General features: G+C 34.5%; 6 protein-coding genes across 7 annotated transcripts in view; 1 reads left to right on the top strand and 5 right to left on the bottom strand.

The window, feature by feature from the left end:
* Positions 1-20,437: 20,437 nt before the first annotated feature.
* Positions 20,438-26,925, top strand: LOC115713975 (probable magnesium transporter NIPA6). Its single transcript, XM_030642473.2, has 9 exons — positions 20,438-20,974; positions 21,052-21,108; positions 21,400-21,490; positions 21,620-21,780; positions 21,876-22,003; positions 22,108-22,245; positions 24,242-24,334; positions 24,448-24,565; positions 26,369-26,925. The coding sequence occupies exons 1-9, from the start codon at positions 20,854-20,856 to the stop codon at positions 26,494-26,496; spliced, it is 1,035 nt and encodes a 344-aa protein (XP_030498333.1). The 5' UTR covers positions 20,438-20,853; the 3' UTR covers positions 26,497-26,925.
* A 7,952-nt stretch (positions 26,926-34,877) lies between these two features.
* Positions 34,878-36,758, bottom strand: LOC115715331 (glucuronoxylan 4-O-methyltransferase 1). Its single transcript, XM_030644190.2, has one exon. It carries the CDS (start codon positions 35,941-35,943, stop codon positions 35,071-35,073), a length of 873 nt encoding a protein of 290 aa, XP_030500050.1. The 5' UTR covers positions 35,944-36,758; the 3' UTR covers positions 34,878-35,070.
* Positions 36,759-37,519: 761 nt separating this feature from the next.
* Positions 37,520-44,495, bottom strand: LOC115712778 (probable serine/threonine-protein kinase At1g09600). 2 transcript variants are annotated; one of them, XM_030641139.2, is made up of 9 exons: positions 44,064-44,492; positions 43,162-43,986; positions 41,528-41,812; positions 40,705-41,022; positions 39,901-40,128; positions 39,616-39,716; positions 39,025-39,136; positions 38,451-38,924; positions 37,520-38,119 (listed from the first exon to the last, which is right to left on the bottom strand). In XM_030641139.2, the coding sequence occupies exons 2-9, from the start codon at positions 43,627-43,629 to the stop codon at positions 37,907-37,909; spliced, it is 2,199 nt and encodes a 732-aa protein (XP_030496999.1). In that variant the 5' UTR covers positions 43,630-43,986; positions 44,064-44,492; the 3' UTR covers positions 37,520-37,906. The 2 variants fall into 2 exon arrangements, with proteins under 2 accessions (XP_030496999.1, XP_030496997.1); XM_030641137.2 differs by having other exon boundaries at positions 43,162-44,495.
* A 319-nt stretch (positions 44,496-44,814) lies between these two features.
* On the bottom strand, positions 44,815-45,717 carry LOC115713277 (uncharacterized). Its single transcript, XM_030641758.1, has one exon. The coding sequence runs from the start codon at positions 45,715-45,717 to the stop codon at positions 44,815-44,817; it is 903 nt and encodes a 300-aa protein (XP_030497618.1).
* Positions 45,718-45,999: 282 nt separating this feature from the next.
* Positions 46,000-57,673, bottom strand: LOC133037002 (uncharacterized). Its single transcript, XM_061113796.1, has 3 exons — positions 57,446-57,673; positions 46,746-47,081; positions 46,000-46,533 (listed from the first exon to the last, which is right to left on the bottom strand). Exons 1-3 carry the CDS (start codon positions 57,671-57,673, stop codon positions 46,000-46,002), a joined length of 1,098 nt encoding a protein of 365 aa, XP_060969779.1.
* An 11,516-nt stretch (positions 57,674-69,189) lies between these two features.
* Positions 69,190-72,089, bottom strand: part of LOC133036522 (uncharacterized) — a 9,401-nt gene continuing 6,501 nt past the window's right edge. Inside the window, exons 2-3 of the mRNA XM_061113059.1 lie at positions 69,517-69,998; positions 69,190-69,418 (exon numbers count right to left, since the gene is read on the bottom strand). Of these exons, the coding sequence (XP_060969042.1) occupies positions 69,411-69,418; positions 69,517-69,991 (483 nt within the window). The 5' untranslated portion in view covers positions 69,992-69,998 and the 3' untranslated portion in view covers positions 69,190-69,410. The remainder of the gene's footprint in view (positions 69,419-69,516; positions 69,999-72,089) is intronic.

Here is a 72,089-nt window from a genome sequence, read left to right as displayed (position 1 = left end):
ACTGGCTGCAGCATCAGCTTGGGTAATGGCAAACACCCGAGCAGGAACCGGTTTCACCTCGGCTTTCGACTCCTCTTTCTTTGCCTGGGGCAATCTTTCTTGAAATGCCCCACCATGCCACACAGGAAGCATGTCTTCCGGTTACACTCTCCCGGATGATGTTTCTTGCACCTTGGACACTCAGGATAAGAGTAAACCTAGTAGTTGCCTATAAATAGAAAGTGATGGCTCAGTCAAAAATAAGCTTTTGTGAGTAATTCAAATATTGCCTTTCAGAAAAACTAAGCCTTCCACTTTCTCTCTCTATAGCCGACCCTACCTCTCTCTCTTTTCTTCTTCACAATTTCGAACCCTCTAGTGATAGAGTAGTGCCCACACACAGCAAGTGGTAGATCTTGATAATACTCTGTGACAGAAAGGATACAAGGGTTAGAGATCTGAGTGGAAGGAGACATATTATTCCGCTGCTACCAGTGTAAGGTTTTCTTAACTTTATATGTGTTTAATTATCGTTTTAGAAACTTCATATTTAGGGTGTTAAACAACATACTTGTGAGTAGAACTAAGATCCTGGTAAAATAAATTCCAACAATTTCAACAAAAAGGAAAATGATGGCGTGTATAGGCCAGAAAGGGTGCAAGGCAGTTGTGTTTATACACCATCGTACGGTGGGAATTGGTATCGATTCGCATTCTATGATCCAATGGATGGGATGAATCAGTGTAACGAGGAGAAAGGGCAGTTAAAACTTTTCGCACCTCTCTAACACCAGGATTAAATGCGCAGGTCTATCAATATACGGGAAGCAAATCATTTACCCTTTACTAAATGAGACTTGGGGGATAAATGTTGCCTCAGATTTTTCCCAAAATACGTGGCAGCGGCTGTGTGCGACATGTAGATCTCAAAGAACACCCACTCACAAAAATTGGTTAAGTCATAGACAGAGAAGTGCATCTCACGGAGTGAGCCTCCCGGAGAGGAGCATAAAACACGCCTTTACTCTCCGGGAGGCTGGAAATGTAACAATGCATCTCCGGGAGGGAAAGAGATTGTTCGAACAGTCACTTCGCATTCAATGCTGCATGGGGGAAACATATCATAAGAGGATTTCACAGATGGCGTAAGCCTCTTTTACGGCGATTACACGATAATCGACGAATCTAGTGACGACTCCATTATGAAGACTCACATTAATCAAGGAAGGATAAAAGATTACATTCACCTAATCCCTAAGATACCTACGGCATAGGTCATGTATTTCTTATTTTGTATCTGCTAGGAATTTGTGCCCTAACACTTAAAGACAAGTGATCCCCTTTTAGGGATTCTCCCGAAAAACACTATAAATACCCCAAACATAGAATGTAAAAGGGGTCGATTAATCAATTAAGGAATCAAATGGAGTAAAAGAGAGAGAGAGAGAGAGAGAGAGAGAGAGAGAGAGATTCACCAAGGACATTCTCTATACAAACACTCTCATTAATAACAAAGAGTCGTGGACTAAGGCTCATTAATGCCCGAACCACGTAAAAATCACCTGCATTAAAGCTTCCCTAGCTCTTCTCATTCTTTCATTTACTTGGTTGTAGAAAACCTCGGTCAACAATTTCAATAAAAAAAAATATTTTGAAAAAAGTTATAAATTAAACTAAAAAAATATTAAGTTTATTTAAACAAATCTACATTTTTTTGATAAAAACAAAATATATTCAAGTTTGTTCCTGTAAAATTTAGTTTTGAATATATTTTTTAATATATTTTTACAAATTAAATTTTTAATATATTATTTTAATATCTAAATGAATTTTCTAATAAAAATAAATAATTTTTTATATTGGGTAATTAGTTTCAATTTATTTTTTAATTTTCTTAATCATTCAAAATGATTTTTTTTAAATCTAAAATAATTTTTTAAGATTTACTTAAAAAAATATTGAATCTTTCTCATTTTTATTTTGAGGGAGTATGATTTGATAGTTGTCAAAATTTAGGGGGCAAAGTTGTTAATTGATAAAGACACGTCATCATTTAAACGGAATAATAGAATTGAACCTAACAGAAAGACTAAATTTCTAAAAATGTAACAGTTCAGAGAATTCTTAACAAACTGTATATTTTAGGGGCTAAAATCAATATTGTAATTCAAGGAGAAAATTACTAATTACTTTATACTAAAACAAGCCATTAGTTATTTAGTGAGAGAAAAAAAGGGTTATTTACAAAAATATAGAAAAATGAAGATAAGTTTTGATATAGATGACATAAATACTTAATTACACCAAATATGACATTTTAAAAAAAAAAAAAACAACTTATAAATATGGGAAAAATTTGTGAGGAATGCCATAAAAACTTTAAGTTTGTGTTTCTTTTTATTTTGTTTTTCCTTTTTTAAAAAATAAAATACTAAAATAAATAAAAAATGATCTCAACTGTAGATGTTGTTTTTCTTTTCAGAAATTAAACCTGATTTTTTATTTAAACTACTGTTTGGTTGTTTTTTTTTTTTGGTTAAATACTAATTATTTCATTAAAAGCAGCTGAATAAAAAAAACTAGTTTCATCAACATCATCCTGGAAAAAAACAATATAAAAAATTATAATCTAAAAATAATACAAACTTCAAAAATAAGTTTCATAAACATTGAAAGAAACTAATAAGTTCATTAAAAGAATAAAAAAATAGTTTCATCAACAAGATAATGAAAAAATTTATAATCTAAAAATGATACTATAACTTTAAAAACTACTTTCATCAATACTAAAAGAAACTAATTATTTCATTAAAAGAGGCAAAAAAATAATTTCATCAATAATATAATGAAAAATACACAATGCCTAATAATTAAACTTTTACAAACGATACTAAATTTAAAAACTAGTTTCGAACATATAAATTTTATATCAATACCTTATAACAAAACTTCTAGTTTCATTCTTTATTTTGCCATTTAATTTTTTATTTGCTTGCTCAAAAACTAGAATTGATTTAAGCATATAATATGCAAGAAATATAACAAAGAGAATCAGAAATTAAAATCAAAGAGGGAAAAAGAAACAAAGAAAATTTAAGAGAAAAAAATGCAATAAAAACCATAAAAGAATAACAAAAAAAAATAGTGGAATGTGAGAAACCAGTTAGTAAAATAACCAAAATAAAACAAACAAATAAAAACCAGTTTCTTGAAATAATCAAATAAAAAAATTGAAACTTAAAACTCAATTATGAATAACAATAAAAAAATCAGTTATGAAAATAATAAAATAATATGTGTGTCAGAAACTGATTATTTAAAATAAAATAAAAATTGTTGTTCAAATATCATACAATAATAAAACAGATTTTATACAAACTAAAAAATATACAATAACATCATAAAAATGGAGCAACCCTATTACAGAATAGTTAAAACATGTGAAACCAGTTTCGACGCTATAAAAAATCATAAAAAATAATAAAGTTAACTGAAACTAGTTTCATTAGACAATCAAATGAAAAATGAAAAAAAGAAAAACACATACAAAAATACAAAAAAAAAAAATACTATTCACTAAATATAATCAAAACAACACACAATGCATACCAATAATTTAAAAACAAAATATAAGTGTAAATTTCGAACCTAGAAACAAAGAATAAAAAAGTAATTTAAAATAAAAAATTTGTAATAATATCATAAAATAGAGCAACCCCATTACAGAACTCTCAAAAATATGTAAACCAGTTTCAATTTAGAAAAAAAAAATAACTTAGAAAAAACACTAACAAAAATAATAAAAAACAACACACAACAATAATTTAAGAACATAATATAAATGTAAAAACCAGTTTCAAATTTAGAAAAAAAAAATAATATAAAGAAACTTAAAATAAAAAAAAAATCATAAAATGAAGCAATCTCATTACAAAACCCTCAAAGCCTATGAAACCCGTTTCGACCGTATAAAAAATCATATAAAATCTATGAAACCAGTCTCAAACCTATAAAAAAAATTATCTACACCCCAAAAACTTCTAAAGACATCTCATTTTAAAAACTTTTATTTTAAATAAAATTTATATATTTTATTGTACTAAATTTTGGTTAACTTTTTTTTTTAATTTATATTCTTAAAAAATATGCCTATTAAAATAAAAATAAATTAATTTTTAAATATTATGACAAAAAATTATATAAAATTTTCTTAGAAAAAAATAAATATATATACATGATTTAGAAAAAAAAAAAATATGAAAATAAAATCAAAATAAGTATTGAAATTAATATAAAATAATACGAGAAAATTTTTTTTAAAATATATTAAGAATATTTTTTTAAATTATATAAGTATTTTTCTAATAGGGTGTACTTATCATTTTATGATGTGCAAATAAAACTCATAAAAATCTATAAATTTAATTTTGACTCTATAAAAAGATAATATGACAAACTTAAAATAATAATAATAAAAAAAAAAGACAAAACACAACAAAACAAAAAATGAAGCAATCTCAATACAATAAAATAGAGGTACTCAAAAAAATATAAAAAATAAACTAAGTATTATAATTATAATATTCAATCTCATATTATAGAAAATTTTGTTATAAGGCAACTATAAATTAAAAGAAAAATATCAAGACATCAATCTTGTTAAAATATACAAATCTTTCATAAATTAACTCTGAATAAACTACAAAACACTCCAAAAAAATATATATATTACTTTTATTAATCATGTAAAAGATAGAAAAATATAGGAAGAGTGCTCTTAATTTTTTTTTTTTTTGTAAGAGAGAAAAAAAAATGTAAAAAAAAAAGAGATAAAAATATACACTTATTATATATATTTATATATATAAACAAAGATAAAAAAAATAAAAAAAAAGATAGAGAAATTAGAAAAATAAAAAATAAAAAAGAGAAATAGAGAAGAGAAAGAAAGAAAAATAAAAGCCAGGAATTGACTTAAAAAATAAGAAAAAAAGAGCTAAAATTGACTAAAAAATATATAAAAAAGAAAAAAAAAAGTTTTTTTGAAGCTTTAATAAGTAAAAAACAGTAAAAAAGAAAAAAAAAATTAAGAAAAGTAGAAGAATTTCCTTGTCAAATTATAAATGTAATGTTTGAAAAAAAGTTAGTATTTGGTATAAATTTTCCAAAGAAAAAGAAAGTAGAAATTACATGAAATATGGGAAAATTTTAAAGATTTACTTTTTTATGGGAGAATTAAATAATACTAATGGGGTATGGATTTTTTGTTTTGTTTACATTTTTATGGATTTTTTTGATGACATATTTTTGTAAATAACTTATCTAATCCCATATTTTATCTTTTTTCATTACAAATGAAAGTTACTTAGCCAATCCAAACTCGTCGGAACCTGTCCCACAAGGTTACAACCATTGAGCCACTTCTCAAGACTAGTCAGGTTACCAAACTCACTCAGTATCCGACTCGGCGAGAACGAATTATAAACGAGAAAAAGCTCTCTGAGACTAGAGATGTTACCAAGAGAATTGGGTATAACTCCGTCAAGAAGATTTGTAGAGAGAATAAGCTATTCAAGTTTCTGAAACTGACCAAAGCTTGTAGAAATTCCACCAGTGAAGTTTTTTCCAATAAACTCCAGTTGCCGGAGGTTAGCGATTTTGGAAATACTTCTGGGATGGGTCCCACGAGGAGGTTCTGAGAGAGAACGAGGCTATGGAGATTCTGACAGTCGAAGATAGTGTTCGGGAGAAAGGAGTTGATAAAGTTATTAGAGAGAGTAATGGAAGAGAGAGATTGGAGGATGCAAAGGAAAACAGAGAATATGACTAAATAGTACAGGGCTCCTGAGTTATTGTTGAACTCTTCAAATTATACTGCTTCATGGTTTGTTGGTTGCATATCTATGGAGCTTATGATTAGGAAGCCTTTGTTTCTAAGCAAAGACCATGTTCATCAGATGCGCTTGTTGACAGAGGTAAGGACAAATATACATAAAACAATTTCTTTCAGAAGTGAAGTCTCATCTTATTTGACTTGTACTGTAGATTATAATACCAAATTTCAACTATTGACACCTTTTCCATCTTTGCCAATTTTTCTTTATTTAATGCTAAAATAACTTTTGGAACTATGGCATGATTTTCTAATTAGATACAGATATTCTTTGTTTATTTTAACATCAAAGCTCTTGTGTGTTATATTATACGTTTAATAAAGTAATTACTTATGCATTATTTTGTGTTTCTTAGCTTCTAGGCACACCAACAGAGAGATCTCGGTTTCATTCGAAATGAAGATGATAAAAGATACATACCGCAACTCCCTTCGTTCCCTCGCCAACAGTTAGGCAGGGCTTTCCCACATGTTCATCCAGTACTAGCCATAGACCTCATTGAGAAAATATTGACATTTGATCCAAATAGAAGAATTACTGGTCATTTTTCATACTCAATACTTGACTTTTCGAATAACAATACAAAAAATGAAAGACCTGTCTTTGCATTCTCCTTTGATTCAGATATTAGTGTCTAACTAACTTGGGGAACTTCTGTGTATTCTCCTTTGCTAGTTTAAAAGTTGAATTACAATGCTGGAAATTGCTGTTCAGAGCTACCTTTTGTTGCAGAGTGGGATTTAGGGGGTTTTCCTCCTTGGTTACTAGATATAAAGCCAGCTCTCACGCTAAGATCATCAGATCCCGCTTACCTAAAATTGGTTTGTTTTTTTTTTCTTTTTTGTTGTCTATTTAATTCATGTTTTGCTCTTTCTTGTGTTTATTTTCAACGTTCAAGATGCTTATGCATATTTTACTTTGTATCATTTAAGGTTGAAAGATGGTGGGGAGCACTGTTATATAAATTAACAATTAACCCAAGATCTATTTGTATATAACATAGAACACAATAATAAGATATAATAATTAGGTATGTGTACCTGATTGATCCATAGCAATTATCTCTGATTGATCTACAGCAGTTACTCCAATTTGATAGTGCAATACTATCAACTAAGTCTTCCTCCCTAGATCTCTAAATCAGAAGCAGTTTATTTTCTCTGATTATCAAAAGGTATCCAATTGTGATGAGACAATATGTATTTATAGAGTTAGGGAGGGGACTTAGCTACAAAACCTTAGTTGGGTTGGGCCTGCTCATCAAAGGCTTCAGTCAACTAGAAAAGCCCACACTTCTGCTTCACCTAGACTTTACTCACAGATGCTAAGCCCATTAACAATTGATCACCAACAACATGGGCTAACACAGCAAAGAACTATCCAATCAACCCAAGTTTTAATAAAACCAATAAAATTTAATGTAAGCCCAAATAAAAGTCTAACATTCTCCCACTTGGGCTACATTGATTTTAATACATATATATTATATATCAAAATAATTTTATTTGAAAACGACTCATGGGTTGAACAACAGAAAAACATTTGTGGCCACTTTAAAAAATGATAGTTCTCTGATAGCATCTCAACATACCGGTCCAATTTAACCTTTGATAATGAACTATGACAGTCATATTGTTTTTAGCTCAACAAAAGACATTCATAATCACAAATACCAAAGTATTAAATCGACATGGTCAATAAGTCTAGTAGTGTGGTAAGGAATTATGTTCAACATGTGATCAATATAAAATAACATAATATCCTTATCAGTCCTCAATTTCACTGATACCGTGATGCTTAATAAATAAGCCAGTGAAATTAAACATACACCACTTAAAATAAGTAAGTGTCACTAAACTTGCTTAAAGAATTAAGCCAACAACATATCATTGTCAATAAGCAAATAAATTTAAAAGACAATGATCACAACAATATGAACCACATGCTTTCAATTCAATCATTCTCGAGAATATAACAAAACATAATTGAAAACATATCCATTCAATAATAAAATATTGAAACATAAAATGTAGTTCATAACTTTATTCAGAAAATTATAAATAATAATTTCTAAAAACAAACAAAAAAACAAAACTCCCACTAACCCAAAAGATCAAAAGATTCTAAAATGCCCATATTAACAACATGTTTATTAAACAACACGGCACTTAACCCTTTGGTTAGAGGATCAGCTAACATCGACTCGGTCTTGCAATTTTCAATGACAATGTCTCCTTTCTTGACCAAGTCTCTGACAATGAGATACTTTATTTCCATATGTTTAGAAGCACTACTAATCTTGTTATTCTTTGAAAAGAAAACAAAGAAAGATTATTATCACAATAGATTAGCATAGGTGTGGAAATAGAATCAACCACTCGTATCTCCGAAATAAAATTCTTCAGCCACAAAGCTTGCAAAGATGCCCCATAACATGCAACAAACTCAGCATACATAGTAGATGATGTGATCAAAGTCTGTTTGACACTCTTCCAAGAAATAGCAGCACCTGCCAAGGTGAAAATATAGCCAGAAGTTGACTTTAAATCATCTACACAACCACCAAAATCAATCAATAACCAACAACTCGAAGATTGTCAACCTGCTTATACACAAGCATAAAACTCTTCGTTCTTTGCAAATATCTCAAAACTTTCTTGGCTGCAACCCAATGATCGAGGCCAGGATCAGATAAATATCTCCCAAGAACATTGACTACGAAAGCTATGTCAGGTCGAGTGCAAACCTGAGCATACATCAAACTCCCTACTACACTTGCATAAGGGATGTTCTTCATTGCTCCTCTTTCCAAGTCGTTCTTAGGACATTGCTGCTTAGTGAACTTGTCCCCTTTCGTAATAGGAACAACCAGCTTTACACAAATCCATGTTGAACCTTTTGAGCACACGATTAATGTAAGCTTCTTGAGATAAGCCAAGAACTTTTCGATTCCTGTCACGATGGATCTCAATCCCCAAAACATAGGATGCCTCTCCAAGATCTTTCATATCAAAATTGGAAGACAGAAAATTTTTGGTCTCATTTAGTAGTGACAAATCACTGCTGGCAAGTAAAATGTCATCTACGTAAAGAACAAGAAAAATATCACGACTCCCACTGATCTTCATATAAATACACTGATCAAACTTGTTCTCTACGAAACCAAACGATGTCACAACTCCTGGTCAAACTTCAAGTACCACCGGCGAGATGCTCCGTTTGAGACCATAAATGGATCGTTTCAACTTGCAAACTAAGTGTTCTTTTCCTTTCTCCTTGTAGCCTTCAAGTTGAGACATATAGACTTCCTCATTCAATTCTCCATTCAGAAAAGCAGTTTTAACATCCATTTGATGCAACTCTAAATCAAAATGCGCAACTAAGGCCATAATAATTCTGAATGAATCTTTAGTGGAAACAGGTGAGAAAGTTTCAGTGTAATCAATACCTTCTCTTTGAGTAAAGCCTTTAGCCACTAAACGCGCTTTAAACCTTTCAATCTGTCCCTTTTTATCCCTTTTAGCCTTTAAAATCCACTTACAACCTATTGGTTTAAAACCATCAGGTAATAAAACTAGCTCCCATACACCATTTTTCTTCATGGAGTCGATCTCATCATCCGTAGCTGCTAACCATTTTGAAGATTGTGGACTATTAAGTGCTTCACTAAAAGTGACAGGATCCACAAAATGATCAATATCATATTCTCCTTCTCCAAGATAAACAAAATTATCATGACACTTTGTTGACTTCTTTTGTCTCTGAGATCTTCTTAGAGGAGGTACTTCAGGAATAACTTCTCTTTGTTGATCATTGTTTTGAATAACATCTTCCACAACTGGAATTTCTTCAATAACAGGATTCTCATTAACAATAGGAGCTTCATCATTAATAGGCCCTTCATCAATAATAGGACCTTCATCATCTTCGATATCGGGAGCAATATATTCATCAACAATGGGAGCATTACCAACTGGAGTAGGATGAAGACTACTATTATCATCTCTTGAAAATGACATAGGAATACAAATTCCTTTAGAGGACTCCCCCATTTCAAGAGATGTTGAAGGAATTTTCTCAAAGAACATCAAATTCCGTAAATTTAGCGATGCGAGATTCAACAATTCGCGTACCACGAGTAGGACAAGAAAAGCGATAGCCTTTTGAGCGCATTGGATAACCAATGAAATAACGGCGATTTGTTCTCGGATCTAACTTTTTCAAATTAGGATCATAAATCTTTACTTCACTGACAACCCCATACACGAAGATGATTAAGACTAGGCTTCCGCCCAGTCCACAACTCAAAAGGGGTCTTGGGAACAGATTTACTGGGAACACGATTTAAAATATAAGTTGCAGTCATAAGTGCTTCACCCCATAAAAACTCTGGAAGATTTGTTCTACTCATCATACTTCTAACCATATCCATGAGAGTGCGATTTCTCCTTTCAAAGAACGCCATTTTGCTCGTGAACCGTGCATAGTGTATTGAGCAACTATACCATTTTCTTGTAAGTACTCGGCAAAAAGCCCCATGTGTTGTCCAGATTCTGTATAACGACCATAATATTCTCCTCCACGATCAGAATGAACAACTTTGATGACTCTTCCTAATTGTTTCTCAACCTCATTTCGAAAAATTTTGAGCAAGGGCGTCAGATTTTTCTTTAATTAAATAGGTGAATCCATAACGAGAAAAATCATCGATAAAAGTGATAAAATACTTATTTCTTCACAACGTGGTGGAATAAGGACCACTGATGTCTGTGTGGATAATTTTCAATAAAGATTGACTGCGGTTTGCAGTCTTCTTTCTTGTTTTAGTCAATTTTCCACGAGTACAATCAACACAAGTATCCCAATCGAAGCATCAAGAGGAGGAAGTATTTCGCATTTAATTAAACGATCAACCCTTTCTCTGGAAATATGACCCAATCTTTTGTGCCATAACAATAAGGATGTTTCCTTAATATGAGGTCTTTTACCCACAATATTCACAACATTAAAAGAGGAATCTAAAGGAGCCAATGACAACTTGTAAAGACCATCAGAATAAAAGCAATTTCCAATAATTCGAGAGTCAAGCATAATGTCAACATTATCATTTGCAAAATGAAAAGAATATCCTTGTTTAACCAAAAGCGGAAGCGAAACTAAATTCCTTTTAAAAGTAGGAACATAAAAAGTATTGTTCGTAATAATCTTATCACGAGACCGTAATTCAAGAATAAATGTTCCAACATAGATAACGTCAACTCCAACATCATTGCCCACTTTAAGCTTGGACTCCCTCTCACTTGGCTTCCCGAGATCCCTTAGCCCCCGTAAGGAAGCGAAACATGAACAAGAGCACCACCGTCTAACCACCAAGAATCAATAGGAACATCAACTAGATTAGATTCAAAACAAACACATACCAATGGATTACCCGATTGTGCTTGCCTCTTTTCTAACCAAGTCTTAAATTTGTGACACCGTTCTCCGATGCCCCAATTTTTCACAAAAGTAACACTTCACATTAGAGTATTTGGACTTTCCATTGTTATTCTTCGTTTATTCTTATGCTCCTTACCATTACCATTCGTTTTGTAGCACCATCATTTTTATTCTTGAATTTTCCTTTTCCTTTGTTGGGCTTCGAGGTGAGAAACATAGTTAGCGCATTCATTCTTCTCCCTTTTAAGCTTGCTTTCTTCACTACACACTGAGAAATTAGGTCGCTGATAGTCCATGTTTGATTGTATGTGTTGTAGGCTGTCTTGATAAGGCTGAAAGAGGCGGTGAAGAGCATGAAGAGCTCGATGAATAATGAAAGAGTCGTGAAGAGGAATATTATGATCTTTCAACTTGGACCGAACATTCACCAATTTCGTAATAAAATCTCGCACTCCTTTTAATTCATCATACTTAATGGTTGTCATTTCATCCATAAGATGTCCAAATTTTCGCGTTTTCTCCAAGGGTCGTATAATTTTTCTACAAGATTGAAAAACTCTTTGGCATTTGTAGTGTCTGGCAAACCACTCAATAGATGTTCAGGAATGGATCTTTTCATAGTAAGAAGACTGAGACGACTTGACTTTTCCCATTGTGCATGATGAGTTCTCTCGGCAGCTGTACTGGAGTCAGTAAGTTCAGCAGGTTTTTCTTCTCGTAGGCACAAGTCCATATCCATTATGCCTAAAGTAAATTCCACATCTCGTTTCCATGTCTTGTAGTTGGAAGCATTCAAAATATGGATGGAAGCATTATTGTTGTTCGCAAAAAGGTGACCGAAAAATCCAAAAAATTAAAAAATTGAATAAGCAATATGAGCAATGTATTAGAAAATATTGTAGAATCAACTGGTCATTATAAACTCCCCTTTGGGGTGAGAATATAACACACACATGATCTACCTTCATGAAGTTAACAACAAAGAAAAAATACATATCATTTAAGAATTTTATTACCTTTGGGCAAATAAATTTCTTAAAAATATGTATTAATTCAAACAAAAAATAATAATAAATTTATATATTTAAATTATTACCTTTGGGCAAATAATTAAAATATATACATTTAATATTAACTCACTTCATGGAATGTGAACTAATATATGTAAATACTACCTTTGGGCAAGTAATTACACATATAGTCAACCAAAAATATAATATTTTCTTCAACATGTGAAATTTGGTGATAAAACAATCATTGAAAATTAATAATTTTCAACCAAATTTCCAAAAGAGATATATAATTGCTTTTATTATATTGATAATAAAAAAAAAATAAAGTGTCCACCATAACACATTATTTTTATATCAAATAATCAAGTTTTATAACTTTAGAACAACAATTAATGGAAAAATGTGAAATAAAGAATATTGGTGGAGATTACATAGTCAAAATAAATTAAATAAGAGAGTGACTATGTTTTATGGAACGAGAAGAAACTCAAAAAATTTTCTATGATTGACAAATTTCGAAAAATTATCAAAAATTATTTTTAATAATTTTTTAACTACATAATTATCATTAAAATAATAATAATTATTAAACGGAGTCAAAAAATTAATTAAAAATCATAGAAAAATCAGAAATTTAATTTTAAGCACGATGGAAAAAAAAAACGTCGAAAACGGACCTCCCAGCCGGCCCCACGCGCCCCCACGCGCCGCCTGCGCGAGTGGGCTTCGCGGCTGGGAGTTGTCTTCTTCCTCCAGCCGGGTCTGAAACCGGGTACGCGACCCGGATCTCCTCTAGTCGGGTCTGCTCGTTTTTCCGGCCAAATAATCGACGAAAACACTAGATTTTCGATGAGTTTTGCTCGGGATTGGATTTCTAATCAATCTAAATGTCTAATTTCGGCTATTAATTTCTAAAAAACAATAGATCTAAAGAAAATCTATTCAAAAAATAAAGAACATAAAAAAAATTGATTTGGAATATCAATCTTAATCAAAATACAAAATTAATCATTTAAGAACATTCATAAACAATTAATAATGAGATATCTATAATCAATTTTAGATTAAAAACAATAAAATCAAAATACACAATTATAATTTCACATTATAATCATATAAACCCTAAAACTTTAAAATTGAAATTCTCTTAATATAGACTATTAATTCAAACATATAATATATCAATTGAAAGAGAATTTAACGATCAATAAAATTCCTAAAGTTTTAAGATTTATAAACAAAAAATTACACATAAAATAATAACGAAATTAATATGAAATTATGGATAATTAATATATACAAATTAATTATACTAATTATAGGTTCTAAATCATATACAATAGGCAATCTGATACCACATGTTATATAAATTAACAATTAACCCAAGATCTATTTGTATATAACATAGAACACAATAATAAGATATAATAATTAGGTATGTGTACCTGATTGTTCCATAGCAATTATCTCTGATTGATCTACAGCAGTTACTCCAATTTGATAGTGCAATACTATCAACTAAGTCTTCCTCCCTAGATCTCTAAATCAGAAGCAGTTTATTTTCTCTGATTATCAAAAGGTATCCAATTGTGATGAGACAATATGTATTTATAGAGTTAGGGAGGGGACTTAGCTACAAAACCCTAGTTGGGCTGGGCCTGCTCATCAAAGGCTTCAGTCAACTAGAAAAGCCCACACTTCTGCTTCACCTAGACTTTACTCACAGATGCTAAGCCCATTAACAATTGATCACCAACAACATGGGCTAACACAGCAAAGAACTATCCAATCAACCCAAGTTTTAATAAAACCAATAAAATTTAATGTAAGCCCAAATAAAAGTCTAACAAGCACTACTTCCAAAGATAGCTCCATATCTTTACAAGAATGGAGGTCCTGTTATAATGGTCCAGGTAAGTGGATTTGCAAATCTTATTTGTTCTATCTTCTGTGTCTTTGACATATAAAGAAAGTAAGCAAATAATAGTGAAGAGCTTTTAGATTTTTAATAAACTGAATTGAACCCAAGGGTGGTAAATTTTACCAAAAGTAATTTATGTTGACAGATTGAAAATGAATATGGTTCATATAGAAATGACAAGGCTTATCTTCATCACCTAATCAGATGGCAAAATATCACATTGGAGATGATGTAATTTTGTAAGAGAATTCTCCATTATTTGATAAATATGTTAATCATACTTGATCCAACAAAGTTTTGGCTTGAGATAAACACCTTGATTATTAGAACTTTTTCCTAATTCGAGTGTTGCCATGTATACTACAGATGGAGGAACTAGAGAAACACTTGAGAAGGGAACAATTTGTGGAGATGCTGTCTTTTCAGGTAAAGTTTACGATTGATCCATTACTTAGTTTTATATCTAGCCTTTTCTTTTACGTGTATTTCATTGGTTATTCAATTCTAGAAGTTGTAAATGTACCATATTGTGCAACCTTTCACATCCAAAAGAAGTAATTTATGTTTGTCATATTTATGAAGTCTTTAGTGTTTTATTTAGAATGGAAATAACTGAACCAGAAATCTAACTAAGAATAAAATATAACCGGTTATTTAACTAGTTGATAAATATAATCGGTTTTTTTTATATATATATTATATTTTTAGTTATTGTGTGTTATTATTTGTGTTATTTATTTTGTTATGGAGTTGATTCTTTTCATATTTATGCCTCCGTATTTTTTCAAATTGATCCTCACCTTTTAAAAAAAAATTATAATCGATTTTATGAGGTATTATGTGTTAAGAGGTTTTTTTTATTGTAGAACTAGTTTTGTTTTTAATTTATGTTTTAGTCTTTTAGGAACTGATTTCCCCTTTATTTTTTTAATTGTAATCGTTTTAAATTATTGTGTGTTACTTGTTTGTATTCATTATGTTATATAACCGGTTCTATTTTAGTTATAATCGGTTTTGAGTTATTTCGTGTTATTAATTTTTATTCATTATAACACTGTTATAGAACCAATTCTATTTTAATTATAATTGGTTTAAGTTATTTTGTGTTACTTGTTTTTATTCATTATATTACAGAACCGGTTATATTTTAATAATAATCGGTTTAAGTTATTTTGTGTTATTTATTTTTATTAATTTCTTATAGAACCGTTTCTATTTTTATTATATCCGAGACATTTGATCCCTACTTTTTTTTAAAAAAATTATAACCGATTTTATGAGGTATTATGTGTTATGAAGTATTTTATTATGAAACTAGTTTTGTCTTTAATTTATATTTCATTGTTTTAGGAACTGATTTCTTCTTTGTTTTTAATTGTAATCGGTTTGAGTTATTGCGTATTACTTGTTTGTATTCATTATGTTATATAACCGGTTCTATTTTAATTATAACAAGTTTGAGTTCTTTCGTGTTATTTGTTTTTATTCATTATAACACTGTTATAGAACCGGTTCTATTTTAATTATAACTGGTTTGAGTTATTTTATGTTATTTATATGTATTTATCATGTTACAGAACTGGTTATATTTCAATTATAATCGGTTTGAGTTATTAGTTTTTATTCATATAACCAGTTATATTTTTAGTTACTGTGTGTTATTATTTGTATTATTTATTTTGTTATGGAGTTGGTTCTTTTCATATTTATGCCTCAGTATTTTTTCAAATTGATCCTCACCTTTTAAAAAATATTATAATCGGTTTTATGAGGTATTATGTGTTAAGAGGTTTTTTTTATTGTAGAACTGGTTTTGTTTTTAATTTATGTTTCAGTGTTTTAGGAACTAATTTCTCCTTTATTTTTTAATTGTAATCGGTTTAAATTATTGTGTGTTACTTGTTTATATTCATTATATTTTATAACCGGTTCTATTGTAGTTATAATCGGTTTTGAGTTATTTCGTGTTATTAATTTTTATTCATTATAACACTATTATAGAACCGGTTCTATTTTAATTATAACTGGTTTGAGTTATTTTGTGTTTTTTGTTTTTATTCATTGTAACCACAAAAACCGAATATTTTAATTATAAACCCTCATTGAGTTATTGTGTGTTATTTATTTTTATTCATTATATTATAAAACCGGTTCTATTTTTATTATATCCGAGATATTTGATCCCCACATTTTTTTTAAAAAAAAATTATAACCGGTTTTATGAGGTATTATGTATTATGAACTATTTTATTGTGGAACTAGTTTTGTTTTTAATTTATATTTCAGTGTTTTAGGAACTGATTTCTTCTTTGTTTTTAATTGTAATCGGTTTGAGTTATTGCGTGTTATTTGTTTGTATTCATTATGTTATATAACCAGTTTTATTTTAGTTATAACCGGTTTGAGTTATTTCGTGTTATTTATTTTTATTCATTATAATTCTGTTTTTGGAACTGGTTATATTTAATTATAACTGGTTGGATTTATTTTATGTTATTTGTATTTATTTATTATGTTACATAACCGGTTATATTTCAATTATAACTGGTTTGAGTTATTAATTTTTATTCATATAACCGACTATATTTTTAGTTATATCTGAGACATTTACTTTGGTGACTTTTCCAGCGACGTTGACTTTTCCGGCAACGTTGACTTTTCCGTTGACTTTCTGGTGACTTTTCCGGTGTCGATGACTTTTGTGGTGACTTTTTCGGTGCCACGACTTTTCCGGCAAAACTAATTGTTGTTTTACAAATATGGGATTTCTATTTTTTTTTTACAAAAATATAGCATAAAAAAAACCCATATAAATGTCAAAAAAATTAAAAAACCCATAATCCTATTGTGTTATTTATTTATGCCATAAAAAAGTAGACCATACCCTCAATTCCCATATTTATGAAAATTCCTCATAAATTAAAAAAAAAAAAAATAAAACGAATTAAGCTAAAAACAAAAACATGAAGGGATATTGGCGGCTAAACCACCTGAACTTTACGGTTTGTAACACTTAACCACAAAAACCGAATTTTTGGCGGCTAAACTACCTAAACCCTCATTCCGTTTTGTTCTACACACCTCCGTCCAAAAATCACAGTTAAGTGCCACGGTGGACTATCCACGTGTGTACACGTGACAAAGTGATAATATAGTGTAGATTTTAAACTTTAACTTCAATATCCAAATACATTAAAAATTATTAACTATAAAATCTAAGTTTTAAGTTAAAAATTAAAATGTCCAAACTTTAAATACAAAATAATTTAACTAATAAATGTAATTTATATAATATAAGATATACACTTTTATTAAAAAATATATAAATCGTCCCCTTCGGTTTATTCGGGTTAATTGGGCGGTTTAGAATAATTTGTAAACGACCCAATATATTCATTGGGTCAAAGGGGTTGGATTTTCATTATATTATTTCGGTAATGCTCTAAATTTTTGGTTCCTATGAACTAATAATCTGAAGCAATTAAGTTTTGAAAAGAGAGAGAACTTGACTGTTTGGAGGTGGATACCGTTGGTAGCTCCAGTGACAATAACATTGTGCTTTGGAATAATAAGTGGAGAAGAATGAAGTCTATATGTTAAGACCCTCTGCAAAAGGATTTCCTTCAAGGCCTCCCATATGCCCCTTAACCATGCTCTTCTCTGCAACTCCATCCTCTCTTTCTCTCACACTCTCTCTCTCCTGAATTATAAATAAAATTTGTTGTTGGATTAAACTCTTTCTTGAATTGGTGATGGAGGCGGGAATGAATGGTGTTGTGTTCACTTGTCTGTTGAATTACTCTTGTTTAATGAAAAGCCACAAAATGATGACCGGTGCCGGAGGCCGTCGTTGAAACCGACTTATTGATTGCTTTGGTGAGATTTGATGTCGTTTGATTTGAAGGAGATGACCATGGAATCGTCTTCGCTGCCTTCCTCCGTCGACAGCCTTTGCCTAACGGAGACGGCCGTGAGGGCGGGGATGATGAAGGTGAAGAGCACGAAGAAAATGTAAGGGGGTTCTGTCGAAGAAAAAGAAAGAAAAAGAAAAAAGAGAAAAAAAAAAGGAAAAAAAAGTAAAAAAAAAACAAATAATTTTTTTCATCTGATTTTTAATTTTTTTTAAATATTTATAATTATTTTTTAAAACTAATATTACGTGGACCACTAAAAATTTGCCACGTGTACACACGTGTACAAGTGTGTACACGTGGAAAGTCCACCGTGGCACTTAACTGTGATTTTTGGACGGAGGTGTGCAGAGCAAAACGGAACCAGGGTTTAGGTAGTTTAGCCGCCAAAAATTCATTTTTTTTGGTTAAGTGCTACAAACCGTAAAGTTTAGGTGGTTTAGCATGAAATATGAATTTGGGTATTAGGTTTACAAAAATATGACATATCAAATACTATAAAAAATTTAAATGTAAAAAAAATACCATAAAAAATGATAAATTTATAAATACTATATTTTTGTAATTTTTTTAGGGATAATTGCGGCAAAAGTCCCCAAAAACTTAGGGTTGATGCAGATTAATCCCTAACCTCAAAAATTGGCGGTAATAGTCCCCAAGGTGACATTTTTTGTAAGTCCGTTGGTCCCCAAATTAACTGATCCGTTAAACCCAAATCAAATGATACGTGTCAATTTTTAATTGGTCCAAAAAATAATTTTAATTAAAAAAATTTAAAAAAAACTAAAAAAATATATTTTAAAATCAAAAATTTATTTTATTTTATATTATTTTTCTTTTCTTTATTTTGAGAATAGAATGAATTTACCAAAAGTGCAATAATTGAAAAATCTTCAACTTATCTTGCGGGCACGTCTTGGGAAGACAACAAGTTTGGCTTTGTATGTCTTAAGCCTCTGAACATTAGATTGAAGACCCTCCAATGACCTGTTCCTACGGCAGTGATCTATTGAGATTCCAATGGTGGGAGCAAGCTTCTTTGGAATTCCAGTAAGCTTCTTTGGAATTCCATCTACTGAGATTCCAATGGTGGGAGCAAGATTCAAAATCATATTTTTTTATTTTTTTTTTCTTCTTCTTCTACATCCCCGGTGACTATCTCATCCCCACCCCAACCACACAGCACCCATTCCTAGTCAACCCCAACCCAACCCCAGCCACCCCACCCCACCCCACAATCGACCACCAAAACTCACCATTTTAGTTTTCTATTTATTTATAAAAAATAATTTTAAATAAAATAAAAAAACCCTAATTTTTATCAAGCTAAACTTACTGCATTTTCAAAATATTAGACATAAAACACAGACTTGGTGTTGCAGTGATCGGGAATGGGTTTTGCAGCGCCGATGTTGGAGAGAAAAAATCAAAACTTGGTCAACGACTTCGGGAGAAAGGTCCTTGGAGATCACCGCTGTGGGAGAGAGTAACGCCTTAATCGACTGGGAGGAGGAGGGCTTCGCCATTTCCGTCGATGATGGTAACTTTAACCCTCCAGTCCGACCTTCCACCCTTGAGCCCCTTGGTTGGCCGTCGTTCTCCTTCTCTCCTTCTTGGTTGTGCACGATGTGCGAGCTCCAGTCACCGCAGGCCAAAATGGAGGCCATGGATGATCTCTCTAGGTCCTGAAATCTTGTGGTGGTATTCAAGGGCTCTCATGGCTGGGTCAAAGAAATGAAAGAAGATGAACAAAGAAAAAAAAACAGAAAAGAAAAGAAAAATATAAAAAAATAATAAAATAAATAAAATTCTGATTTTTAAATATATTTTTAAATTTTTTTTATTTTATTTTAAAATTTTTAATTATAATTATTTTTTGGACCAATAAAAAATTGACAGGTGGCATTTAGTTTGGGTTTAACGGATCAGTTAATTTGGGGACCAACGGACTTACAGAAAATGTCACCTTGGGAACTATTACTGCCAATTTTTGAGCTTAGGGATTAATCTGTATCAACCTTAAGTTACGGAGGAGGGAAATATCATATTTCATTAAAATATCATATTTTATTTTATTACCGCCAATAAAATATCATATTTCATTAAAAAAGAAAAAAAAAAGAGTACGTACGTGAGGGAAAAAACCTAGAATATAATAATATTGAAGGTATGACTGTATATCCCGACTAGAATACGTTGAGGATCCATATGGGCGATTGTGATTGGGTTTAAAACATTTGGAATTATTTATGGTCTAAAGAGCCAATTGATGAGTGCCAAATCAACCCCAAGTGAATTCATTAGAACGGTTCATTTCGGGCTTTGCAAGGAGACGAGTGACTGGCAGGTGAGAAACAGGCTTTGCTTTCTCCGTAACGACCTCCTCCTCTCTCTCTCTCTCTCTCTCTCTCTCTCTCTCTCTCTCCTCCCGAACTAAGTCAAAAAAGACAACCTTAACTCTCAAATGACCCAATTTTGACGAACCCAAATCGCAACTCTTTTTCTTCTTATTCTTTTTTTTTTTTTTTTCTGAAAAAAAAAACTGCAAATCTTATTCCAATCTCATTCTACGACTGAAAATTTCACACCACAAATCTCAGTTTGTGATATGAGTCGTAGCCTTTCATCTTCGGGTCTTCGAAATTGTCGTTTTTGGTGGTGCTATTGTTGTTGTACATAGTGATTGATAATAATAGATGTACTCGAGTAATCTCACGGGATTTATCTTGGCGGTCGTCTCTAGCGCCTTCATTGGTTCCAGCTTCATCATCAAGAAAAAGGGTCTCCGAAGGGCTGGCGTAAATGGCCCCAGTGCCAGTACGTTCTCTTGATTTGTTTATTCAATTTTCAATTATTGTTATTTTTTTGGTGTCTAATTATGTGCGTTGAATTAGGTGTTGGAGGGTATGGTTACCTTTTGGAACCTCTTTGGTGGCTGGGAATGGTTACAAGTAAGTGTTTTAGCTCTCTTCCTCTACTTTGGCTGCTGTTTTTTCAGTAGTTAGTATGAGAAAAATAATGATGTTGGTATTTGAGTATGCCCTTTTTCAGAAACCAAATAACCAAATCAATAATGATTTTGCTCTGCTATTTATTATAACTTGTCAATTCAATTTGGGAACGTCTACAACCAAATAGGCAATTGCGTTTCTTAGCTTTTCTTTCCCGGATATTGAATTTCCTTGATTTTTACACTTTAGAGGATGTGATACTACATATTAATGATTTTTAATACTTGGCAGTGATTGTTGGAGAAATTTTAAACTTTGTAGCATATGTTTATGCCCCTGCTGTGCTTGTGACACCGCTTGGTGCACTGAGTATTATTGTTAGGTACATTCTGCCATTCTGTTTTTTTCTTATCAAAACTGCTTCCCTTCCTCTTTTTCTTCTCATTTAATCTTTCTAGCGTTATGCTTAGGTTAGTAATCTGATATATTGATCTGGGAATGGATATGGCAGTGCTGTTTTAGCTCATTTCTTGTTGAAAGAGAAGCTTCAGAGAATGGGGATGGTGGGCTGCCTTCTATGTGTCGTAGGCTCTACTATGATTGTCCTTCATGCTCCTCAAGAACTTTCTCTTACCTCCGTGGAAGAAATCTGGGAATTGGCTATTCAACCAGGTAGATACCTATTATTCATTACTAGTGAAATGGTTTCTTCTTTCCCTTTCTTTATATGGTAATTGATCTGATGTATTCTTACCTCTTGCTTGCAGCATTTCTTTTATACACAGCGTCAGTGGTAGCACTGACATTAGTTCTTATTTTGTATTATTCTCCCCGCTATGGCCAAACCAATATAATGATCTATATTGGGATATGCTCTGTGGTTGGATCATTAACGGTAAGTTACTTTATCATTCTAGCCAAATGCGGCTTCTCCCTTGTGCTTTCACTTTACTATTTATGGAACCTGATATCTTCTGTGATTTGTTCTCCCATTTCCAGGTCATGAGCATAAAAGCCATTGGTATTTCTATAAAACTTACATTGGAGGGCATAAACCAGTTGATATACTTTCAGACATGGATTTTTGCAATGGTTGCCGTCACCTGTATCATAACTCAATTAAATTATCTTAACATGGTTAGTGCATAGTAATACGTCAGTTAAACTTATGGTCATGTTACACCTTATTATATTGCACTATATCGCGTAGTATTGCATTATATTGTGTTATTTACATATATAACTATATCTTTGTTTTAAAGTGTATTAGAATGTCACATTTTCTGTTTCAACTTATTAATAATTAACATTTTAAATAAAATTAACAATTGCAAATTATTTCAAGTGTAGAAGTGATTAAAGAATAAATGAGCTAAAGTGATATGAGAAAACAGAAAGTGATGTAAGCAAAAATGAGTGATAAAATGATGTGCAAAAAAGGTAGAATAGAAAATTAGGAGATAGAAAGAGATGTAAAAGAGAAAGTTAGAGAGAACTGATGTGATAGAAAGTTAGAAGAGAAACTGAGGAAATAGAACGATATAAGAGAGTGTGATGAGAGTGAAAATGATGTTGGAGAAAGTAAATGTGAAAGAAAGTGTTGTGGGTGAAAAGTGAGGAGAAATATTGTCTGCATTATGATGCATTTCTGCCAATAAGTATGTTTTAGGCGGTATAGTTTATGCTAGTTTAAACAACTAAGAGATTTACAAATTTAGAATATGTTTGATGCGGCCTTACTTTAAGGCCTTCTTCTGATTTGGAAGATGTGATTGAGGTTGATAGCCTAACTTTTCTTCATATCTCGTTTGACTAAAATTTTATTTTTGCTTATAGCTAAAAGTATAAGAAGCAAAAATTTCGACTTTTTTTTAATTGTTTAGATAATGATTATATAAATATATTTTTTTTATTTAAAATTCTTTTCAAAGTGTTTGCGCTTCATTAAAAAAAGATCCTCTGTGTAAATATGGAAGTAAGTAAATTATTCTAATTTTAAAAATAACTTCTCAAAAGTCTTTTTAAGAGAAGTTACAGTCCTGTTTGGCTAAGCTTCTACTTTTACTTATAGGTAGAAGTATAAGATAATTATATGTTTTGACTTATTTTTACAGTTTGGATAACTATTGTATGAAGATTTTTTTAGTGAAAAATACTTTTCAAAGTTTTTGGATATCATTTAAAAGAGATCTCTTGTGAGTAAATTATGAATTATATAAATTATTCTAATTTTGAAAATAGCATCTCAAAAGTCCTTTTGGGAGAAGCTACAAATTCAAGCTTCTTCCAAAAGGACTTTTAAATTAAAAAGAGAATTTTCATTTTTTATCCAAACATCCCTAGAAGGACTTTTTTAATTCTAAAAGCTAATACGTCAAAAAAAAAAAAATCTAAAAACCAAAATAGTGCTTATGAAAGCTAAGCCAAACAGGGTCTTAGCTTCTCCCTATAGGACTTCTGAATTAAAAATAAAAAGATTATTTTTTATCTTAACACTCTGAGAAGCATTTTTTTAATCCTAGAAGTTAATAAAGAGCTTAAAGAAGCTAAGCTAAGTTAGTTGTGATTTTGTCTAGCTCTTTTGTTTCTTTTTGGGTTTTTCTCATCTTAGGATAATGAATCCTGGTCTTGCAAGAAAGATAATACAACAGTGTAATTTGCTTTCTCTCTTACTGTGATTGCATAGGAAGTCCTCTTGTCACTTATTATATTTTATATCTTTTTTCTTTGGTTATCAATTGAAATATAATTAGTTAAAATTGAAACGAAGGCGTGGCTTTTCCTTCTTGTATACAAAAAAATAATCAGTACTGGACACTATTTAATTTCGTGAATACAAAACACTTTTTGGCAAGTTTGCCATCCACAATTCCTTCAAATTCCTATTCCCTTGTGCTATGTGTATGAAAGAGGTTTCAATCATAGCTGGTATCAAAATATCTCACCTATACGTTTCTCCCTTGTTTCACTTTTCTTGTTTTACTTTGCTAGCAAATCTGTATGTGAATGCAACTATTTCTGTTAAGGGTTGAAAGTTGACATTTAGTTGCTGGTTCAAATGTTCTGTGAAATCATCCATTGTTCCGAACCAGCTAAACTTTCTCCAAGCATCTGACTCCTTGGGCATTTGCAGGCATTGGATACTTTCAATACAGCAATTGTTTCTCCTATCTATTATGCTATGTTCACATCTTCTACAATATTGGCCAGTGCGATCATGTTTAAGGTATCCTCTCTCACACATGGTGATGAGAAATGATGTGCCCTGTGTGTGGGTAGGGACAATTTCTTATTATCTGGGACTATAATGATTAGGAATTTGTTTTTAAATATTTTTAGGACTATTCTGGTCAAAGTGCAAGCAGCATAGCATCAGAACTTTGTGGGCTCATCACTGTATTATCTGGGACTTCTATTTTGCACAGTACAAGAGATCCAGATCCACCAGCCATTGCAGGTTTGTTAGTATGCTTACGATTCATTACTACTTTTCATAGCATTGGCATAATTGGGATTCAAATAACATGTTTGTAAAAGGAACCTCAACTCTTGTGTATCTCTATTGCATTTGCTTACCTAGGTCTCATAATATGCTTGTTTAATTGATAATGCAATCATTGTTGAAAAATAACTTAGACAAAATTGAACTGTCTAGAGTAGTATTCTTATGAATTTTACCATTTTTTCTAGAAGGAAAAATCAATATTCAGATGGGTCCTGAACAAAACTAATTTAAAAGTATACATGTAGAAGATACAAAATTAAAATGATGGAGTGTGAGCTTCCCTAAGCATGAGGAGAACAAAAAAACAAAATGAAAGAGTGGGAACTAGCTAACATTGGCAGATTTAAGGTTCTGTAGCCATGCTTTTATTATTAATTAGCTAAATCAGTGGAACAACCTTAAAACTAGGAACAAAGATGTCAAAAGTTCATCTTTTGTTTGTCCCAAAAATAAAAAATAAATATTGTTATTTTTATTTAGGTAAATAGCGGCATAAATATCCAAAGAATTGAGTTTGTAAGCGGTATAAACTCAATAATTTTTTTTAGCGATTTAAGTATCCAATGTTAATAAAAGTGCAATTTTCGTCCAGTTTTGTCAGTAGACTTCGTGAATGCCTTAAACAGGACACACATGTAAGATCCATATTCTAAATCATTTGGGTCTGGATGAAAAAATGTAGTATGGGTTACTTCTAACTCTTCTTTTAATAAATTCCAAATGAAATTTGTATTGACGAAGCTGGATAAAAATTAAAGTTGTACTAACATTGGGTAAGTATGCTGCTAAAAGAAAAATTATTGGGATTATGCCTGTTACAAACACAAAATTTTGGGTACTTATGCAACAATTATTCCTTTTTATTTTCATGTGGCCGTCCATTTAAACGACAGTTCATATGGCAGGAAGAAGCAATTTCCAAGGAAAAAAAAAACACTTTAAACCCCCTCGCCTTATGCTCTAGATTTTATTTTTTTTCTTTTTGAATGGTAGATTCTAGCTTGAAATTAAAACGTTAATGAATTACAGAAATGAATTCAGAATTCATAACATTAAATTTAGAAGGGTAATAAATTTAAATTGAAAGGTTAATAAAGGTAGACATTGACTTCATAATGGCAGTTCTTCAATATTTAGTTATCTGTTGTCTTTTTCATGGAGAAGAATGGAATGCTTTAAAGCAGATTCTCTTCTTTAAATTGAAATTTTGTTGCCTGTTCTTATTTCACGTGTTGTTTCGGTTTAGAAATTAATTTAGCATGATGTACATATGTAGGTAAATTTTGTGCCCAGCTGACAAGTGACTTCTTTATTATATAATGGAATTCTTATTTTAAATTTATTATCATGACATTCCCTAGGAACCTGCCTTTATCTGCTTTAAATAGAGAAGTTTCAATTTACATAGGGCAATACAAATAGGTAGTAAGTAGAATCTATTTGCAACAGAGTTATATCTTGTTAATTGCGCATTGGTATAATAGTTCATATAGTTTTATTCCATGGCAAAGCTACGGCCTTTGCTGTAATGGGAGAAGCATTTTAGAGTAGAAAACTTTGGGAGTTGCATGATGCTAAAATCATATAACAAGCTTTCGTTAAATATGTGATTAGAATTAGAAAATGGTGTTTGTACTTTGTAATCTCTTTGAGAAAGAAGTATGTAGCTCTAGTACAACCCTTAAATGTGTGTGATGTTCATCTACTTTCCACTTCGAAATTGTGAACATTTTTGTGAATGATGTAAACCTGCAGACTTGTACACACCATTATCTCCAAAAGTATCATGGTGCATTCAAGGGAATGGAGAATGGAAGCAGAAAGATGAAGACGGGACATCTCCGAATTTCTTCACGATCCTACAACCTGACTATTTCAAGTGATTAAGCTATTGCTCAAGATGATTTGGACTTAGTCACCCCCCAGCCTTCGGTTTCATCGTAAATTTTATTATTGGTGAGAACAGAAGGTTTCTAGTCTGCAATGGGCTTGTTTGTGCCAACAATAACATGCAGCTGCTAGAAATGTCAGACGGTCCCGGTCCGCTTTTTTGGCATTTTTGAATTGAAATTTTTGAGTTCCATCCTGTGCAATAGACGATAGTCAAACAGCTATTGTTTCAGGGAAATGTTTGCCCTCCCTTGTCTCCTAAATTGGTTCCTCCATCCTATTTGCCATATTGTATTTAATTTCTTTTGTACATTAAAGTGGTATGTAATGGTGTGCAGGCTGTACTAGTGAGTTGTCCATGCATTTTGATTCACACAAGAAAATTTAATTTGGTAGTTTTTTTTTTTTTTTTTCAGTTCAAATATAGTTTTGTCTCTGTTCGGAAATGTGATAATTTTTTTTTTGAAGCTTATGGCTCACTCACACAGTTGGTTCGTGGCTCTTTGATCAAAGCTTCCTCCAAGTAGGTGAACAATTTCATACAAGTGACTATTTTAAGACCCAAATTTGGGTTTGTCTAGTGCGTTCTTTTATCGACCTACTTGGGAAATGGGTTTAACATTTTTACTAATAAAAGCAATTTAATTAGTTTATTTTGTAATTAATTTTTGAGAATTTTTAGGGTGTCTGTCAAAAAATAGGTGTACTGTTTCACCATCTTCGTGCTTTTTTTTTTTTTTTTTTTTTTTTTTGACAAAAAGAAATGTATCTTATTCATGATTGGATAAATCATCTATAAAAATAGCTTGAAAAGTAGTAGGGACAAAGCCACCTACCATAGCCACGACCTAGAGAGAAACAAGAAGCAGTCACAAAATAATTGGTTGTCTTGTTCGTAGATTGTTTGACAAAAATACAAGAAACATTGTTAAGATCATAGATTATAGTACGACGATCAGAAATAACTAAACTAAAAGGAGACAATTAAGGAGTCGAATTATACAGGGCATCAATAATGCTTCTATAGTCCGACTCAACAACAACTTGATCTAGGCCTCGTTCTTTGATCTAGCTCAAAGCTTCTTTCAACCCAATTGCCTCTGCCAAAAGAGAAGAGACACGGCCAGGCAATTATTTAGACCAATGAAAAAGGAAAGCTCCATGATGATCACATGACAACCCTCTAATTTCGAAATAAAAAACCCTAGAAGTGACAGAGGCATCTACATTGACTTTAATCAGACCAATATTGGAAACCAACCAATGCTCCACCCGAACACAAGGACTGGAATCCATTGTGTTTGTAGAATTTTTGTGAGCAATCTTCCATTGATTAATGTAAGACAACACAGCAGCCACCACCCCATTTGCAACAAAAAATTTACTTTGCCAAACAAGCTCATTTCTTACTTTCCAAAGAGACCAACAAATCATCGCAACATGACAAACCAAAGTCTTTGAAAATTCGATGACCAGTTGATAAAACCATCCTGAAAAATATGTGACTGAAAGGTTACAAATAGCCCCATCAACCTGCTGCCAACAAGCTTTGACTAAAGGACACTCAACCAAAACGTGGAGGATTGATTCATTCATACCTTGCCACATCGGGCAAATGACAACCACATCAACATGTCAACCTTTTAACTGTGTCAGTGTTGGTAAACACCTAGAACATGCCCTCCAGAGTAAGTCTTTAACCTTAGGAGAAATTTCGCCATAATGCCATCCAAAGGCCAGAATTATTATCTTCCGACCACCTACATGAAGTACCTAGAGAAGCTTGTAAGCACTCTTCACCGAATAAATCCCTGAAGTCTCTTTAAACCAATACCAATGATCTAGCCCAAGATTATCATTGAACACAATACACTTAATTAATCGTTAGTCAGAAGCATTGAACGAATCCTCAAGAACTTCATCATCCCACACTTGGGCCCCTCCCGCTATAATCTGATTGACCTTTGCCCCCTCGAACCTAGGATGGAAAGAAGTAATCCTGGGCTGCTCCTCGCACAAAAGCCACAACTACCCCAGAATGTCAATAGAAGAACCATCAACAACACACCACCTGGAAGCAGCTATTGAAAAGCAAGAATACTTCTCCAAACATAACTAGGACTCGACCTCAACTCTGCAGACAAAAACAATTCACTAGGATAATACCATGCTTAATATATACGACCAGTACAAGCGAATCAGAATGAGTTAAAAGCTGCCACCCTTGCTTCCTAAACATAGCTAGATTAAAATCATGTAAACTCTAAAACCCCATCCTGCCATTATCTTTATGAACTGTCAGCATCTCCCACGATAACCAATGAATACCTAGGCCATTACTACTTGCCCGCCACCAATACATACACATGATTCTCTCTATTTGAGAACAAAGCTTAAGCATAAGTAGAAAAATACTCATAGCATAACTAGGGAGAGATTGAGTAACAAATTTTAAAAGGACTTCCTTTCCCAACTTAAAGAGCCACTTTCCGTCCCAAATTTCCACTCGCTTACACATTTTATCATTGAGAAAACCCAAACTAACGTTTTTATCCCTGCCCATAGTATTAGGAAGACCCAAATACAAACTTTGATCACTTACAACCTGCATCCCCAAAATTTCCTAAACTCGAGCACGATCTACCTTCGAGATATTAGTGCTAAAAAAGATAGATGATTTAGAAATATTCACCTGTTGATCCGAAGCTTGCTCAAACTTTGTTAGGAGCTCCATAATCTTTGCCGCCTCTCTTTCATTAGCTCGACAATAAAGATAATTGCCGCAAACAATGTATGAGAAACAACAGGAGCTCGCCTAGCCACCTTACACCCATGAAGCCACTTATTTGTTTCATATTCCTGATAAGCCTAGAAAAACCTTTAGCACAATTCAGTACCGAGACTTTGACCCCCATGGCCAATTCAGTATCGAACTATTGAAACACATCCTATAATCAACTTTACCCAATGCCGAGGTAAACCCATCTTAATCAAAATTACTTGAAGAAACTCTCATTCGATACGATCATAGGCTTTGCTCATATCCAACTTCAAAGCCGTATACCCATCTTGACCCTATTTCTTCCATGTTAAGTAATGAAGGACCTCAAAAGAGATTAAAATATTGTCTAAAATTAATCTACTAAGAATAAAAGCACTTTGCGCATCAGATATGACCTTGGAAAGGAATCTCAAGACGATTAGCCAAAACTTTTGTGATGACCTTACAAAGAGCATTACAAAGAAAAATAGGACGAAGATCTCCCATGACCGTCGGATTCTTCTTCTTTGAAATAAGGACCAAGTTTGTATCCATCTGGCATCACACAAGAGGCAAAAAAAAATTCCTAACTAATAAAATAACATCCTTACCCACAACTGATCAAAACCTCTGATAAAAAATTGGAGTCATACCATCAAGCCCCAAATTTGTTAGGATGCATTTGAAACAACGCCTCTTTAACCTCTTCATTTGAAATAGCTTTCAACAAGACCAAGTTATGATCAGTCGTAATAGCCGAAGGAATGCAATCAACAATTTCTTGTCACTCGACTGAATATGATGAGAAAATGTTGGAAAAATAATCCAACATGACGTCCCCCAAGACATGCTCCCAGTCAACCCATTGACCTAGGGGTGTTCACTAAGTATTCGATCCAATCTAATCTGCACGATCCAATCCAATTCAATTTGCAAAATGCGGATATCCGCACTTGCGCGTATTAGATTGGATTGAAAAATCTAAATCCGCACGCGCGGATTGGATGTTGTTTGACTTCAAAAAGTAACTGATCCAATCCAATCCAATCCGCACTTAATTATATATATTTTTAAAAAATTAGAATATAGGATATATATTAATTAAGACACAAACTTCTAATTTCTTAATCTTTTTTAGTAATATATTGAGTTGGTGTATTTTATTTGTTTTATAATAAAAAAAATACTAGAAAAATTATTCTTATTCACATAGACACATACACATAAATTTAAATATATATACTAACTTATTTATTTTAGTAATGGATACATATATATATTTTAGTGTAAATCTAAAGATGAATACATATATGTATATGGGTTTGATTTATATATAAATGGAGATAGAAATATATTATTATTGGAGATTAAGAAACAATAGTATTTTTATTTTTTTCTATGAAATTTTAAATAATTTATCATTAAAAAAAACAACCGATCCAATCTGCACTATTGCGGATTGGATTGGATTTAAACTATTATGCGGATCAGATTTGATCCAAAATATGAAATCCACACTTAGTGCGAATTGGATGTTGTTTGACCAAAAAAGTGCGAATTGGATCGAATGAACACCCCTACATTGACCCATAGAATTTTTTAGTTGGTGAATTGTATTATTCTTCCATCTAGTTGTGGCCTTAGAGTGAAAATACTTCGTGTTTCGATCTCCATATTTGTGCCACAATTGCTTCGATCTCTGGCACTAAAAAGTTTCCCGCTGATCTAGTATTACCGCTAGACTTTTCTTTGCTTCATCAAATTGTTGAAAAAGAGACCTCATCACGTCTGTCCTAGAATTTCTTTACAGCAGCCCGAGTAGCAACAATCCTTGCTTCAAAATTTCTTATTATTAATCCTCCCTAATCCATTAACCTCTGCCCACAAGTAGCAACCTTCATAGTAATTGACTGGCCTTGAAGCAAATTTCAAGTATTCTGCACAATCAATCCGCACATTTCCTCCTTAAGCCATACATTTTTAAATCGGAACGTCTTAATTCTCCTGCCAGTAGTCCTAGGCACCGGATGAAGAAAAATAAGACAATGGTCTAAATGCCCAAAATCAAGATTGAAAAGCTTAGCTAAATGGAACCGAGACATCCAAATTGAGTTAGCAAAGGCCCTATCCAACGTGAATTACACCTATTGGCTTGTTCCTTTACCCCATCCCAAGTGAATTGATGACCATGAAGCTCTAACTCATACAAAGCATAGTCTAAAATAGCCAATTGAAACACCTCTAGCAACCATGACGGATAAGGCACTCCTCCTCTCTTATCCATCTGATCCATAACATTATTAAAGTCCTCTATTAGACACCAAGGCAACGAAGATTTATCTTTATGAGTCTCTAACATAGGAAAAATAGGGTCTTCATAAGTAGCTTCAAATGTTGGCTTCTGGTAGTAAGAATGAATATAATCCCATTGTCGGTGGTTGCAAAACCAAATAGCTGGCAAAGCATGTCCACAAGGTATTCTTATAAGCTATAATACACTGCAAGTGGAAGTTCGTTTATCCAAATCAACCGTATATGCACCTCCAATGTTCATCCTAAATTTAAACATTGATGCATTCACACGTGTAACTGAACAGTGTCGTGAAACTTTTTGATGTTGTTTGAAAATCTTCACAATATTATTGTGGACAGTTTCTTTCCACTTCGACATAGATTCTCTTCTCTTGCAAAATCGACACATTAACCAAAACCTTATACTCTCCAAAAGAGTAATAATTGGCTTGTCCCTTACATCCATAATAGCGTGGTTAAAACTTTCACATATGTTGTTGAGTAACATGTCACATTTAAACCCTCTTTAAAATGTGCTTTTGTCTATTATGTTGGTGGTTTAGCAGCCAACCACTTGTAATCACTCTCATTTTGATTCTTTTAACTCTTACATTTTAGAGTCAAACTCTGCTGGTATAGTGGCTCGAGCTGCTGCCCAAAGCATCTATTTCAGCTCGAGCCCAGAATAGTCCTTTTGGAAGTTTCCATACGTGTGTCTCACACGAAAGCAACTGTGCAGGGTGTTGAAGATAGATTCCACAACATTTTGGAAACCCTTTTTCCTATCACTCATCTTAGTGAATGGGTTAGGGTTAGTCAGTGTCAAATCATCCTTCAACAGCTCGAAGAACCATGTCCAATTGCTAGTTGTCTCTTTTTCTATAACTGCATATGCTATTAGAAATATGCATTTAGCCCCATCTATCTCAACAACTACCAACAATACTCATTTGCAATACCCTTTAAAGAAACACCCGTCTAAACCTATCAGTGGTCTGCACTCTCTTAAAAATCCATCCTTGTAGGCCTTCAAGCATATAAATACTCTCTTGAATATTCTTTGTCCATAAACCAGGTCAGTCTAAAGCTTAGCTTTGCTACCAGGATTTGTAGCTAACATCTGATTCCAATAATCCTCCAATATTGCATATTGTTGAGCTACTAATCCCTCTAAAGGCAACATGGATAGATATAAAGTGAGATTCGTGGAAAATGACTACGGTCAAAGAGAAGGCATCAACTATGATGATGTATTTGCTTCAGTTGCTCATCTTGAAACTGTTATATTATTAATAATTTCTTTAGCGGCCCAAAATAGATGGAAGATCTATCAAATGGATGTAAAGTCTACTTTCTTAAATGGTTTCTTCGAGGAAGAAGTCTACATTGAGCAACTATTGGGCTATTAAATAAAAGGGCACGAAAAAAAAGTTATGAAGTTGAAAAAGGCTTTATATGGCCTAAAGCAAGCGCCAAGAGCTTGGACTAGTCAAATTGACAAATACTTTCTAGATAAGGATTTCACTAAGGGTCCATATGAGCATGCACTTTATATCAAAATCAAGAATGAGGATACTTTGATTGTATACTTGTATGTGGATGACTTGATTATCACTGGTAGCAGCTCGAGTATGTTTGAAGAGTTCAAGAAAGATATGGCAAAAGAATTCGAGATGACAGATATTGGGCTCATGTCATATTACCTTGGTATTGAGGTGAAGCAAGAAGGCAAAGGTGTTTTTATCACTCAAGAAGACTATGCTAAATAAGTACTTAAGAAGTTTAAGATAGATGATTCTAATCCAGTTAGCACACTAATAGAATGTGGAGTGAAATTGTCTAAGCATGACGAAGGAGGAAAAGTGGATCCAACTTTCTTTAAAAACCTTGTTGGAAGTTTGTGCTACCTAACTTGTACAAGGCCGAATATTCTCTATGTTATTGGAATCGTTAGTCGCTATATGAAAGCTCCAATAACAACTCATTTGAAGATTACAAAGAGAATACTTCGGTACAAGTACGATCAATTGTGGACTATTTTATTCATCCTCTAATAATTGTGAGATAGTTAGATATAATGATAATAATTGGAGTGGAGACTAGGATGTTAAAAAAAGTACTATTGGATTTGTGTTCTTCATGGGAAACACAGTCTTTACTTGGATGTCAAGAAACAACAATTCATTATGCTATCAACTTGTGAAGCCAAATATGTTGCTGCAACTTCATATGTTTGTCATGCTATTTGGCTGAGAAACTTGTTAAAGGATTTGAATGTGCAACAAGAGAAGTCGATTGAGATTTGTGTTGATAGCAAATCAACATTTGCACTAGCAAAGAATCCATTTTTTCATGAAAGTAGCAAGCACATCGACATCTGTTATCATTACATACGAGAATGCATTAGAAGAAAAGAAGTAAGAGTGGACTATATCAAATCTCAAGATTAAGGAGATATTTTTATGAAACCACTCAAGAGAGAAACATTCATCAAATTACGAATTCTAGGAGTCACAAATCAAGTTTAAGGAAGAGTATTGAAATATTAAACTTGATTTAATATATAGTTAATTTCTAGAATTTTCTTAACTTTCTAGAATAATGTTCTTGTATTTACTAGTTTGTTTGACTACTCTTCAAATTTTTAGAATTTTTTTTCACTTTTTTTAGTAGTGATAATTATATATGTAGAAATTAGCCATTTATTAATGCGTTTAGAATAATCTATAGAGCCCTATAAATAGACATGTAATCCCACCATTTTGTACCAAATAAAAAATCACACAATTTGAGTTATAAAATATAGCCGCTTCCATATTATTCTCTCCAATACTTTCTTATTTCCCAACAACAAAAGGATCTATGAGGTGGAGCTGATCACAGAGGGACTTGCGGACTCCTGAATCGCAGCCACTTCCAAATGAGCCCAAGCAATCCACTGCTCAGTAGTGTCAATGTAGAAATGGAGGCGTTTTTTGTTTGGTCTATGCCAGACAAGCCAAGATAACAGAAGAAGAGGACAAACTCATACCTGGACATATGGCTATAGACATGAATAACGAACTCGAGCTTCAGAGTCGGGACCAGGAAGATACTTAACACTTTTCTATTTCTAAATAATTCATTTAAAAAAAAAAAAAGTTTCAACAATATATTATCTAATAATAAGAATTTATTATTTATTAGTTGGACTTCGCCACATCTCATCAAACTTGTAGTTGCACAGAATCTAATAAATTTTTTAGTGCATATAAATTAAGGAATTAGTAGGTGAATCAAGCAATCGGTGAGCTGGAAGCTAGACAATTAACTGTACGAATGACGATGAAACCCCATTTTATTTATGAAAAACAAAAAAAATAATTGGAAACTCAGCTGTTTTGTACCTTATACTACAAAATGATGATCATCTCAGCTGGGGATATATATATTTAATTATATATATATATATATATATATAGACAACAAAAACAAACAAACAATTAATAAGAAAAGTTAAAAAAAGAAAAAATTATTAGTCTAGTAGTGTTGGGCAAAATGGCCTGTCGGAACCATCTCTGTGGCTAGGAATATTGAAGTGCCTCAACCTTCCCTCTTGCTTCTTCATATAACCCTCACATAGAAAAGCCATGGAGAACTTATCTTCCACAACCCTATTCACATCATGAACAAACACATCGGTCTCTCCTTCTTCTCTGTTCCTGGCCATCATCCCAGCTGTGTAAATGGCAGTCATTCTTCCAGGTGCCTCATCATAGTACCCAGTTGGAGCATCAACCATGATCACATCCCACTTCGTCTCGTACACTAAGCTCGGCAACCCCTTAAGGGCTAGCTGGCACATAGAGAATTTGGGATCGCTGACCGCCGTACACTCCGGCCCCTTCCCCACGTCCATCAGGTTGTCAGCCTCATGCACCTTGCTCTCGTACGTCACATGGTACGATTCCAGCGTTGGGAAGCGGCGTCGGATTTGCTCGATCCACGCCTCGTCCTCTTCGAGGAAAACCGTGCGCCCTCCGTAGTTGAGGGCGCTCCACATGAGGCTGTCGTGCCCTAGCCCGAAGACGAGGAAGTTGCATGGAGACTTCTTCTCAAGAACTCTCGCCGAGACGGATATTTCTCTCAGTGTTTGTTGTGGAGTGATGGTGGAGGTTGTGTAGTGGATTAGGGTTTGGGCTAAAGAAGGTGGTATTTTTGTGCATGTTTGAGTATCATCATGAGGAGGGCATTTGCTACTACTACTGCGCCTAGCGTTGTTATCATTTGTGGGTTCTTTGGAATCTAACGATAAGTTTGATCTTAAGAAGAAGAGAAGCAAAAAGCCTAGGAAAACTCCGACAAGGAGAAACTTGAGGTTGAGTGATTGATGAGCTTTCGTTCTCATGCTTTTATGATGATGAAGAAAAGGAAAAACAGATATATAACAATCAAAAACTGGATTTTGATATTATGGGTGTTTCTAGCTAGCTAGGGAAATTAACGAGACTGTATATAAGATATTTGTTGAAGATATATTATAGACTACTAAGGAGTAAATGATCGGTTTGCAGATCAAAAAGGGATATAGAGATGTGAGATGATGATATGAGCGTTGAAAAAGTAGCAATTGAGATATGATGTGGTAGTATGTACGTATTATATATATATGCTTAAACATCAAGGAATAATAGTGATGACATGGATCTAACGTACGGTTAGAAGCTTGATGAAGACATAAGAGCTGCTGTGGTTTTTGTATTAAGCAAAAGCTTGGTTAGGTAGATCTACTAGTTCGGTGAAAGTTTTTTTTTTTTTTTTTTTAATTTAATCATTTGTTAGGGTTAGTTTGAGTACTGCTTATTCATTTTCGTGAGGCTTGAAAAAGTTCTGTTAGACTTAGATATATGATGAAAAACTATATATGTGACAAAAATATGGTTCATTATAATATATACTATAAATGATCATACATACTTTTAATGTCAAAAGGCAAATCTTGCCAACTTAAAAAGTTTTGGTTTTGAATATATGTGGCATCACAACTTAAAATGGTTTGTAGATATTTGATTACATATTATAATCTATCATCGCTTTGATTGAAACTTTTAAGCAAAACCCTATCTTCATCAAGGACTGTGGAGATTCTTTTCGTTTAAGAAAAATCATGATATCAGCGAAATTATAGTCAAATAATAAGAATAATAAAAAAAAAAATGCCACAAAAGAATAATCTTAAAATTACTTGCAATTTCTTTCATAAGAACTGGAAAGATGATTAATTATTCCAGCAATATAATTAATTTTATCACTCTGAAACTAGAAAAAAGAATCATGGTGTTTGGTGCATTACCTTATGATAAAAATAATTTAATATACAAAAGGTAATACTATAATTTCAAGATGGGGATCGTTGGACTGTCTATTAGTTTGAAGTTAGTTAGTCATATTCTTGTTGCTACTTGTCCCAGTTAATATATTTGGAAGTATATGAAACAAGTCCAATTAAATCCCACTTTGATACAAATAAAAAATAAAAAATCACTAAAACAATACTAATAAACTTCTCTGAACCAGCATTTCTAAATAGATTAATGTCACTTTCAGATTCTCAGCTATAATAATCATACGGCCTTATATTTAATTGTGAAACAGAAAATGACCATTCAAACAACTATTTAATTTTTCTCGTAGCAACCAAAGTACTCAGTCTTGAAGAGAATCTTAGTATTTAATTTTATGTCTAAATTTGTATTTCTTCTGATAATCATAGTGAGATGAGTGAACTGTTTTTCTTTTTATTTTTCCTGTGACAAATACTAATTAGCACCTTTAACTTTAATGTTCTTCCAAACAATCAAAAGCATTAATAGACCCCCTTTCTTAGAAATAATAATAATAATAATAAAAAGCAATGATTGAACGGGTTAAATATGATGTACTTTGGGTTAAGAAACTGATCTTATGATTTGTGGCCTACAATATTTTGGTCAACCGCTGATCCTTTACATAGAACGGGTTAAAATTTGATATCAAAAGAGGTTCGTTCAACTGTACATAATGTCTCTCAGTACTTTGGACAAAACAAGGTGACATTTATCACCAAGTATGTCAATAAATATATCGTATCATAATCAGAAAGATTTCATTTACCCCACAAAGACTTGCGTCAGGATCATTTGAAACAGATTCGTGGCTAGAGCTGTGCTTTTTATGGCATTCATACCTTTCGATGCCATAAACAAATGCCCCCCTGCGGTGAAGTTTCAGAAACCGAAAAGGTCTCCCTATATCTTTCTTAAAATCAAAATTATATGCCCTTCTGCAGGAGCTTCTGCACCATATCAAGGAAACATGAATTTCCTCATCAATCACCCCTTGTCATTTCTACTGTGGTGAAGTAGCGACTCTGTGATCAGTCCAGGGCCGTTGTGTGTTTTTTTGGTTTTCGTCTTATCAACACGGGCTTTACGGACAGCATGCTGGATTTTTTTCTCATGCTCTTTGAGCATCTCATCAAGGTTTCCTCCTGCTGGCATCAATGGTCCAGAGTAATGAATTCGGTTCTTCTTGTAAGCATAAGCCTGAGATAGTAGAGTCAAAGACAAAATGAGGAATATTCTAGCAGCAAAACACTATTTAAACAGTAAACCACCAGCAAAACAATTTTGTTATAGGTTTTAACTGGCCGTGAGAGAATAATTAAAAGCAAACTCTCAAAATATAAGTTTCTGAGTTTTTTGTCAAATGTCTTTTCTAATGCTGCTTTTAATGGGAACATGATAGGTTTCATCAATCAGCACTTGTGGCATAAAATACAAGCATACGAATTGAGATGTTCATATATTCTGCCCAATAAGGATGGCCTCAAACAGCCAATAGAAGGAAAAGAGTGGTCTCAGTTAAATGTCTTACCGCAGAAGGCTCCTTCTCTGACATTGGTTCATCTTTATTCTTATGTGAAGACATTGGCCTCTCCAGCAAATGGTGAGACCATTCTTGTTTTCCAGAAGAATCACCACCATTCAGCTGACTATATCCACCATTAATACGCTCCTCAGGCCAGTGTGAAGTCATACTGGTCTCTCCAGAACTATCAAACCATGATTCACTTCGTGCTGCAACAGAATTGGAAAATCTGGACAACTCAACTGCTCCACGATGCACATTAGATCTTGGTGACCTCAACTCTGCACCGTTCCTAGACTGGCCAGCCCTTGCATCCATATTGTGAGATCCAAAGGCACTCAATAGCATAGACTGCCCAGATTGTGGGATACCATTACGTGACATATCTCTAGGAGGTTCAATAAGGAAACCAGAGCCTCCCTCCTCTTCATGATTGAACTTCTCACTGACGCTTTTAGGGTTATGCTGTCCTTTATGCTTCTGGGGTAAACAACAAAATAAAGATGTTCAACATAAAGGCAACTCTATTTCAGCAAAAGTAATCATGTACTATAACCTTCTTTAGACCATTTAAAGATACCTGTATTGATGACTGCAACTCAGCATTGGCATCCGGTGCTGGCACAGCCTTAGAGACCCTAGAGCCCTTTTTAAGTGACTCATATCCTACTTCTTTACCGGCTGCTTTTAACCTGGTTATAAAATGAAAGAAGAAAGTGTTAAATGCAAACAAAAGAATCTCAGTCTTCAACTAAATATTATAGTAATGCGAACCATTTTCTTTTTAAAAGTTATAGCAATGTGAGCCGTAAAAACATAGAAAAGATCACATGTTGGTGGCTCTGATAATCTAATTCAGTTAAATGTTCACCAATATTTACAAGAATCAAGAGTTATTATTGTAAGTTTGCATGCCCCAACTCCTTAGCTAATAAAATAATTTTATCTTTCTTTTCATGAATCATTTCCTCTTAAGCTTGAGGTATAAAGAAATCAAAGCTTTGGTTACACAGATTCTGATACTAATACTTAAAAGATTTTTCTCCCACGACGATATAGCCAAAATTTACATCTAATTGGTTAAAAGCAGAGCATGACTGGTAAAGCCCATAACCCGAATGTCTTATGCATAGTGTCCAGAAAAAAGAACCAGCAAATGAGAACAGCTCACCTTCTAGCTTCCTCGTCTCGAAGCTTGGCATCAAACTCCTTGCTTGGTGGGTACTTTGGCAAAGTTGATGGATCACAAGGGAGAGGCTTCATTGTGAAGAACTGAAAAGAAAACCTTAGGACTAAGAATTGAACTAAAAGGAATGAAATGAGTAGCACTACAAACAATGTGAAAACTAATATCCAAAAATTCAAGTAGACAACCAAATGAATATAAAGCAAGATTACCACATGCAAATAAACGGGATTTAGGTTTTAGCTAAATGATTACTAAAAGTCCAAATACCTCACTCTGGAGTGCAGAAGAAGCTGTTCCACGGCCTGCAGGCTCTACTGCAAGAAGCTTCTCCAACAGTGATAATGTTGATGAAGGGAAGTCCTTGAATGTTTCAGCAACGCAACGCTTGTAAGGATGAGTAGGTTTAAAAATGGTTGCATGAGGCAACTTTGATCTCTTCCAATATTCTTCAGAAGGTGACCCACAAAGTTTGAAGATCTTATGCAGCTGCTCCACCTATAAAAAGAAAAAAACAGACTCTAGTGAACAATCAATTAGCATAATAGGTTGATTCTGTTTGAGTCCTAATCAATCAAAAGAAGAGCATTTTACAGAATGAATGTAAAACTAGCCAAAAACAAATACTGGATTTGGTTAATAATAAGTTCCTTTCTGGAAAAACAGAAATAGAGTAAGACTGGCCTAACACACTTGCGTAGTTAAACGAAATTCTTTCTTTCATTCTTTCTTTCTTTCTTTCTTTCTTTCTTTCTTTCTTTCTTTCTTTCTGTTCTGTTATATCTCAACAGATATTTACGGTATGCTTATAATGTGTATCTTATGTTAGATTTTGATAAATCCACTAGGTAACATTAAAGCACTCAAAACTCTAAGTGGTGTAATATCTGTGGATATTCATGAGAATGAATAACTCAACAGCCGAAATACCACATTTCTTAAAGCATATCCAGTGCATTTTACTACTGATAATATTACTTTTAAAAGGGGTTACAACAGGATTATAATGTATAGATAAAACACAAAAAATTGCATATAGACCAGTGGGTAAAAAACCAAAAGACAAAGAAGTACCTCAGTTCTGCCCGGCATAATAGGCTTCCCAGCAAACAATTCAGCAACAATACAACCAGCACTCCACAAATCAACAGCAACTCCATATTCTGTAGATCCAAGCAAGAGTTCTGGTGGTCGATACCACAAGGTTACGACACGACTTGTTAGAGGCTGCTTTTGATGAACACCGTAAAAATTTGCCAGCCCAAAGTCACCAATCTTCAGATTTCCATAATTGTCAATCAGAAGATTTGATCCCTTGATGTCACGGTGCAAAACACCATGACTGTGACAATGTTCAAGACCTTGAAGAAGCTGCCGCATATAGCATTTAATCTGTCAGCCCAAAGAGAAAGATGAGCATGTTAGTTGTATGGATGATAAGAAACACTCCAATCTCACCTGTACTGAAACCACCACAAGATAAGCATAGAGATACAGTTGTAAGAATTTTTTTAATCTTTTGTAAGAATATCACCAAATATTTGATTTAATGTCTTTACTACTTGATAAAATACAAGCAACGAACACAAAACAACTTGATACATAATGATAAGTTTAGGAACAAAATCCAGAGTAGCACTGGAAGTTACCATCACAAAGATTGCATAGAACTTTAACAACATTTAAAGATAACTAATTTTTATATGATAACTATTTACCACATAGAAAGATTCAACCCAAAAGGAATTATCTTCTTCAATACATGTCAAGCAGTGTTCTTGCAGCATCAGTATACATAAAAGTTACTTTAGCATATTAAAGATACAGTATAGTAGTTCATGCTAATAGTCAAATACTTAAGCACTTAAGTTTATCACGCTAGAAGGACTCAACAAACCTGTGCCTCCGTAAACTTGACTCCTGGTCTTGATGCAAGCCCTGCAAGATCATGCTCCATGTACTCAAATACAAGGTATAAGCTTCCAGATACCCTTGAGGTAATTAAGCCTTCAAGCTTCATGATATTAGGGTGATCAAGCCTACGCAAAATAAGAATTTCTCTAGCCATAAACCGAACACTTTCTGGATCCATAGTAGCAAATCGAACCTTCTTCAATGCAACTAGTTTGTTTGTGTCAAGATCCCGAGCTTTGTACACGCTGCTATAAGTTCCTTGGCCAATCTGCATAATTGCCAAGGCCCAGGAGAGTCAGTACTAAAAGCAAAAGCAATATAGAAATGATAATGAAGACAAATGTAAAACCCAGTAACTTTTCTTAACCTAGAAGAAGTAAAATTAACATTAAATATTTACCCAAGGAAATATCCTCCAAGATAAAGCATAATTAATTATTAGATACAATACAATCAGTTTAACAATATGTCAACAATAATCCTTGCGTCTGAGTTTGTTAATTTCCTTAGTAGGTTTCTCTCGTTATAAACTTCACATCTATCATTAATTATTAAGAGAGCATTTTCAGACTTGCATAATTTTACAGTTAAGAAAAAGTTTATTAATTACAAAGAGATAATGATGTTCTCCAAGTGGAATAAAAAGCTATAAGTAACAAAGAACACTCATTTTCTTCAACAAAAAAAAAAAAAAAAGAAAGAAAAACACAAATGGCGCTAAGTGATGCATCACAGTTTCTATTCTAACCACACAATTGTAAATAATTTAGTCCCAGTGTCCCACATTCTGAGATAATGTGTGGGTGAAAAATTATCCAACATCATGCAAATTAAGTAGTACCTGCATCCCACATTAAGGTGCAAAAAATAAGTACCCTTCGCATTTACTCAAAAGCTATAACAACATTTAAAGCGTAATCAAGTAGTGCCTGCTGCATGCTCCCTATCCTTCAAATTCAATACTTGATTTGAAAGATAATCCTTAAAGTCAGCTACAATTCAAAACACATAAATGTAGGCCCACATAAAAACATACGCTTTCAAAAAAAAAAACAAGCACAGTATACAATGTAGTGGACCATAGCCATTTAAAATAATAATTTTCATTTGTGAGACCTAATCCTACATTGCTTCCAACATGTTGTGAGATCTAATCCAACACTGCTGCCAACATCTATTAAAATCCATCATGCACAATTATGATTAACAAAGCACCATGAAATACGGCAATGTCATGGCGCCTGACTAGACGAGCCCAGAAAAGAATCTCATTAATCTAGATTCCAACAAACAGGTAGAAAATTAATTCTTGTAAATATTAAAAAGACGCCTGACTATTACATATAGAGAGTAGACATCTTGGTATGGACAAATGTAAGGCAATTAGTGAATTATATGTCATTTTGATAAAACCATTCATTAGAATGTGATGGAAGGACAAAAGGAAAGAGATTTAGCAAACAAATTGTTGTAATAATTTAACTAGGAAAACATGACTACAAGTACTACCGTACGATCCACTACTAATAAAATGGAATGAAAGAACATAGATAATCAAACGATCGAACCAACAACAACAACAACAAAATGTAAAATTAAATGGGGAAATAAATTGACCTTTTCCAACTTCTCAAACGAGTCTGCCTTGCGAGGAACCCACCCACTGATAGCTTCTCCAGCCACAGCAGTTAGCCATGAAGGCCATCCAGCAATAACCTGAGCTCCTTTTTCCCCATTGGTGACGCTTGATGCCCGAGACACCCTGGGATGTACCTGTCCCCCGTTGCCCCCTCCAACTTCTATAGATGAAGGTTGTTTTGGAAGCTGGGGTCTTGTGAGGTTCTCACTAACGACGACTGCCCTTTTCCCAACCTCATCTGATAAAACAGGAGCAAACCCAACATTTTCTTCTGTTCTTGGATTTGAAATCAACCGGGCAGTAGCATCATTCCCACTATTGTCAATGCCTGCATGAGCTTCTAACCGCTTCTTCTTCAAATGCTTATTTGGATTCGCTTCCTTATTTCTCCCATTATTCTCCGCGTCATACTGTTTCGCTAACCCTTTCGAGCAAATGCAGCCCATAATTCCAAACAAAGCTACTCCATAGCTCCAATTGCCAAATGAGAAACTAGAAAATCACTCCGATCCTGAAACAAAAGACAACTTCTTTTTCTTTCTATGTATTATCTTGTGGCACAATTGAAGTTGAGTAATGATCCAACCCTTCAAAAGAAATTTCCCTCCTTCCACAGTTTTTTTACGGCAGCAACTCAAGTCTTCAAATGGGAAAGAACCCAGATCCCCAAATGCCAAAGCCTCGGACCAAAACTGAAACCTTAAGAACCCGGATCACCAATTACAGGTATTGGCGGTCAAAGGACGACCCCAAAACCCAAGTCATAAAAGGAAGATAGCCCAGATCCAAATTTGAGGAGTATGCTAGGATCAAGAATGAGAATTTGTCAGGGCAATGAAAATCAATACAAAAGGAACAGTAAAGGAGAGAATACAGGTACCAGCCAAAATTTTCTGTTTCGAATTGCTGCTGAAAAGCCAAAAATAGAAGGCGGAATCCAACCAAAACCCGAAAAGTTAACAAACAATAAGGTTATCTCAAATTTGAATGGATATGAATATTGGAATGTGCGTTGTGTGACAGACAAGACAGAGAAAGGTGGACGAAGGAGAAGAGATTTTCGAATCAGGGTTGGTGCGAAAATCGCGAATAGCCAATAAAATAACCAAAACAATAAAAATGGAAATGGGAAGAGATCAAGAGAGTGGCGATCTTCTCTCCCACCCAACAAGAACACTTGCTAAGTCTTACAATTTTTATTTATTTTTTTCAAAATATGAAACAGAGGGAATTGAAGAATTATTTATAAAATTAATAATTAATAATAATTATAAAATGTGGGAATTAAAGGTGGGAAGTTGCGAAACCGATTATGACTTATGACACTTTCACCCACCTTCTTCTATATAACAAGCAAAATTGACTTAAAAGGCATGTTTTATTTACTTTAAAATTATCATTTAATTGTGATTAAGGATTTTTACCAAAAAAAAACATTGCAAAAGTATATTGTAGAATATTATATATATTTAATTCTAATTGTTTTAAAATATATATATATTTAAGTCTAATAGTAGTTAAAAAAAATCTTAACATTACTTATTTGAATTGCAATATTTAGTTAGGAAACACATCATATACACTCGTACCACAGCTTCTTTTTGAAAGTAAAAACGTTTATAAATAGCAAATTAGACCTCACGGTCGTTACATAAAATATTGTTCGGGAAAGACGAATCACTCAATCTACCAAACCGGTAGTTCGTGAAAGTCCATTTGGCCACATTATGAGCCATAAAGTTACAACATCTACTAACAAAAGAGAAATTACAACCATCAAACAGTCGAGAGAGTCTTAAACAAAAATTAGAGTAATTTTCAATTCCCCAACAAACATCCAAACCGTTGATTGAATTGATAACCACTCTAGAATCACTCTCTATAATGATAAATTTCCAGCCTGCCTCTTTAGCCACCTCCAAAGCCAAGCAACAAGCAGTCGCCTCTCCACAAAGCGCATCACAGAAAGCCAAACTAGAAGACTGAATTCTTTCCACCACCCCCAGATGGTTTCGAGCCACAACTGCAGCATACATGCTATCCAGCCCCACTTTCACGTCACAATTAAGTTTAATCCAGCCATGAGGGGGAGGCTTCCAGCAAATCACCTCAGATGGGGAAGGAGCTGGTAATAGGGAAGCTCTGTAATCTGCATAAGAGTTGGAAATATAGTCAACACACTGAGATATATTGGACACTTTTTTATTATGTACCTTATCGTTCCTCGTCCTCCAGATAGTGTCAATCACAATTGAAGCATAGAGAAAGACTTCATCTGAATTAATGCCCATTTTGTCAAGTCTCCAGATGAATTTCACCCAGTCCCAGAGACGATTTCCAGGATTAGGATTAGGAGATATTCCCCACGGGAAAGCTCTCCATAAGTGAGAAGCCCAGTTACAAGTAAGAAATAAGTGTTCCAGTGTTTCCTCACTACCCCCACATAAAGGGCACGACACATCCTCAATGGTCAGACGTTTAGCCAGAATAGCACGAACAGGGATGGCCTTTGAAAGAATACACCACCATAGCATTTTGTGCCGCTCTAAGATTTTACTGTTCCACAACCTATTCTAGAGGGTAGGAGCTACATCAACACGTGGCATTCTGTCAAACGCTTGGATTATGTAAGCAGATTTACTAGAAAATCGACCATTGCTCTCTTTCGCCCAGATCCACCTATCCGGTTCCTGACCCGAGGGTTTACCCCCTTTAAGAATAGCCACAACCGTCTCTTTTTCAAACAAAAGGTTTAATTTCCGGACATCCCAATCCCCATCATCAGAAAGGAGATCAAAGACTTTACGATGCATCGACTAACCATCAGCTCTAGCCCTAGGAATGAAGTCCCTACCATGCGGAATCCAGGGGTCATCCCAAATTCTCGTATTCTTCCCGTCCCCTATCACTTTACAGGCCCCTTTACGCAAAATAGTCTTAGACTTAACCACGTTTTTCCAAAACCAGGAGTCAGAGTCTTTATACTGGCAAGATAAGAAATCTTTTCCTCTAAGGTACTTTGCTTCCAATATTTTGCAACAGAGGGACTGGCAACCAATTAAAAGATTCCACCCCCACTTAGCCAAGAAAGCAAGGTTCATTTCTTTTGTTTTCCGAAATCCCAGCCCCCCACGGGATTTGGGAAGACACAACTTATCCCAAGCCTTGAGATGCATGCCCTGGTTACCTTTCTCGAAACCCCACCGGAAATCACGCACCATGCCATCAATCTTATGCATGAGATGATTTGAAAGTTTCGTGGTTTGCATCGCATAACAAGGCATGGCCAAACCCACTGATTTGATAAGAGTTGTCTGACCAGCTTTCGAGAGAGATTTAACTTTCCAACCCTACAGCTTCAAAGTCAGGTTATCCAAAATGGAATTATAATCAACATCCTTTTGTCTAGACCTAAACAGGGGAAGCCCCAGATACCTAGTATTCGTAACAAGGTCACTAGTACCCAGGTTCGTTTTAATGTCGGTTTTAACCTAATCCGACGTGTTTTTGCTAAAAAAGATGGACGTTTTTAGCCTATTGATTCGCTGGCCAGACCACGAACAAAACTCATCCAGACAGTTCCACACTCCCCTAGCTTCATCAACATTAGCCCTCCCAACCAGAATGAGGTCATCCGTAAAAAGATATGAGTGAGAGTCGGACCTTTATTGCTTAGTCTGATACCTTTAATAACCCACTTCTCCAAAGCCTCATTCAACACATAAGAGAGCATTTCAGCCGCGCAAATGAATAGATAAGGAGAAAGAGGGTCACCCTGGCGCAGACCACAAAGGGGTTTAATCTTTCCAACTTGACCCCCATTAAGGCACACATTTAGGGTAGTGGTAGTAATACACTGATCCACCCAGTTACAGAACTGCACTAGGGTATCATAGCACTGGAGCACATGTCTAATGAACTACCAACTCAACATGTCATAAGCCTTCATCAAATAAATTTTAATGGCGAAGGTGTTAGGTTTTATGCCCTAAATAAAACTCCGTTTCAATGTAATCTATTTTATTCAACATCAATAAAGAAACAGAAGTATTTTTCATTCATTTGTGTATGTTTTGGCTCACTTTATCAATTGCTTGTCTAATTGATTTATAAATTCATCTTAAACCCTTTTCACATACTTGATCATGTTTATTGTGCTGTCATCACATTGGAAAGTAAACATGACTATGTGAATAAAGTTTCCTAGATTTATCAGACACAGGGTTTTACTGATATGATAATCTACAACAAGAGTTTACTTGTATTTGGAGAAATACTATGTTCTTTCCAGAACATTGGTTAAAGTAAAGCTCAGGTTGGATGCATGGAGTATGCATCGGAAGGGACCGATATTGAACTTTGAATTAGATTTAATTAAAGTTACCGTAAAATCTATTCAAGTCAATATCGCCAAGTTGATCCTAGATCAAATGATCTTAATCCTGTTATGATTAGGCTCAATCTTGAAAGGCTATTCGTGTTCTTTGATTTGTTAGTTAAGCCTACTTTTAGGTCAGGGTGATACGTACATTTTGGGAACACGGTAGTGCAATTGAGTGGGAGCGCTAGCATAAACATGGAATCTATAGCTTCTATCTGGCAAATAGTAAGCAAAGGATGATTTCCTTCGAGCTTGGCCAAACGAAAATAAATGGTGGAGATCTCATTTCACATAAGCTGAAATATCATTTATACGGGGTCAAGTGTTTTAAGGATAAATTACATGGTAGGGTGTTACGGTAATTTAATCCCTTTACTATGTAGATCATTCATATAGAGGATCATTGATCAAATTAGGATTATAACAATGGATAACTAATGATGTGTCTATATGGTGGAACATATAGAGCATTCTATATACTGAGAGTGCAATTCTAAGTTCTATGCGTGGATTCAACGAAGAATTAATAAGTTAGTGAATTTTAGTGCTAAATTCTTGATCTACTTATTGGAAGCTCAGTTATATAGACCCATGGTCCCCCCACTAGTTGAGATAATATTGCTTGTAAGACTCATGTAATTGGTTTTGATTAATCAATTATAATTCACAAATTAGACTGTGTCTATTTGTGAAATTTTCACTAAGTAAGGACGAAATTGTAAAGAAAGAGTTAACAGGGGCATATTTGTTAATTGTGATACTTTGTATGGTGCAATTAATAAATATGATAAATGACAATATTATTTAATAATTATTTATAGTTATTAAATAGTTAGAATTGGCATTTAAATGATTGAATTAGGAAATTGGCATTTTTGAGAAAATCAGATACAAAAGTGGTAAAATTGCAAAATTGCAAAAATCAAGGCCCAGTCCACCTAGCCTAGGGCCGGCCACTTATGTTATCTTTTTTTAAATGATTTTTTCATTATTTTAATGCCATATAATTCAAATCAAACCCTAGAAGGAATGCTATAAATAGATAGTGAAGGCTTCAGGAAAATTACACTTTACGAATCGAAAAACCTGAGCCTCCACTCTCTTCTCTAGCCGCCACTCTCTCTCTCTTTTCTTCCTCAAAATTTCGAACCTCTCTTAGTGATTAGAGTAGTGCCCACACACATCAAGCAATACCTCAATCATAGTGAGGAAGATTGTGAAGAAAGATCAACAAAGAAAGGAGATTCGGCATCAAGGATTCGGAGAAGAAGATCCGGGTTCGGATCTTGATAATACTCTGCTACGTAAAGGAATCAAGGGTTAGAGATCTGAACGGAAGGAGTCATTATAATTCCGCTGCACCCAATGTAAGGTTTCTTAAACTTTATATGTGTTTAATTTATCGTTTTAGAAAGTTCATATTTAGGATGTTAATAAACATACTTGTGAGTAGATCTAAGATCCTGGTAAAATAATATCCAACAACTGGTATCAGAGCCATGGTAATTGATTTACTTACATGAAATTTGGACTTTAAAACGATTGTTTGTATGTTCTTTGGATGGTATCATGTTGTATTGAGTGTTATTTGATGAATGATTGATGTTTGTTAAATTTTCGTGATAAATAATTGTGATTTCGATTCTGTAATTATTTTTATTGGATAGTATGAAAAAAAATTAAGCAAGTTAGCCTTTTACAGAACTCAATTTGGATTTTATTTGAATTAGTTATGATTTTTTGAAGATTTGACAAAATCGGGGCTGTGCTGATATTTTCTGCGATCGCAGAACTGTCTGTACAGTTTCGGTTTTTTCCCTTTTTCTTCAATTTTTCATACCTTTTCATGGAATTAACTTCCAAATTTTTGTATGGTTTTGTATATATACTAATACTATTCCTAATTCAATTCTAATTATCATTTTGAATTAATTTTTTTTTTTTTTTAAATTAATTCAAGATATTAGTGTAATTTGAATTCGAATAGAATTAGTATTTATCTTTTTGCTTAAAAACCTATCTTATTTTTAAATTTGATTATATTTTTTTTTAAATTTAAGGTCAGATTTTATAAATATTTTAAAAGATATTTTGACCTTATTTAAAATAAGATATTTATAATCATGTAATTTTAAATAGATATAAGATAAAAAGTAGGTTTAATTTTTTAAATTTTTTTTTTTTTTTTTAAATTTTCGAAATTTATTTTTTTTAATTCCGAAATTATTGTTTTCGAATATTAAATTTTTATTTAATTATTTATTTATTCGAAATTTATTATAAAAAAAAAAAAAAATTAAATAAATCCTACTTCCAACTATCCAGCTAACCCTGTTGCAGGAGTATGTGTTTTAACTTATGTGTAAGTTTTCAAAACCTATTATTACTTGATTGCAAATAGCCATGGTTACCTTTTGCCAGATCTAATGATCTGATGGCTCCCTTGGTCAAGATAATAATTTGTAACAGGTATAATTTACAATCTTCTTTCATCTGTGTATGACCTAGCAACATGATAGGACCCATCCAAAGTGTGCCTGTGTGAGCCTATGTGTTTAATTTTATTATAGATGCATATAGGTTAATGTTGCTAAAATAAATTATCATAATTATTGATAGGATTTATTTAGGCCCATTTAGCTTTTGGGCCTATTCAATTAATAACAGTTGTTCTTATTAAGGTTAAATTCCTCTCTTTTGGGCCTTGTGTGAGAGTTGGGAGCCATAGAAGTGGGTACGACATACTGAACCCAGCACCCCCTCACACAAACTACCCCAATTGTGAAGGCCCATTTGCCTGATTTGAATGACTGTACTAGGGTTAATTACACTAGTTTAACCTAATTAAAATTGAATTAGCAACATAATTAATTTCATTTATTTTGAAATTAATTTAGAAAATCATAGTTTAAAGAATTTAATATTCTAAGCTAAACTATATGTATTTTCTTGTATTTAATTAAATATAGAATTATAACCATCTAGATTCTTTCTGGAACTTATTTTAAATTTTTCATTAAATATTCCTATTTAAGTTGATATTTAGTTATACATAACTAACCAACTTAAATCTGAATATCTTTTGAATTCAAAATTTTAAATTAAGTTGAGGAATTTTAGGAATTGGTTATTAAGATTCTTTAGATATTTTTTAAGTTGATATTTTTCAAATATTAACTTAAAATGGAATATCTTAGATATTTTTAGGTTAATATCTTTTTTGAATATTTAACTTAAAATATCTACAAAATTAAGTGGTTACAACTTAATTTTGAATTTAATTAAATCTGATTTGAAAGATATTTAAGTTGATTTTTTAGATTCTTTCTAAAACAACTTAAACAAGATATTTTCAAATTTGTTCCATTTAAAATTCAAATTTTTGAATTTAATTAATAATTGAAAATTAATTAAAGTTGATTTTTTATTTAAATCAATTTTGATTTTTAATTTTTCATTATTATATTATGGAACTTATTCGATATTTATTTGAATTTATTTTTCAAATTTAAATAATAATTGAAAATTAATTAAAGTTGATTTTAATTAAACCAACTTTAATTTGTAATTTTTCATTATTATAATATCGAATATTATGATTATACAAAATACATATATATATATTTTTTTAAATAATGAGCTTTTAATCAAGAGACATTCGATCTCCATTGTGGGTTTTACACCGTGTTTGTTTTAGTGAGTAATCCTCCCTAATGGAGGAACGTTCATTAGCAATTTCGCACCGTTTAACCTCGCATGATAAGTAGTTTGTAAGTGTTTTGTATGGTATAGATCACCCTAATGGTGGCGACCATACTTGACTTGCAAGTTATGAAACAATGGTGGAAGCTCATAAGATAGAATTGCCTTGACTCTCGCCTAAACGGGACAACGCTGAATTCAAATCTTGATCGAATAAAAGGTTGCTAGAATGTTTATCATTTTAGATGAGCTGACAACTCTATTCAATGAATGATGCTTTGACTCTCGCCTAAACGGGACACTGTGTCAGTTTGTTGAAATACCTTGGAAAATAAACTATGTTAGATTTAGTATTTCTATAACATATGTAATTACTTGCTATTTTCTAAATTGTGTATGAATTTATGAGCCAAAACCTTACTTCTGTTTTATTGATGTGTTGTAGTGTCATTATGAATAACCCACACCCCGATCCTCTCTTAGTTACTATCTTAGCAAAAGAACTCTATAGTGTGAAAATGAATCCTGGTAGTTGCATTAACTCGCATCTGTTGATGATGAATCTGAAATTCCAAAAGGCAAATCTACTGGGAATTGATTTATCAAGAGAACAATGGGTCCAACTTATCCTTAATAGTCTTCCTCCGGAGTATAATGAATTTGTTATCTCTTATATGATCAACAATTCTAACTCCTCCGACATGGACAAGCTCGAAACAGAATTACGAGCCCATGAACGGAACTTGATTGCAATGGGTCCCCCTGGGTTTGCAATCAACAATCAAAGGAAAAGGACTAGGTATGAAGGATCTAGCAAAACTGCTTCTTCAAGTACAATTATCAGACATAATCTTCTATGTTCGAATTGTAATGGAAAGGGTCATCATGAAGAACGATGTCCCAGGCTTCTAAACAATTCAAACGAAGGTAATGCTTTTGTCTTTGAATCATGTGTTTTAGAGAACGACAAATCCATCTGGATTGTTGATTCTGGGTCTACTAACCATGTATGTTCTTCACTGCGGCTTGCTTGAAACCTGGGAAAATCTACTTCCAGGAGAGTTACAGCTTAAAGTTGGCAATGGCGAATTAGTATCGGTCAAAGCTAGAGGAAAAGCCCGCATCAAGTTTCAACAAAGATTTTTAATTTTAGAAAATGTTTTATTTATTCCAAACTTTAGTAGAAACTTGATTAGTGTCTCATGTTTGCAAACACAATCTTATATATTGAATTTTTCGAGTACAAATTGTTCAATTTCTCGTAATGGATTTCAAATATGTGTTGCTATAATGGAACAAGGGCTTTATGTTTTAAGACCGAGTACTCAAATCTCACTAAATAGTGAACTTTTCAGTGTAGCTAGACCTAGAAACCTAAAAAGAAAAGAGATTGATAATGATGATCAAACTTATCTATGGCATTTACGTTTAGGTCATATAGGCTTTGATAGACTCAATAGGCTCACCAAAGACGGTCCATTGAAAAATGTCGTCCTAGGTGAACTGCCAGTATGCGAGTCCTGCCTAGAAGGAAAAATGACTAAACGTTCTTTCTCTGCAAAGGGAGAGCGTGCCAAAATCCCTCTAGGGTTAGTGCATTCCGATGTCTGCGGACCTTTGAATGTCAAAGCCCGAGGTGGTTATGAGTATTTTGTCACTTTCATTGACGATTTCTCTAGATATAGTTTTCTTTACCTAATGCAAAAGAAATCTGAAACGTTTGAAAAGTTTCAAGAATTTCATGCTTTGGCCCAAAACCAATTAGGTAAATCATTAAAGATCTTGCGAACTGATAGGGGTGGAGAATATATGGATATGCAGTTCAAAGATCATTTAATTGAACTTGGAATTGAATCCCAATACACTGCCCCAGCTACTCCACAACAAAATGGAGTGCAGAAAGAAGAAATCGCACTCTTTTGGAAATGGTTAGGTCTATGCTGAGTTATTCAACTCTGTCTACGTCCTTCTGGGGATATGCTATACAGATGGCAAATGACATTTTAAATGTTGTTCCATCTAAAGCAGTCCCTAAGACACCCGTCGAACTTTGGAATGGTCGAACACCTAGTTTGCGCCATTACAGAATTTGGGGGTGCCCTGCTCATGTCTTAAGAAAGAAAGAAGGCAAACTTGAATCACGTACCGAAGTATGCATGTTTGTTGGAAATTCTAAAGAGACTAGGGGTGGACTATTTTATAGTCACAAGGATAATAAAGTGTTTGTTTCTACAAATGCTACTTTCCTTGAAGAGAACTATATTAAAGACTACAAACCGAAAAGTAAAGTTGTTCTAGAGGAATTGCTATCAGATATAAGTCCTTCCAATGTTCCGTCCTCTTCCACTCGTGAAGAAGACGATCCCACTCCCTCGGCCTGAACAACCGAGAAATCTACTACTAAAGTTTCTGTTCAGAAGACAACCATACCTCGTCGTAGTGGGAGAGTTTCAACAAAACCTGCTCGTTATGGCTTGGATGGTGAAATCAATATGGTCGTAGGTGACGGTATTGATGACGATCCATTAACCTATAAACAGGCAATGGCTAGTCCGCAACGGAAACGATGGTCAGCCGGAATGGATTCAGAAATGGATTCCATGAAAAAGAACAAAGTCTGGGAATATGTAGACGCACCTGACGACTATCATCCGATAGGATGCAAGTGGGTTTACAAGAAGAAAAGAGGAGCTGGAGGCGAAGTCGAAACTTTCAAAGCTAGACTTGTAGCCAAGGGTTATACCCAAAGAGAAGGCGTGGACTATGAGGAAACTTTTAGTCCTGTTGCCATGCTCAAATCCATCCGAATTCTTCTCTCCATAGCTGCTGCTTTCGATTATGAAATCTGGCAAATGGATGTCAAGACTGCCTTCCTTAATGGGGTACTTGAAGAAACCATCTATATGGAGCAACCAGAAGGTTATGTTCTTCCTGGGCAAGAAAAGAAAGTTTGCAAGTTAAACAGGTCTATCTATGGACTCAAGCAAGCTTCTCGCTCATGGAACAAGAGGTTTGATGAAATCATCAAAACCTACGGCTTTCTTCAGAATGAAGATGAACCTTGTGTTTACCAACTCAAGGAAGACCAAATAGTAGTATTCCTGGTCCTTTATGTTGATGACATTTTGATCATTGGAAACAATGTCAAGAAAATGACTCACATTAAGGAATGGCTCAACACTCAATTCGATATGAAAGATTTGGGTGAAGCAGCCTATGTTCTTGGTATTCAGATTATAAGAAACCGGAAGAACAGATCTCTTGCTCTCTCTCAAACGACCTACATAGACAAAGTCTTAGAGAGATTCTCCATGAGCAACACCAATGGGGCAAACATGCCTTCTAGATATGGTATTCGTCTATCTAAGGAACAGTCACCGACTGATCCTCCAGAGATAGAGGACATGGCGAAAATTCCCTATGCCTCTGCAGTTGGAAGTCTAATGTATGCAATGTTATGCACTAGACCTGACATCTGTTATGCTGTTGGAATCGTGAGCAGGTATCAGTCTAATCCAGGACAAGAACATTGGAATGCAGTTAAGTATATTCTGAAATACTTAAAGAGTACAAGGAATCTTGTGTTAGTCTACAAGGGTGGTGCTTTAAATCCCATAGGCTACACTGATTCAGATTTCCAGGCAAGTCTTGAAGACAGGAAATCAACATCTGGGATGGTGTTTACTCTTGGGGGTGGAGCAGTGGTTTGGAGAAGTGCTAAACAAACCGCAATATCGGACTCAACTATGGAAGCCGAATACATAGCAAGAAATTCGAAGCCGCAAAAGAACTTGTCCGGCTAAGAAAGTTCTTCACCAAAGCATAGGAGTTGTTCCTGGAATGGAAAAGCCTGCGGTACTACTCGTGATAACAATGGAGCAATAGCAACACGGAAAGAACCTCGAAGCCACAAGAGAAGCAAACACATTGAAAGGAAGTATCACATTATCGGAGAATACGTGGCAAGAGGGGACGTACTAGTTGAGAAAGTTGACACGAGAGGACAACCTAGCCGATCCATTTACCAAAGTCTTGGCTGTGACGGCCTTTGAAAAGCACCGTCAGAATTTAGGATTAATTGATATGTACTAATTAGTTTTATATTAGTGCAAGTGGGAGTTTGTTAGGTTTTATGCCCTAAATAAAACTCCGTTTCAATGTAATCTATTTTATTCAACATCAATAAAGAAACAGAAGTATTTTTCATTCATTTGTGTATGTTTTGGCTCACTTTATCAATTGCTTGTCTAATTGATTTATAAATTCATCTTAAACCCTTTTCACATACTTGATCATGTTTATTGTGTTGTCATCACATTGGAAAGTAAACATGACTATGTGAATAAAGTTTCCTAGATTTATCAGACACAGGGTTTTACTGATATGATAATCTACAACAAGAGTTTACTTGTATTTGGAGAAATACTATGTTCTTTCCAGAACATTGGTTAAAGTAAAGCTCAGGTTGGATGCATGGAGTATGCATCGGAAGGGACCGATATTGAACTTTGAATTAGATTTAATTAAAGTTACCGTAAAATCTATTCAAGTCAATATCGCCAAGTTGATCCTAGATCAAATGATCTTAATCCTGTTATGATTAGGCTCAATCTTGAAAGGCTATTCGTGTTCTTTGATTTGTTAGTTAAGCCTACTTTTAGGTCAGGGTGATACGTACATTTTGGGAACACGGTAGTGCAATTGAGTGGGAGCGCTAGCATAAACATGGAATCTATAGCTTCTATCTGGCAAATAGTAAGCAAAGGATGATTTCCTTCGAGCTTGGCCAAACGAAAATAAATGGTGGAGATCTCATTTCACATAAGCTGAAATATCATTTATACGGGGTCAAGTGTTTTAAGGATAAAATACATGGTAGGGTGTTACGGTAATTTAATCCCTTTACTATGTAGATCATTCATATAGAGGATCATTGATCAAATTAGGATTATAACAATGGATAACTAATGATGTGTCTATATGGTGGAACATATAGAGCATTCTATATACTGAGAGTGCAATTCTAAGTTCTATGCGTGGATTCAACGAAGAATTAATAAGTTAGTGAATTTTAGTGCTAAATTCTTGATCTACTTATTGGAAGCTCGGTTATATAGACCCATGGTCCCCCCACTAGTTGAGATAATATTGCTTGTAAGACTCATGTAATTGGTTTTGATTAATCAATTATAATTCACAAATTAGACTGTGTCTATTTGTGAAATTTTCACTAAGTAAGGACGAAATTGTAAAGAAAGAGTTAACAGGGGCATATTTGTTAATTGTGATACTTTGTATGGTGCAATTAATAAATATGATAAATGACAATATTATTTAATAATTATTTATAGTTATTAAATAGTTAGAATTGGCATTTAAATGATTGAATTAGGAAATTGGCATTTTTGAGAAAATCAGATACAAAAGTGGTAAAATTGCAAAATTGCAAAAATCAAGGCCCAGTCCACCTAGCCTAGGGCCGGCCACTTATGTTATCTTTTTTTAAATGATTTTTTCATTATTTTAATGCCATATAATTCAAATCAAACCCTAGAAGGAATGCTATAAATAGATAGTGAAGGCTTCAGGAAAATTACACTTTCTGAATCAGAAAAACCTGAGCCTCCACTCTCTTCTCTAGCCGCCACTCTCTCTCTCTTTTCTTCCTCAAAATTTCGAACCTCTCTTAGTGATTAGAGTAGTGCCCACACACATCAAGCAATACCTCAATCATAGTGAGGAAGATTGTGAAGAAAGATCAACGAAAGGAGATTCGGCATCAAGGATTCAGAGAAGAAGATCCAGGTTCAGATCTTGATAATACTCTGCTACAGAAAGGAATCAAGGGTTAGAGATCTGAACGGAAGGAGTCATTATAATTCCGCTGCACCCAATGTAAGGTTTCTTAAACTTTATATGTGTTTAATTTATCGTTTTAGAAAGTTCATATTTAGGATGTTAATAAACATACTTGTGAGTAGATCTAAGATCCTGGTAAAATAATATCCAACAAAAGGAACCTTCTCTGCCCTTCTTGCGACTAAAGGTATGGATGATTTTTTTAACTATGACATTATTATCTTGAATGCTTCTACCAGGCATAAAAAAGCCGCTTGGGTTGGGCAAATCAATCTAGGCAGGATAGGCTTAAGTTTATTCGCGAGGATCTTTGAAATGACTTTATAAGTAACATTGCGGAGGGATATGGGTCTAAAATGGTTTGTTCTCTTTGGGTTCTGAATCTTAGGAATAAGGACTATATTCGTGTCATTAAATCCCTTATGCATACGACATGAGATAAAGAAATCCTGAATAGCTTCACAGAAGTCATTCCCTACAACCTCCCAATAGTGTTTGTAGAAAAGAGCCGACATTCCATCTGGACCAGGAGCCTTGCCGCTCCCCATCTCGAACAGTGTCTTCTGGATTTCATCATTGTAAAGACCGCTTAGTTTAATTTGGAAATTAGCAGTTAATCATGTTTAGTTATGGAAAATTATTTATAGCTATTTAAATAATTATTTATACTGTTATTGTTGAATTCTGAAATGCATTTTATGTCATTTAGTGATTTTCATAAGTTTGCATTTCCGGTGCCCGGTAACATGGAATTCGGTGTTTGGCTCAGTAAAATCACAACTTAGTATATTAGTAGATTGGGACGGTTTATTAGGCATTGGGAATGTCGGGATTGGCCGGGAATTTAGAATTTCCCAAAATACCCCTTTAGTGTTATTTATGTTATTTTAGCATGGAGGGGCAAATTGGTCATTTTGTCCCATTGTTAGTTTGTCCTTTAGTGGACTTAGTAAGTGGAATTAAATGTTATTTGATTATTATTTTTGGCTGAAACAAAAAGGTTTAATGTTGCATGTTCTCTCATTTCATTCAAAGCTAAGAAAGTTAGAAAAAAAATTAGAATTTCAAGCTCTCCCTCTCTCTCTCTTTCGGCCTCCTTGTGCAACAAGGATTTGTGGCTTCTTCTTAGTGATTCTAGCTTAAATTCATCCAATCTTAGTGTTCTTCAAGTGTTGGTAAGGTTTCTATACCTTTCCCTTTTGTAATTTATTGAAAATGATTAAAAAGATGATTGTTGCATGTTGATTTGTTGTGATGCTTGCTGCTGTGATTTTGTTGTTGTCTACAGAGGATTAATCTTGTTATTTTGAGTGGTCTAGAGCTAGTTTGATGCATGTTATTTGCTTTGATGCAAGTTGGTAGTTTTTAGTTCAAAGTTAGAGTTTTTAAAGAAAGATGATGAAGTTTGTTGTTGTAATTGTTGCTGCAGTTTAGATGTATGTTCTGGAGTTTTATTATGTTGAAATAGGTTGAGTTATGCATGATTTAGTGGCTGTTTGGAGGGATTAGTCAAGTTTTCAGTTTTGAACTCAATCTTGAACCTCTAATGGTGAAATGAGTTTCTGTGGTTGAAGCTCGGTTTTAGTGCTTTGGATTTGTTCCTAGGGGTGTCTAGAACAGGTCTGGAAGATTTGATATGCTTTGGGTTCGAATTGATGGAGTTATGAATTTTTGATTTTGGTCTGCGAGGAACCGGAATTCCGGTTGTGCATCCGGAATTCTGGATGGGGTTTTGAAAATTTCCAAAACCGGAATTCCGGTTGGACAACTGGTCTGCCGGTTGGGTGATTTTCTGAAACCCTAGATTTTCTCGTTTCTATGTTATTTGGGGTATTGCCATGCTTGTTATCGGTAGGGAAACTTTTAGTTTCTAGTTTAAGTCCCCGAGAAGTGATTTAGCATATCACTTATAGTGTTGTGATTGTTATGGTTTAGGAGCCTGTAAACCGCCGCGCAGTTCGTTCCAGTCAGGTTGACCGGCACACCTGAATTCAGAATTGAGGTAAGATTAGTATAATAGTATCCATATATATTACATGTTTAGCGTGCATGTAGGAAGCCTGTTAGATTACATTAGATATGTATGTTGGCTTCGAACCATCTGACTGTGTCACATCGGTACAGGCTAGAGTATGACTAGCAACTGGAGTATGACCAGTGTACCGAGTATAGGCTGACACTGTATCACATCGGCACAGGCTAGAGTATGACTAGCAGCTGGAGTATGAACGATTAAGGTGCCGAGTATAGGTCGATACTCGGGTTGGTGGTTCCGTACTATTTGACGTATCACATCGGTACGAGCTAGAGTATGACTAGCGGTGGAGTATGACCGAGGTGCGAGTATAGGCCGACATCGTAACACATCGGTACAGGCTAGAGTATGACTAGCAGCTGGAGTATGACCAGTGTACCGAGTATAGGCTGTTACTTGTCAATAGTACCGTCTTATGAACGTTCAAGACTCAGTATCGTGTGGGACACGACAGTTAGGGTTATGGTCAGGGGTATGGGCGTCTGATCATAACTCGGGATTATGTATGTTTATTATTATACTTTTCTTACTGAGTCTGTCGACTCACAGTGCTATGTTCATGTGTAGGTAAGGGCAAGGCCAAAGCTGTGGAACCGTGAGGACGAGCCTATGAAGATTGTACATGTCGGGGCGGTTAGGCCTAGAGCGTACGATCCTCGGGACAACAGTGTTTTTTTGTAATTAGTCGCTAGGCGACAAGTATTTTGATTAGTCAGTGAACTTTTGTAAAATGTTTTGTAATCGGGATCCCGAGTATTTTTGTATAAATATTTTATAAGTTTAATTAAAAAGCAAAAATTTTAATTAATCACGATTTCCATAAACCTCGTTGATTAGCAACGAGCTGCACAGTATGTTTAAAAATCACGTAATACGCCTATGCTAGTTAGGGTGTTACAATTTGGTATCAGAGCCGCCAGGTTGTCTTCCGTAGATCGTCACGACATGTACAATCATCATCAGGAGTTAGCTCGTTCTACGGTTCAGTAAGCTTTTATTGCTTTAGTAGCTTATTTAATTTTTATGAATTAAGAAAAGCCTGGTAGGAAGCATGTTAGTAGCCTGATAGTAGAATAGGCGCATGTTTTGTTTTTAATTTCCAAATTAAGCGGCATTAGTAAGCTCTCATTGATCATGACCTGATGTGCCAACTCGGGGTTTCGAGGCTGTTCGGACTAGATGGACGCTAGACGAAATACCAAGAGTTAGGGCAGCTCAGTCGAGTCTAATCAGGGTTAAGGAGCTCAGTTTTCCCCAAGTGTTATTGGCCGAGGTAGAGGTCCCAGGGGCAGGGTTCGTGGTCGGGGTGATGTTAACCCGCCTCAGGCTGCCCAAGCCAATCAGGAAGCCTAGAATTGGGATGTTAAGTTTGCTGAAATGCAAGCCAGAATAGAGGAGCAAGATAATGAGATTCAGAGATTGAGGCAGCAGGGGGCTCCTGCAGTGCCTGTGCCAGAAGTTCCAGTGGCACCTGCCCTTGCTGCTCAGGCCGAAATAGTAGTAGCGGTAAACAGAATGGAACCCTTGTATGAAATGTTCCAGAAGCAAGCACCTCCAGTTTTTCTGGGAGGCCCAGATGTCATGAAAGTCGAACAGTGGCTAATGGTGATTACCAAGATACTGAACTTTATGGGTGTCACCGGGAATGACAGAGTGGTGTGTGCCACCTTCCAGTTCCAAGAAGACGCTCTAGTTTGGTGGGACATGGTGTCTCAGATTCACGACGTCACCACCATGACCTGGGAAAGGTTCCAGGAACTCTTCAACGCAAAATATTATAACGAGGCAGTCAGAAGTGCCAAGAGGAAAGAGTTCACCCACCTGACCCAGCGAGAGAATATGAGTGTGACAGAGTATACCACCTAGTTTGATCGGTTGGCGAGGTTGGCCTCGGGAATTGTGCCAACCGATTTCGGTAAGAAAGAAAAGTATCTGGACGGATTTAATATGAAAATCAAGTATGACCTTATGATCACTACCGACGACAAGATCACCTATGCTGAGATGGTGGATAAAGCACTGCGAGCTGAGGGCGCAGTTGGATGTATGTTGGAGTCAGTTAGGACTCCAGTGAGTGGCGGGGCTCCTACCCCTCGTGGATCAGGTTTCAGCAGGGGAGGTAGTGGTTCGGCCATGGACCAGAAGAGGAAATCATCCACTGCATCCGGTGGTTCGGGGCAGAACAAGAGGTTCCGAGGGAACCAGAATCAAGGCGGTCGTCAGGATAGTGTTGAGACCCGTTAAACCTACCCGGAGTGTCCCATTTGTAAGAGGCATCATCCGGGTGAGTGCTAAGGTCAGGGATGTTTTTAGTGTGACAGTCAGAATCTTTAGTAAATTGGATAGACCGTGTGATAGTTATGAATCAGGGTTTGGAACCCTATTACCTGGCGGAGAGTTAGTTATCTCCAAAAGGTGGATTAGGTCTATGCCGATCAGAATAGATGGTAGAGAGTTAAGTGTTGACTTGATAGAGATAAGCCTAGTAGAGTTCGATATTATTTTAAGAATGGATTTACTATCGAAATACTCAGCCAGTATTGATTGCAAGAGGAAGATGGTGATCTTCCAACCGGAAAATGATGAACCATTTGTGTTTGTTGGTTCAGTTCGGGGATCTCGGATCCCGGTGATTTCGGCCATGTCAGCTAAGGAGTTATTACATGGCGGTTGTTTAGGGTTTCTGGCCGTGGTGATGGACACCACTCGGCCAGATACCATTTGGCCAGAGGACATCAAGGTGGTTCGGGAATTTCTAGATGTTTTTCCCAAAGAATTTCCAGGGTTACCACCTCAGCAGGAGATTGACTTCGTTATAGATTTGGCACCAGGGGTGGAACCGGTTTCCAAAGCCCCGTATAGAATGGCTCCAGCTGAACTTAAGGAGTTAAAGATTCAGCTCCAGGGGTTGCTTGACATAGGGTTTATTCGGCCTAGTGTGTCACCCTGGGGAGCTCCGGTTTTGTTCGTCAAGAAGAAAGATGGAACTATGAGGATGTGTATCGATTACAGAGAATTGAACAAGCTAACAGTGAAGAATAAATATCCATTACCTAGGATCGATGATCTGTTCGATCAACTTCAGGGGAAGACGGTCTTTTCCAAGATTGGTCTCCGATCGGGTTATTATCAGTTTAAAATCCGAGAGGAGGACATTCCGAAGACGGCTTTCCGTACTAGGTATGAACATTATGAATTCCTGGTTATGTTGTTTGGACTAACCAATGCTCCTGCAGCGTTTATGGATTTGATGAATAGAGTATTCAAGGATTTCCTCGATATCTGTGTGATTGTGTTTATCGACGACATCCTCGTGTACTCTCAATCAAAAGAGGAGCATGAGTTACATCTTCAGATGGTATTGCAAAGGCTTCGGGAACACAAGCTTTATGCCAAATTCAAGAAATGTGAATTCTGGCTGTCTCAGGTGTCCTTCTTAGGGCACATCATTAGTAAAGATGGGATCAAGGTGGATCCCGGGAAGATAGAATCCGTCAGGGATTGGTCGAGGCCGAAGACAGTGACAGAAATTAGAAGCTTCTTGGGTTTAGCTGGGTATTATCGTAGGTTCGTGGAAGGATTTTCTAAAATTTCAACACCCTTAACCGAACTTACAAAGAAGAATCGGTGGTTTGTCTGGTCAGACAAGTGCGAAGCTAGTTTTCAGGAGCTGAAACAGAGATTGATTACCGCTCCAGTGCTAGCTTTGCCTTCAGACAACGAAAAATTTGTAGTTTATTGCGATGCATCCAGACAGGGTCTGGGGTGTGTGCTGATGCAAGTCGATCGAGTTATCGCTTATGCCTCCCGTCAGTTAAAGGATTATGAACAGCGATACCCGACTCATGATCTAGAGTTGGCCGCGGTGGTTTTTGCATTCAAGATCTGGCGGCATTACCTTTACGGAGAAAGGTGTGAAATCTATACCGACCATAAAAGTCTCAAGTATTTCTTTACTCAGAAAGATTTGAATATTAGACAGAGGCGTTGGTTGGAATTAGTGAAAGATTACGAGTGTGTGATTCTCTATCACCCTGGGAAGGCCAATGTAGTGGCCGATGCCCCGAGCAAGAAGGGTCCCGGGCAGGTAGCTAGCATGGTTCAGATCTCACCTCAGTTAGCAGAGGACATGGTTAGATCCAGCATCGAGTTTGTGGTAGGTCATCTTCACAACTTAACGCTGCAATCTGATCTGTTAGAAAGAATTAAAGCCACTCAGATAACTGATCCAGAGTTAGTGAAAATCAGAGATGAGGTTTTGGCTAGTCAAGCCAGGGATTTCTCAGTGTCAGACAATGGGATGCTTCTGTATAAAGCTAGGGTTTGTGTTCCGAGTAGTGTGGAACTTAGGAATGAGATCTTTGAGGAGGCTCATTCTACCCCCTTATTCTCTGCATCCCGGCACCACTAAGATGTACCAAGATCTTAAACCGTACTTCTGGTGGAGCGGTATGAAGAAGAATTTGGTAGAATTCGTATCGAGATGCCTCACTTGTCAGCAGATTAAGGCTGAACATCAGAAACCAGCAGGGTTGTTGCAGCCTTTAACCCTACCTGAATGGAAGTGGGAAGATATCACGACGGATTTCGTGGTTGGGTTACCTAGAACCACGGGCTTATTTGATTCCATCTGGGTAGTGGTGGATCGATTCACGAAATCTGCTCATTTTCTGCCTATTAGAACAACATTTACAGTGGATCAGTTGGCAGAATTGTATGTTAGAGAGATTGTAAGACTTCACGGGATACCGAAGTCTATAGTTTCGGATAGGGATCCGAAGTTCACCTCCAAGTTTTGGCAGAGTTTGCAACGAGCAATGGGTACAAAACAAAAATTCAGTACAACATTCCATCCTCAGACAGATGGTCAGTCCGAAAGGACAATTCAGATATTGGAGGACATGTTACAAGCCTGTGTTATGGATTTCGAAGGCTCTTGGAATAAATATCTACCGTTGATAGAATTTTCTTACAACAACAGTTATCAGAGTACGATAGGGATGGCTCCCTATGAACTGTATACGGTAGGAAGTGTAGATCTCCCATCCACTGGGATGAGACAGGGGAGAGGAAGTACTTAGGTCCGGAGTCAGTGCAGCGGACCAATGAGGCAATAGAGAAAATAAAAGCTAGAATGCTTGCCTCACAGAGTAGACAGAAAAGTTACGCAGATCCGAAATGCAGAGATGTTGAGTTCCAAGTAGGGGACCATGTGTTTTTATGAGTATCTCCGATGAAGGGGATCAAACGTTTCGGGAAAAGAGGCAAGTTATGTTGGAAATTATTTTACCAGGATCTTAGATCTACTCACAAGTATGTTTATTAACATTCTAAATAAGAACTTTCTAAAACGATAAATTAAACACATATAAAGTTTAAGAAACCTTACATTGGGTGCAGCGGAATTAAATGACTCCTTCCGTTCAGATCTCTAACCCTTGAATCCTTTCTGTAGCAGAGTATTATCAAGATCTGAACCTGGAACTCTTTCTCTGAATCCTTGATGCTGAATCTCCTTTGCTGATGATCTTTCTTCACGATCTTCCTCACTATGATTGAGGTATTGCTTGATGTGTGTGGGCACTACTCTAATCACTAAGGTAATTTCGAAATTCTAAGGAAGAAGAGAGAGAGAGAGAGTGGCGGCTATAGAAGAGAGAGAGGAGGCTCAGGTTTTTCTAATTCAGAAAGTGTAATTTTCCTGAAGCCTTCACTATCTATTTATAGCATTCCACTAGGGTTAGATTTGAATTATATGGCATTAAAATAATGAAAAAATCAACTTAAAAAGCCTACAAAGGTGGCCGGCCATGGCTTAGTGGATTGGGCCTTGCTTTTTTGCAATTTTACAATTTTAACACCTTTTGTATCTGATTTTCTCAAAAATGCCAATTTCCTAATTCAATCATTTAAATGCCAATTCCAACTATTTAATAACTATAAATAATTATTAAATAATATTGTCATTTATCATATTTATTAATTGAACCATACAAAGTATCATAATTAACAAATATGCCCCTATTAACTCTTTCTTTACAATTTCGCCCTTACTTAGTGAAAATTTCACAAATAGACATAGTCTAATTTGTGAATTATAATTGATTAATCAAAACCAATTACATGAGTCTTACAAACAATATTATCTCAACTAGTGGGGGGACCATGGGTCTATATAACCGAGCTTCCAATAAGTAGATCAAGAATTTAGCACTAAAATTCACTAACTTATTAATTCTTCGTTGAATCCACGCATAGAACTTAGAATTGCACTCTGAGTATATAGAATGCTCTATATGTTCCACCATATAGACACATCATTAGTTATCCATTGTTATAATCCTAGTGTGATCAATGATCCTCTATATGAATGATCTACACAGTAAAGGGATTAGATTACCGTAACACCCTACTATGTATTTTATCCTTAAAACACTTGACCCCGTATAAATGATATTTCAGCTTATGTGAAATGAGATCTCCACCATTTATTTTTGTTTGGTCAAGCTCGAAGGAGATCATCCTTTGCTTACTATTCGCCAGATAGAAGCTATAGATTCCATGTTTATGCTAGCGCTCCCACTCAATTGCACTACCGTGTTCCCAAAAAGTACGTATCACCCTGACCTAAAAGTAGGCTTAACTAACAAATCAAAGAACACGAATAGCCTTTCAAGATTGAGCCTAATCATAACAGGATTAAGATCATTTGATCTAGCATCAACTTGGCGATATTGACTTGAATAGATTTTACGGTAAGTTTAATTAAATCTAAGTCAAAGTTCAATATCGGTCCCTTCCGATGCATACTCCATGCAACCAACCTGAGCTTTACTTTAACCAATGTTCTTGAAAGAACACAGTATTTCTCCAAATACAAGTAAACTCTTGTTGTAGATTATCATATCAGTAAAACCCTGTGTCTGATAAATCTAGGAAACTTTATTCACATAGTCATGTTTACTTTCCAATGTGATGACAGCACAATAAACATGATCAAGTATGTGAAAAGGGTTTAAGATGAATTTATAAATCAAATAGACAAGCAATTGATAAAGTGAGCCAAAACATACACAAATGAATGAAAAATACTTTTGTTTCTTTATTGATGTTGAATAAAATAGATTACATTGAAATGGAGTTTTATTTAGGGCATAAAACCTAACAAACTCCCACTTGCACTAATATAAAACTAATTAGTACATATCAATTAATCCTAAATTCTGACGGTGCTTTTCAAAGGCTGTCACGGCCAAGACTTTGGTGAATGGATCAGCTAGGTTCTCCTCTGTGTCAACTTTCTCAACTAGTACATCCCCTCTTGCCACGTATTATTTGATAATGTGATACTTCCTTTCAATGTGTTTGCTTCTCTTGTGGCTTCGAGGTTCTTTACTGTTTGCTATTGCTCCATTGTTATCACAGAGTAGTACCAGAGGCTTTTCCATTCCAGGAACAACTCCTATGCTGGTGAAGAACTTTCTTAGCCAGACAAGTTCTTTAGCAGCTTCGGCTGCTGCTATGTATTCAGCTTCCATAGTTGAGTCCGATATCGTGGTTTGTTTAGCACTTCTCCAAACCACAGCTCCACCCCCAAGAGTAAACACCATCCCAGATGTAGATTTCCTGTCTTCAAGACTTGCCTGGAAATCTGAATCAGTGTAGCCTATGGGATTTAAAGCACCACCCTTGTAGACTAACACAAGATTCCTTGTACTCTTTAAGTATTTCAAAATATACTTAACTGCATTCCAATGTTCTCGTCCTGGATTAGACTGATACCTGCTCACGATTCCAACAGCATAACAGATGTCAGGTCTAGTGCATAACATTGCATACATTAGACTTCCAACTGCAGAGGCATAGAGAATATTCGCCATGTCCTCTATCTCTTGAGGATCAGTCGGAGACTGTTCCTTAGATAGACAAATACCATATCTAGAAGGCATGTTTGCCCCATTGGTGTTGCTCATGGAGAATCTCTCTAAGACTTTGTCTATGTAGGTTGTTTGAGAGAGAGCAAGAGATCTGTTCTTCTGGTTTCTTATAATCTGAATACCAAGAACATAGGCTGCTTCACCCAAATCTTTCATATCGAATTGAGTGTTGAGCCATTCCTTAATGTGAGTCATTTTCTTGACATTGTTTCCAATGATCAAAATGTCATCAACATAAAGGACCTGGAATACTACTATTTGGTCTTCCTTGAGTTGGTAAACACAAGGTTCATCTTCATTCTGAAGAAAGCCGTAGGTCTTGATGATTTCATCAAACCTCTTATTCCATGAGCGAGAAGCTTGCTTAAGTCCATAGATAGACCTGTTTAACTTGCAAACTTTCTTTTCCTGCCCAGGAAGAACATAACCTTCTGGTTGCTCCATATAGATGGTTTCTTCAAGTACCCCATTAAGGAAGGCAGTCTTGACATCCATTTGCCAGATTTCATAATCGAAAACAGCAGCTATGGAGAGAAGAATTCGGATGGATTTGAGCATGGCAACAGGACTAAAAGTTTCCTCATAGTCCACGCCTTCTCTTTGGGTATAACCCTTGGCTACAAGTCTAGCTTTAAAAGTTTCGACTTCGCCTCCAGCTCCTCTTTTCTTCTTGTAAACCCACTTGCATCCTATCGGATGATAGTCGTCAGGTGCGTCTACATATTCCCAGACTTTGTTCTTTTTCCTGGAATCCATTTCTGAATCCATGCCGGCTGACCATCGTTTCCGTTGCGGACTAGCCATTGCCTGTTTATAGGTTAATGGATCGTCATCAATACCATCACCTACAATCATATTGATTTCACCATCCAAGCCATAACGAGCAGGTTTTGTTGAAACCCTCCCACTACGACGAGGTACGGTTGTCTTCTGAACAGAAACTTTAGTAGTAGATTTCTCAGTTTGTTCAACTGAGGGAGTGGGATTGTCTTCTTCACGAGTGGAAGAGGACGGAACATTGGAAGGACTTATATCTGATAGCAATTCCTCTAGAACAACTTTACTTTTCGGTTTGTAGTCTTTAATATAGTTCTCTTCAAGGAAAGTAGCATTTGTAGAAACAAACACTTTGTTATCCTTGTGACTATAAAATAGTCCACCCCTAGTCTCTTTAGAATTTCCGACAAACATGCATACTTCGGTACGTGATTCAAGTTTGCCTTCTTTCTTTCTTAAGACATGAGCAGGGCACCCCCAAATTCTGTAATGGCGTAAACTAGGTGTTCGACCATTCCAAAGTTCGACGGGTGTCTTAGGGACTGCTTTAGATGGAACAACATTTAGAATGTCATTTGCCATCTGTATAGCATATCCCTAGAAGGACGTAGACAAAGTTGAATAACTCAGCATAGACCTAACCATTTCCAAAAGAGTGCGATTTCTTCTTTCTGCAACTCCATTTTGTTGTGGAGTGCTGGGGCAGTGTATTGGGATTCAATTCCAAGTTCAATTAAATGATCTTTGAACTGCATATCCATATATTCTCCACCCCTATCAGTTCGCAAGATCTTTAATGATTTACCTAATTGGTTTTGGGCCAAAGCATGAAACTCCTGAAACTTTTCAAACGTTTCAGATTTCTTTTGCATTAGGTAAAGAAAACTATATCTAGAGAAATTGTCAATGAAAGTGACAAAATACTCATAACCACCTCGGGCTTTGACATTCAAAGGTCCGCAGACATCGGAATGCACTAACCCTAGAGGGATTTTGGCACGCTCTCCCTTTGCAGAGAAAGAACGTTTAGTCATTTTTCCTTCTAGGCAGGACTCGCATACTGGCAGTTCACCTAAGATGACATTTTTCAATGGACCGTCTTTGGTGAGCCTATTGAGTCTATCAAAGCCTATATGACCTAAACGTAAATGCCATAGATAAGTTTGATCATCATTATCAATCTCTTTTCTTTTTAGGTTTCTAGGTCTAGCTACACTGAAAAGTTCACTATTTAGTGAGATTTGAGTACTCGGTCTTAAAACATAAAGCCCTTGTTCCATTATAGCAACACATATTTGAAATCCATTACGAGAAATTGAACAATTTGTACTCGAAAAATTCAATATATAAGATTGTGTTTGCAAACATGAGACACTAATCAAGTTTTTACTAAAGTTTGGAATAAATAAAACATTTTCTAAAATTAAAAATCTTTGTTGAAACTTGATGCGGGCTTTTCCTCTAGCTTTGACCGATACTAATTCGCCATTGCCAACTTTAAGCTGTAACTCTCCTGGAAGCAGATTTTCCCAAGTTTCAAGCAACTGCAGTGAAGAACATACATGGTTAGTAGACCCAGAATCAACAATCCAGATGGATTTGTCGTTCTCTAAAACACATGATTCAAAGACAAAAGCATTACCTTCGTTTGAATTGTTTAGAAGCCTGGGACATCGTTCTTCATGATGACCCTTTCCATTACAATTCGAACATAGAAGATTATGTCTGATAATTGTACTTGAAGAAGCAGTTTTGCTAGATCCTTCATACCTAGTCCTTTTCCTTCGAATATTGATTGCAAACCCAGGGGGACCCATTGCAATCAAGTTCCGTTCATGGGCTCGTAATTCTGCTTCGAGCTTGTCCATGTCGGAGGAGTTAGAATTGTTGATCATGTAAGAGATAACAAATTCATTATACTCCGGAGGAAGACTATTAAGGATAAGTTGGACCCATTGTTCTCTTGATAAATCAATTCCTAGTAGATTTGCCTTTTGGAACTTCAGATTCATCATCAACATGTGCAAGTTAATGCAACTACCAAGATGCATTTTCACACTATAGAGTTCTTTTGCTAAGATAGTAACTAGTAGAGGATCGGGGTGAGGGTTATTCATAATGACACTACAACACATCAATAAAACAGAAGTAAGGTTTTGGCTCATAAATTCATACACAATTTAGAAAATAACAAGTAATGACATATGTTATAGAAATACTAAATCTAACATAGTTTATTTTCCAAGGTATTTCAACAAACTGATACAGTGTCCCGTTTAGGCGAGAGTCAAAGCATCATCCATTGAATAGAGTTGTCAGCTCATCTAAAATGATAACCATTCTCGCAACCTTTTATTCGATCAAGATTGGAATTCAGCGTTGTCCCGTTTAGGCGAGAGTCAAGGCAATTCTATCTTATGAGCTTCCACCATTGTTTCATAACTTGCAAGTCAAGTATGGTCGCCACCATTAGGGTGATCTATACCATACAAAACACTTACAAACTACTTATCATGTGAGGTTAAACGGTGCGAAATTGCTAATGAACGTTCCTCCATTAGGGAGGATTACTCACTAAAACAAACGCGGTGTAAAACCCACAATGGAGATCGAATGTCTCTTGATTATAAGCTCATTATTTTAAAAAATATTATATATATTTTGTATAATCTTTTAAATTCGATATTATAATAATGAAAAATTACAAACTAAAGTTGGTTTAAATAAAAAAACAACTTTAATTAATTTTCAATTATTATTTAAATTTGAAAAATAAATTCAAATAAATATCGAACAAGTTCCATAATATAATAATGAAAAATTACAAATCAAAGTTGATTTAAATAAAAAATCAACTTTAATTAATTTTCAATTATTAATTAAATTCAAAAAATAAATTTGAATAATAAATGGAACAAATTTGAAAATATCTTATTTAAGTTGTTTTAGAAGAATCTAAAAAAAAACAACTTAAATATCTTTCAAATTAGATTTAATTAAATTTAAAATTAAGTTGTAACCACTTAATTTGAAGATATTCTATTTTAAGTTAATATTTGAAAATATATTAACCTAAAAAATATCTAAAGAATCTTAATAACCAATGCCTAAAATTCCTAAACTTAATTTTGAAATTTTAAATTCAAAAGATATTCAGATTTAAGTTGGTTAGTTGTAAACAACTAAATATCTGTTATAAATATTAATAATTATGTGAATGTCAAAATCTTTTATTTATTACCATGAATTGTAATGAACATTCATCTTTTCCTTAGTTTCCCTTTTTCTTAGTTTCTTAATATCTCACTCTTGTATTTGTATAAATAGGGGTTCACCCCATTGAAATAAACAACTCAGAAATTCTCATTCACTTTCTCTTTCTCTCTTCATCTTCTTCTTCTTTCTTCTCATCTACTTTATATTATTTTATATTATTTTATAACACGTTATCAGCACGAGTCTCTGCCCAAGCTTCAAGCATGAGTCTCTGCCCAAGCTTCAAGCATGAGTCTCTGCCTAAGATCCAATGTAAGTATTTTGTTAAAGTTCTTGAATTGTTTCAAAGTCACGATACACTAAATATATATTTATATATATACTCATCTGACTGAAACAATTTCAATGATCATTTGGTTTCTTTTTTTGTTTTTATCTATATATCTATATATCTATATATTATATATGTATGTATATGTTTTTATATATTTATTATTGATTTCATATATATATATAATATTCTTATCATTCATAATATTTACAATATATGTGTGTCTATGATATGATAGAGAAAATCTATATAAATTATACATATATCCAAAAGATTATGTATTATCGATAAAATATTGCATATATCCTAAAGATTATGCATCATCGATAAAATATTGCATATATCCTGAAGATTATGCATCATCGATAAAAAGTTGTATATATCCTGAAGATTATGCATCCTCGATAAAATATTGCATATACCCTAATGATTATGCGTCCTCAATAAAATCTTGCATATATCCTCAAGATTATGCAAACGTAATATTCATTATATAGTTGATGGATATATAATGAAAGAGATGAATACATATTTATATATATGTTCTTGTATTCTTTGAGGACAATGAAAAGTAATCTAATATCGATATAGATTTTGACAAACATTTCCTGAAGTAAATGTTTTATATTTGTAAAAAAAAATGATTGTATTTATGTGAATACAACTAA

The sequence above is a fragment of the Cannabis sativa genome, chromosome 4, assembly GCF_029168945.1.
Source record: "Cannabis sativa cultivar Pink pepper isolate KNU-18-1 chromosome 4, ASM2916894v1, whole genome shotgun sequence".
NCBI lineage: Eukaryota > Viridiplantae > Streptophyta > Magnoliopsida > Rosales > Cannabaceae > Cannabis > Cannabis sativa.
Note: the sequence above shows the minus strand (reverse complement) of the source record. Positions and strands in the feature narration are given on the sequence as shown.

What these genes read in the sequence shown, in the direction of transcription:
- LOC115713975 (XM_030642473.2), top strand. Translation starts at nt 20,854, where the DNA reads ATGTACTCGAGTAATCTCACGGGATTTATCTTGGCGGTCGTCTCTAGC. An exon ending in CGTAAATGGCCCCAGTGCCA is followed by an intron (nt 20,975 to 21,051) that starts GTACGTTCTCTT and finishes GCGTTGAATTAG; the next exon opens with GTGTTGGAGGGTATGGTTAC. An exon ending in AGATCCACCAGCCATTGCAG is followed by an intron (nt 24,566 to 26,368) that starts GTTTGTTAGTAT and finishes GTAAACCTGCAG; the next exon opens with ACTTGTACACACCATTATCT.
- LOC115715331 (XM_030644190.2), bottom strand. Translation starts at nt 35,943, where the DNA reads ATGAGAACGAAAGCTCATCAATCACTCAACCTCAAGTTTCTCCTTGTC.
- LOC115712778 (XM_030641137.2), bottom strand. Translation starts at nt 43,629, where the DNA reads ATGGGCTGCATTTGCTCGAAAGGGTTAGCGAAACAGTATGACGCGGAG. An exon ending in CTTCTGCACTCCAGAGTGAG is followed by an intron (nt 39,717 to 39,900) that starts GTATTTGGACTT and finishes TTTTCTTTTCAG; the next exon opens with TTCTTCACAATGAAGCCTCT. An exon ending in CGAGACGAGGAAGCTAGAAG is followed by an intron (nt 39,137 to 39,615) that starts GTGAGCTGTTCT and finishes TTTTATAACCAG; the next exon opens with GTTAAAAGCAGCCGGTAAAG.
- LOC115713277 (XM_030641758.1), bottom strand. Translation starts at nt 45,717, where the DNA reads ATGCTATGGTGGTGTATTCTTTCAAAGGCCATCCCTGTTCGTGCTATT.
- LOC133037002 (XM_061113796.1), bottom strand. Translation starts at nt 57,673, where the DNA reads ATGGGGAGCGGCAAGGCTCCTGGTCCAGATGGAATGTCGGCTCTTTTC. An exon ending in TCCGCAATGTTACTTATAAA is followed by an intron (nt 47,082 to 57,445) that starts GTCATTTCAAAG and finishes CATGTGCTCCAG; the next exon opens with TGCTATGATACCCTAGTGCA. An exon ending in GAACTGTCTGGATGAGTTTT is followed by an intron (nt 46,534 to 46,745) that starts GTTCGTGGTCTG and finishes TTGAAGCTGTAG; the next exon opens with GGTTGGAAAGTTAAATCTCT.